The 72,089-nt window shown below is 39.2% G+C and overlaps 1 protein-coding gene across 2 annotated transcripts; it reads left to right on the top strand.

Annotated features, from left to right (window-relative positions):
* Positions 1-40,386: 40,386 nt before the first annotated feature.
* On the top strand, positions 40,387-70,345 carry TMEM9 (transmembrane protein 9). Of its 2 annotated transcripts, none has more exons than XM_074222344.1 (6): positions 40,387-40,432; positions 41,006-41,108; positions 43,582-43,673; positions 49,714-49,822; positions 54,190-54,321; positions 68,628-70,345. In XM_074222344.1, the coding sequence occupies exons 2-6, from the start codon at positions 41,016-41,018 to the stop codon at positions 68,778-68,780; spliced, it is 579 nt and encodes a 192-aa protein (XP_074078445.1). In that variant the 5' UTR covers positions 40,387-40,432; positions 41,006-41,015; the 3' UTR covers positions 68,781-70,345. The 2 variants fall into 2 exon arrangements, with proteins under 2 accessions (XP_074078445.1, XP_074078446.1); XM_074222345.1 differs by lacking the exon at positions 40,387-40,432 and adding an exon at positions 40,775-40,867.
* The last annotated feature ends 1,744 nt before the right edge of the window (positions 70,346-72,089 follow it).

The following is a 72,089-nucleotide window of genomic DNA, read 5'->3' as shown; positions in this document are numbered from 1 at the left end:
GCCTTATGATTTTGAAGGAAATAGATATTTCCAAAATTTTATTCTGAGAAAGGTAAATTCTTTTTTATCTTAGTCTGTATTTTGAGCTATGTAATATCTTGAAAGTTTGTTTCAATTCCCTAGGAGGGTGGTACATGTGGAAGGTATAATTGGGAAAGGGAAAAGTAGGGTACCATAGTCAGCCTTCTTGGCTTCTTTCTATTCCCATATATTTGGCAGTTGAGTAGTTTGGGTGGAAAAGGAAAGTATAAGACACGAAATTAATGTCTTATAGAGAGGTGAGGGAAGTAAAAAAGAGGTAGACCATGGGACCAAGATAAAATTCATTCAACCTTCCAAAAGAGTGAACTCCAAAGAACAGTGACTATAGCAATATAACCGTGATTCCAATAGCAGGAACAAGTGTTTCATGTCCCTTTGTTACACTTCCATTCTCTCCTCATCCAACTCCAAATAATGAAGTCAATTGCTTCATTATGGGCCTCTCTGCTCCCTCTATTATTCTGTTCTATTATCCTGATTGGGCCCATCACCTGGAAACACTTGTTGGGTTCAGGTCACCTCATCCTCTCTTCTATTCACTGTATGAGACCAGAAAAGGCCTATAGAGTTACTGTAGCAGAATGAGTTCAGATCTCTCCTTTGTCTTTTGATTAATGACATACCTCCCTTTTGCATAATGCCGAAGAACTGGAAATTAAGAGTGTGCCCAACAATTATGTCAATCAATTCAATGACATCACAACATTTAGGAAAGGAATGATTTAGAAAAATCTTTGAAGTCCTGTATGAACTCTTGCAGAGTGAAGTGAGCAAAACTAAGAGAGCCATTTATTTAATAACAAAATTATGAGATAACAATTTTGAAAGACTTAAGAATTTTAATCAATAAAAAGTAATTAGCTAGTCCTTTATGAGCTGCTAGATAGTAGACTATTAGACCTGCAGTCAGGAAGAGTCATTTTCCTGAGTTCAAATCTGGTCTCAGACACTAAGTTGTATGACTCTGGACAAGTCATTTAATCCTGTTTGCTTTGGTTTCTTCATCTGTAAAATGAGCTGAAGAAAGAAATGACAAATTATAAATAAATGACCAAACAGCAACAACAACAACATATAACCTTTTTTGGTTTACAAAATTTGTATACATATGTACACATATATAAATTTTGTTTATGTATATATATGTATATATAGACATACACATACACACACAAACCACACAAATCTCTCTCTCCCTCTCTTTCCTCTCTCTCTCTCTCTCTCTCTCTCTCTCACACACACACACACACACACACACACACACAATGTTTCACTGGATCCACACAAAAACTCTATGAAGTAGTTGTTATTATTATCCCTATTTTATAGATGAAAAAAGTAAGGCTGGGAACAGTTAGCTTGTGTAGTGGGTAGAGCACCGGCCCTGGAATTAGAAGGACCTGAGTTCAAATATGGCCTCAGATACTTAATAATTTCTTATCTGTGTGACCTTGGCAAATCACTCTTAACCCCACTATCTTAAATACATTAAAAAATATTTTTTTAATTTTTAAAATAATTTTTTTAATATTTTTCCCATTTATTTGTTGATTTTTATTTTGTACAAATAATGATTTTATACATTACTAAAATATTCTTGTTTAAGAGTAAACATAATACCCCCCCCAAAAAATATAGATCCATATGAGAGATAAATTAAAGGGGAGAGAAAAAATTAAAAGTTAAAAAAATAATAATAATAATAATAATTGTATGTATGGCCAGGTGGCGCAATGGACAAAGCACCATCCCTGGAACCAGGAGCACCTGAGCCCAAATCCAGCCCCATACACCCAACAATCACCCAGCTGTGTGGCCCCAGGCAGGCCACCCAGCCCTATTTGCCCTGAAACCCCCCCCAAAAAAAATAATAATAATAAAAAATGTGCTTCAGTCTGTGTTCCAACACCACAAGCTCTACTGCAGGTAGATCACATTCTTTAAGATAAGTCCATCACAAAAGTTACTCCCATATTTTTCCACCATTGCCATTGCTGATCGCAACTCCCTCCTTTTGTATTTCTCCACTACCGTGTACTATATTTTCTCTCTCCTTTCACTCTGACTCTGCTGTAGGGTAGCTGAGTGGTGCAGCAGACAGATCCCTGGCCCTGGGGCCAAGAGGGCCCTGAGCCCCCATACCACCCCTTAAGCCCAGCATCCACCTGGCTCTATGGTCTTCCAATCCCAGCCCCTTGCAAGAAGTAAAAAAGAAAATGTGTTATATCTGACCACTCTCCCCCCATGTCCCATGCTCTCCTCCATCACTCACATCCCCCCCACCTTCCCCCATACCCCTTCTCTCCTTCTTACTCCAGATGTCTATACCCCATTGAGTAAATATGTTGTTTCCTCTCCTAGCCACCTCTGATGAGAGTGAAGAGTCCCTCATTCCCCCTTGCCTTCCCCCCTTCCATATCATTTCAATAGCTCATTGTAATACAGAAAAATCTTATTATATGAAATATCTTGGCCTATTCCTCCTCTCCTTTTTCTTTTTCCCATTACATTTCCCTTTTATCTATTGACTCCATTTTTGCACCACATTATATCTTCAAATTCAGCTTTCTCCTGTGCTTCATCTATAAAAGTTCCTTCTACCTGCTCTATTAAATGAGAAGGCTCATATGAGTATTATCAGTATCATTTTTCTATACAGGAACACATGTAGTTCATCATCATTAAGTTCCTCATATTTTCCCCTTCTCCTCCAATCTCTGTGCTTCATCTGAGTCCTGTATTTGAAGATCAAACCTTCTGTTCAGCTCTGGCCTTCCAACAGGAACATTTGAAATTCCCCTGGTTCATTGAAAGTCCATCTTTTTCCCTGGAAGAGGACGTTCAGTTTTGCTGGATAGTTGATTCTTGGTTGCATTCTAAGCTCTTTTGCCTTCCAGAATATTATATTCCAAGCCCTACGAGCCTTTAATGTAGTTGCTGCTAAGTCCTCTGTGATCCTGACTGCAGCTCCGTGATATTTGAATTGTGTCCTTCTGGCTGCTTGTAATATTTTCTCTTTGACTTGGGAGTTCTGGAACTTGGCCATAATATTCCTGGGGGTTGTTTTTTTGGGGGTCTCTTTCTCGGGGAGATCAGTGGATTCTCTCAATTTCTATTTTGCCCTCTGCTTCTAGGATATCAGGGAAATTTGCTTGTAGTAATTCTTTGAAAATGATGTCAAGGCTCTTTTCCTGATCATGACTTTCAGGTATTCCAATAATTTTTAAATTATCTTTCCTAAATCTGTTTTCCAGATCAGTTGTTTTTTCAATGAGATGTTTCACATTATCTTTTAATTTTTCATTCTTTTGGTTTTGAAGTATTGTGTCCTGATTTCTCGTAAAATCAGCAAACTCCCTCAGTTCTATTCTTTGTCTGAAGGATTTGTTCTCCTCAGAGAGCTTTCTTATCTCTTTTTCCATATGGCCAATTTTGCTTTTGAAAGGATTCTTCTCCTCAATAATTTTTTGAACTGTTTTATCCATTTGATCTATGCTGTTTTTAACATGGTATTTTCTTCAGCATTCTTTTGTATCTCCTTGACTAAGCTGCTGACTTCATTTTCATGTTTTTCCTGCATCTCTCTCATTTCTTTTCACAATTTTTCTTCTATCTCCCTCACTTGATTTTCAAAGTCTTTTTTGAGCTCTGTCATAGCCTGAGCCCAGCTTCTTTTTTTCTTGGAGCCTTTAGATGCAGGAGTTTGTACTTCTTCATCTTCAGATTGAGTGTTTTGATCCTTCTTGGGATCATAAGCAAAGTATTTCTCAATGGTGTTCTTCTTTTTTTCTCTGTTTACTCATTTCCCCAGCCTGAGCCTGGTTTTGGGGTGCTTCCTGAGCTTTTGAGTATTAGTGGGACACCCCCACAAGGATCCCCATGTGTGGGCTCTGTCTTCCCTCCTGGTCTGTGAATGACCATAAGCACATCCCTCTGCCATGGGGCTGAGGTGAGAGGGTGCCCTGCTGTTCTATGGGGGTCCTATACTGCAATCAGGGTCTGAATGTGGTCAGAACCCCAGAGTCCTGTTCCAGGGACAGAGGACAGAGCTCTGCAGTCTCTCTCCACTCACCTCCCTAGGCTCAGCATTCATACCCTAGGGGCTCCTGCTTCCGGTTCCTGGATCTGGGCTGCCGCTATCTGTGTGCCCTGAGGGCTGGTCTTCACATGCTCGCTTTGGCAGAGGTCCCCCCCACTCATCCCCCAAGTTGTGCCTGGTGTTCCCCAGGGTGTAGGTCAGGAAACTGCCCTCGCTGCTGTGAGTCATGGTTCCCAGCACTCTGGGGGCTGCCTCTGGGAGGCTGAAGTTCCTTTGTTCTGGCAAGCTGCCCCCTCCAACCCCAGGGAGCAGAGCCTTTCCACTCTTTTCCAGGTTACCTTGAGTTGGAGAACTGCCTCACTGCATCCCTCTGTGGGTTCTGTCTCTCAAAACTATAGTTAAGAGTCCTTAATTTATAAGTTTTAAAAGAGAGCACCTAAGAGACAATCCTCTCTTGTCACCATCTTGGCTCCACCAAAATTTTTTTTTAAAAGCAGACAAAGCCTAAGTGACTTCTACTGTGTCCATAGCAGGATTTGAATTCAAGTTTTCCTGACTCTAGATCTATTACTCTAACCACTTCACCATCCAGCTGCTTCAATCAATAAGTGAATGCAATGACCAAGTGAGGAAAGGTGCTTCTCACCTCCTCACAGAGAGACAATGGACTCAAGTTACTGAGTGGTTCATATATTTTGGAACAAATTCAATGGGGTAATTTGTTTTGCTTGACTGTATTTATTACACAAGAATTTTATTATTTTTTTATCAATTTTTGGAAAGAAAGTGAGAGGAAAAGAGTGTCCTTTTCTTTCCTCTACCAAAAAAGAATGAGAGAAAACAAAAGAAAATACAAAACAAGTGCAAGCAGAACAGATTTAAAAGTTACCTGTTGAATTTATTATATTTTTTATGTTTATATTTATTTTATTTTTGTACAAATATTTTTATACATTATTAAAATATTATTGTTTAATAGTAAACAATACCCCCTCCCCCAAAAAATATAGACCCTCATGAGCAATGAACTAAAGGAAAGAGGAAAAAATTAAAATTAAAAATTAAAAATAATAATAATAGGGGCAGCTAAGTGGCACATAGGACGGAGCACTGACCGCACCAACCCTGGAGCCAGGAGCACCCGAGCCCCAATCTGGCCCCAGACACCCAACAATCACCCAGCTGTGCAACCCTGGGCAAGTCACCCCAACCCCACTGCCCTGCAAAAACAAAAAAAACAAAATAAAATAAAATGATAATAATAATAATAATAATAATAATAATAATAATAATAATAATAATAATAATAATAATGGAGACCAGGTGGCGCAGTGGACAGAGCACCGGCCCTGGAGTCAGGAGCACCCAGGTCCAAATCCGAGCTCAGACACCCAACAATCACTCAGATGTGTGACCCCAGGCAATCCAACCAACCCCATCCACCCCACAAACCCCCCCAAAAATAATAATAATAATAATAAATGTGCTTCAGTCTGTGTTCCAACACCTCCAGCTCTGTTGTGGGTGTATCACAGTCTTTAAAAAAGAAAAACCAAGCTCTATCTAAAGTAAATTCAGTTTCATATACACTCTTCTCTCATTTTACTTTGTGTAGAAAATGCTCGTTTTTAATTTGATGATTTTATATTCAGAATAAAAATAAAATCAAATGACAATTCTTAAAAGGTTAGTCATTTCCTTATCTATTATGTACAGAGATCCAAATCCTTCTGCATCTTTAGTAAACCCTCTTTGTCTATTGCTATGATTTAAAAAAAGAATTTTTCTATGGTCAGATTTAGGTAGGTTGTTCCTAGGTTCAGACATACACTCTGTGAGGGACCCTCTGCTGAACCTTTTGCAGCTTTAGTGGGGCTTTTCAAGGCTTGCACTCTTCTGCGTTAGCCTTAGGGAACTCTGGGTCACCTCCATGCTACAACAAAGCATTGGAGTAGAACTTTAATATGTAATACGTAGTTTCATTTGTATTTTAGAAGTGAAAGATCACTTGTATCTTAATTTTCTCAAAATATCCTTACTTATATCATGTAGAGTTCCTTAACACATAATTTCAAAAATATTACTTTATATTAACATCTTGTAGAAGAGGAGAAAGGAAATGGAATTATGATGCTTTTCCAAGGGAAGATTACATCAATACTAGCACAAGCAACAATATGTGAATAAGTAATTCCCACAGTCAAGTGAATACAATTAAGTACAGTTATCCCTTCTACTTTGCATCATTCCTCATTGTGATTTTTTATATATTGTGAGTAAGCATAAATGGAAATTTGAGGAAAGTTTTGATTAAGTCATATACAACACAGAAAAAGTATTTTTACTTATAATTGATCTCTACATAATCTCATATTCTATGATCAAATACTTAACCCAAATTTATGATTAAAAAGTATTGTTAAATACTCCATAAAAGAAAAAAACTTAGATTTCTATTACAAAGGAAGGGCCAAAAATTTTTGGACAGATGTTCCAGATTGCAGGGATGCTGTGCCCCTAGCCCCTATGTGGAAGGGGTAACTAAAGATACCTCAAAGACTACCTCTAACCCTAAGTTCCCCAATAAAATGAATTAGTTACATAAGCTCATAGCTTGATACAAAAGGGAATATGATATAATTATACTTCATAAGAGTGGGAAGAATGCCAGCATCAGCTTTTTAAAAAAAAAGACCTAAGTTAGAGAGAAATAGGTTGAGCCAAATAGTCAGTTCCTTGAAATTCCCTTTATTTCGCCTCCTTAATAAATATTGACCTCCCACCCACCCACCCCAAATTTCAACCTATTCAGATTGATTTTTTGGTTTAGGCTTACTTACCTCTCAGTTTTGACCCTGCTAGGTTCTACTATGTGTTTACCTAATTTCCTACATTTCTTCCCTGCCTTAGGCAGGATATAACTGTGGTATGCCTTAGAGGCTACTGTGAAGCAACTAATGCTGTATATGCCTGTTTATCTAGGATTCTGCTAGTCAAAGAAATCTCTGTCAAATGGAGGAACTGTTACACATTTACTATGCAATGAAAAGTGATTCTCTGCAAAATCCCAAATGGCCTTCTTAAGCAACACATTCAGAAAATTCTTTATGTCAAATATATTATAATCAAATTCTCTGAAAATTGATCATCTATATGTAATAATACTTAATGAACTAAAATATTGTTAAATTGAAGACTTCTTTTGTTTCCTTGCCCATTCTGTACTCTTAATGGCCACCAGTTAGGAAAATCCTATTGTAAAAACCATTATTAATGAAAATTCTCAAGGAGTTGTGGGAATGTACTGTTAGCAAAGTCATGAACTAGTCCAACCAATCTGGAAAGCAGTTGGAACTATACCCAAGAAGCTATTAAACTGTACATACCCTTTGACCCAGCAATACAGCTACAAGTTTTATATCCCAAAGAGACATAAGAAGAAAATGTATATAAATATGTATAGCAGTTCTTTTTGTGGTGACAAAGAATTGAAAATTAAAAGGATATGCAGGAGCGGCTAGGTGGTGTAGTGGATAAAGCACTAGCCCTGGAGTCAGGAGCTGGGTTCAAATCTGATCTCAGACACATAGTAATTGCCTAGCTGTGTGGCCTTGGGCAAGCCACTTAGCCCCATTTGCCTTGCAAAAACCTAAAAAAAAAGGATATGCATCATTTGAGGAATAACAAAACAAATTATGGTATAATAACATGATGGAATACTATTATAAGAAATGATGGGGTGGTTTCAGAAAAATCTGGGAAGACTCATATGAACTGACACAGAGTGAAATGAGCAGAACCAAAGGAATAATTTATAAAATAACAATAATATTGTAAAGACAAACAACTCTAATAGACTTTGGAACCCTGTTCAACACAAAGACAAATGACAATTATAAAGGATTTATTTTGAAACATCTATACTTCTTCAAATAGGAAGTTGATAGACTCAAAGTGAAGATAGATGTATATGTTCTTTTCCCTCCTTTCTTTTCTTTTCTTTTTCTTTCTTTCTCAGATGTGACTAATATGAGAATTTTTGCATAACTATAAATATTTATAACGAGTTTTTTAGTCTTTTTTGTCATCTCAATGAATAGAGAAGGAAAGGAGGGAAAGAAAATTTAAAACTGAAAAATAAATTATATGTTTAAATAATTTTAAAATAAAACCATTATCATGTATTCAAAATTATTTATATTTGTGGTTGTAGAGCGATGAGTGGGTTTTAACACTTTCAAATTAGTTTCACATCATAATTTCTCTGTTATTTTTACAACTACTCTACAAAATAGGTGAGGTATTGACAACTTAAGGGGAATAAAGAGATTCAATTATGCAAGTTCCTTGAAGGCAGGGCCTATTTTATTTTTGTCTTTGCACCCTACACTATCTGGCAAATAATAGATTCTTAATAAATTCTTTAATTTATTCATTAATTTAGATTTCTTCTCTAATTTCTCAAAGCAACTTGGTAACTGAACCAAGACTAGATTTCAGCTTTTGACTCCCAAACTTGTATTTCTTCTCTAAGACTATCCTCTTTAAAATTCAGATAGTTATAGCCAAGTGCTGAAGAAGACAAAATCAGGAATTCTCATTCACTGTAGAACAATGAATTAACTGCCCTAGGGTCACAGGGAGAACAATCCATAGTCTAATAAGCCTGTGCCATTCTGAACAAGTTACTGCATATAAATGTTATGGAGCATTGTTGTTCTATAAGAAATCATGAATGGTTGGACTTTAGAGAAACATGGAAAGAATTATATGAACTGATACTGAGCAAAACTAAGAGAATATTGTACATATTAACAACATTGTGAGCTGATCAACTATGATGGATGCAGAGCCTCTCAGCTGTCCAGAGATCAAGGACAACCCAGAGACAATTGTCATCCACATCTAGAGGGAAAAAAACACAGAATCTGAATGCATATAGTATGTTCATTTTTTTAAAGTTTCTCTTATGTTTTTCCTTCCTATTTCTTGGCTTACTTTTTTTCCTCTTAGTTCTAATTCTTCATACACAAAATGATTAATATGTAAATATGTTAAACACAAGTCCACATGTACAACTTTTACCAGATTGTTTGCAAACATAGGGAGGAGGGAGGGAAGGAAAGATGGTAGAAAAATGTGTAATTCATAAATTTGCAAATGAATGGAACTTGAATAACTACTAAAGCATGTAACTGAAAAAATAAAATAAAATTTCAATAAAAAACAATTTAAAATAAAAATAAAAATAAATGTGTGCCATTGATCACAAATAGGGCCAAACCAAAAAATATGGATAGGTCCATTCCTTAATTCAGCAACTAATTATTAATACTATTTAAGCATCTCCTGTGTTTAAGGTACAATTCTAGGAACTATAGGTATTGCAAAAAGTAAGAAAAACAGTATCACTCCCTCTAAGAATTTACAATCTAGAATTGAATCATTAGAATTAATTAGATAAGAGAATATTTGCAATAATGTCTAGCAGATAATAGGTATTTAATAAAATTTGTTTCCCTTCTTTTCTTTTTTTTTGTTTTTGAAAGGCAATGAGGTTAAGTGACTTGCCCAAGGTCACACAGCTAAGTAATTATCAAGTATCTGAGACTGGAATTGAATTCCGGTCCTCCTAATTCTAGGACCAGTGTTCTATCTACTGAACCACCTAGCTGCCCCTTCCCCTTCTTTGCATTTAGAAAAAAGATATGATAAATATATAATGTAAGATGACATGGTAATAGGACAGTAAAGGAAGAATCTATGTTCTGCTTATACTAAGTTGATTGGTCAGTTGTATCTTTGTAGTATAAGAGACTGAGATACAGGACAATAAGGTTCTTTTTGAGACTAAAAGGAGATTCAAAAAAATCACATTCCCTAGGCTGAACCTCTACTTTTCAGTAGGGCCAGGAATAGGATCCAGATCTTTTGGTTCTTAGTCTTGAGGGAACTCACAAATTGATGAGAAGTATCTTGCAGCTGATGATGAAATTTCCCATGGGAACCAATCAGTCACCCTACAACAAAGATGATGATTAGAAAATCCCTTTTCCTCTTTAGACATTAATGAAATCCAGACAGCTCTTGTCAATCTCCAAAGAAAAAGGATGTGGTGTCCAAGGGCTGGCAAATGGATCCCTGGGGATACAGTTCACAGTCTCTGTCTCCCCAAGTACTGTGCTGGGTGGCTAGATTTCTCTAAGTGTATCTTCCAGGATTACCTGAAGAAATTCACAGGAGAAAAAGAGGGAAGGACCTTGGACAAGCTCTCTTTAGATTCCCCCAAATTACTCCTATGGTATATTCCTTAATATATGTCAGAAACATTGAACTAAAGGTATTGACTGAACCAATGAGCTGTATTTCATTTCTACATAGAATGAGTTTATGTCAGGTTATTCAGGCTTTTCTGCCACTGTGATTCTTTGGGAACCCCAATTCATAGTGATCTCAACAAATCAGGATTCCCCCACTGGCCAATGATACAACAGACAGAGGGTTCCAAGGGATCTCTAGAGTTTACTTTGTTCTGTAACCATTCACTAATTCCTCTCTACTTCTCCCTCTTCTCACCCATATCTCGTCTTTATGTACCCACTGGTCAAGTACTTGAGTTCAAATTCTGCCTCTGCTCCTTACTTCCTACATATCCCTGTGGGAGTCATAAACTCTCAAACTTCAGCTTCCTGATCTGTAAAATGAAGGCATTTAACAAGATAACCGCTAAAATTCCTTCCTGCAATTCTATGATTGCTGGAATTTAGGAGAAAGATAATAAAAGTTGAGGTGGGAAAAAAGAGGTTGAGCATTAGTTCATCTCAGAACTAATGAGATTGGAGAGAGGAGAAGAGTCATGAAGAAGGGAATAGAATAACAATAACCTGGCAGAAGAAAGAGAAGGTTCAGGAAGAACAGTGAGGAAAGAAAAGTCAAAGGATAAGGAAGAAGAATGTTGGGGGAGAATTAGAAAAGGAAATGGGGGAAACAGAGGAAAAGGAAAGAGAACAGAAGTTGTTAGAATATAGCTAAATTTAATAATAACTTCTATTTAACAGAGCATTATCATACATGACCCTATCTAAGCACTTCACAACCTTGTGAGACAGGCAGGAAAAATGGTGCCCCCATCTTACAATTGATAATAATAATAAATAATAAAGCATTAATATAATACTTCGAGATTTGGAAAGTACTTTACAAATGTCATCTTATTTCATCATAACAACTCTAAGAATCAGGTACTATTGTTATTATTCTCTCTTTAAAGATAAGGAAACTGAGCCTGAGAAAGGGTAAGTAATTCAAAGAGAGTCACATAGCTACTAAAGATTTACATCCTATTTGAATTCAGATCTTTCTGACTCTATTCTAGTACTCTAGGCAAGGTCCAGGAGGTTAATTGATTTGTCCAAAACTAGTATATAACTGGAGTTTTCTGCCTGCATACCTCCTCCTTTCCATTACAACCCACTCCTGTCCTGAGCAGAAATCATTGGGCTTGCTTGGCGGAAAATGATTCTCCCCAGATCTGCATTTCATACAACTTTGCTTACAGTGAGGATCAGCTCTTTCTTTCTCAGAGAAGTCTGGGGACCAAAGGTCATTGGCCTCAGAATGGGAAGCCAGAATCTAATAAGCTAGGCTTATGTTGCAACCAGAGAGCCAAAAGTCATAGGTCAGAATCTCATTTCCTGGCACTTTTATTTAGCCAAGTTGCTCTAAGACCAGGACTAAAAAGATTGCTAAGAGGAAGTAGGTATATAAAAGATAATAACACCTAAGAGTTACAATTTTATTTATATACTTCTTTGTTGTTTTTGTCCAGTTGTTTCAATTGTGTCTAACTTTTTTCAACCTATTTGGAGTTTTCTTGGCAAAGATGCTGTAGTAGTTTGCCATTTCCTTCTCTAACTCATTTGATAGATGAGGAAACTGAGGCAAACAAGGTTAAATGACTTATCCAAGGTCACAAAACTACACAACTAGTGTCTGAGGTCATGTTGAACTTGGGTTTTCTTCGTTCCATGGCCCTGTGCTCCATCCACTGTACCATACTATTAAACCACATTATCTTAACTCCATGTATTCCATTGAAGAGGCCATCACACTGTGGAAAAGAGACATGACCTTCCAGTTTATAGTGGACATGGCTGCCCAAGAAGAAAGCACTTGAAGTTAAGTTGACAGAGGCACTGGGCAGATGGATCTTAGAGAATATCTCCAAGGTAGCATAGATCTTATAACCTAGGTAGATACAGAGCACTGTGGTCTTCTAGGTAAATACTGTGGTCTTGAGTACAAACAGCCTCCTGTGTCCTTCTAAGCATAAATTCTTCTTATCCGATACTTCTTTATTTAGTGCCTTACATCACTCCCCCTGTGGCTGCCTTAAGAAAAACTAGAATGTCCAGATAGTATGGGAGGTGTCTAGCCTGCTGAAGTGCCAGCAGAAGCATAAATCTCTTGAGGGATCACTTACAGGGAGCAAGAACTACATGAAACCTTCATACCAGAAAAAGGACCAGATTAGTGAGATAGTGTCAAAACAAAAGATAGCAACAAATAAAAAAGAAAAGGAAAATGCTTTCTTAAAAAAAGGAAAAGAACTAGAACATCTCAATGGCTGACCACTCAACATACACTAGCCCTCCAAAAGCAAATAAAGGCAAGCAAATGAAATGGATAAAACCTTGTGGATCAATTCACCTGGTACAAAGGAAAGTCATTCATTGTTTCTCAGTGGGATGATAGTATAAAAATATTTGAAAAAAATAGCACGGGGGCAGCTAGGTGGCATAGTGGATAAAGCACCGGCCTTGGAGTCAGGAGTACCTGGGTTCAAATCCAGTCTCAGACACTTAATAATTACCTAGCTGTGTGGCCTTGGGCAAGCCACTTAACCCCATTTGCCTTGCAAACCCCCCCAAAAAATAGCACAGAATCCTAGAGACCTTTAGTAATCAATGAGAAGTGAAAGGGAAGCATAAAAATTAATGTTAGCATTATGTGCTTCACTAAATGTTTGGTTAAAGTTGGTAGAAGAAAAATAAAAACACTTTGATAACTTTAAAGCATTATCTTAATGTTAGTTGTTTTTCTAGGATGAACAGATTAATATTAATAAGAAATATTTATCAAATGCCTTGGAAAATGTTTTCGCTGCACTTTAAAGACCATGGACCTTTCTCAGCTGACTTGAAACTGAAACCTTCTCTATGAATTGTCTCTCCAATTAGAATTTGAGTTTCTTGAAAACAAGGAAAGCCTTATTTTTATATTTTTATTCTTGGTTTTTTCACATAGAAAATATTAAAAATTCAATCATTCATTATAGGACAAAACCATTTTTTATCCCCCTCTTGTTACTTCACTGAGTCCTTTCCCTTCTACCAGGAAATCAGAACTCCCAATTTGTTTTCCTTTGTTAAGGATGGTTGTGTGGTATAGTAGCAAAAACATAAGACTTGGAGGAGAAAAGGGTTTGAATCCCAGCTAATGCTTAGGACCCAGGTGATATAGGGCAAGATACTCTTATCAATTAGTTAATGAACAAGCATGTATTAAAACAATGACTTTGGAATCAGCAGACCTCAGTTCAAACCCTGATTTTGTCACTTAATTTCTGTGGATTCTTCATCTGAAATATGAGTGGTTTGTATTATACAGCTCTAATGTTCCTTCCAGCTCTAAATCAATGATCAATAACTATGCTAAGTATATCAGGGATACTCCCCCCCCAAAAAAAGGTACCCTCAACCTCAAAGAGGTTACAAGGGAAATGAGATGATACATATTTGATACATATAAGATGATACATAAATTGATACATATAAGAATACCTGAAAAGTAGACTCTTAGCTGGGGAGTGGTTGACAAGTTGGAATGATTGCTGGAGAGGAATACTTGAAGTTAAGAACCAAAATCTCCATCATTTTTGTACCCAAGATCACAGAGGTGGGGAACTGTATTTGAAAGGACAGTTTTTCTCTTGTTTTAAGAGAGGAGTAAGTGGTGATAAGTGAGCAAACACGTGAAAGGGAGGGCATCAGATCTTCGAAGTACTGCCATTATTAAAAAGGAAGTCTGTAGTTGTAGTGGTGTGAGAAGGAAAAGGGTTTATGCCAATCCTGCAGCAATCTCAGTGCCAGAGTTGGGTTGAGGTTGATATAGAGGACCACAATATGAAGGAGAAGATGGTGGTCTGGGAATTGAAATGAAGGAAACCTATGAACAAGACTCACAAAGCCAACAGAGAATGCCTAGCTGGTGTGTTAGTGAGACTGAACCTGATGAGATCTACTTTTTCATCCTCTTGTTCTCTCAAAGAAGAAATGAGTCATTCCCAAATCTTTGTTCTTTAAAAGTTTGGTTGGGGGGCAGCTAGGTGGCACAGTGGATAGAGCACTGGCCCTGGAGTCAGGAGTACCTGAGTTCAAATCCAGTCTCAGACACTTAATAATTACCTAGCTGTGTGGCCTTGGGCAAGCCACTTAACCATTGCCTTGCAAAAACCTAAAATAAGTAAACAAATAAACAAACAAACAAACAAATAAATAAATAAATAAATAAAAGTTTGGTTGATTTCTGTTTACTCATTCGTTTTGAAAGTAAATGATTTCTCTAAGACAGGGTTTTTAATCTTTTTTTGCAACAAGGACTCTCTGGCAATTTGGAGAAGCCTATGGACCTCTCCTTTGAATAATGTTTTTAAAGGTATAAAATAAAATATATAGAATTACAAAGTAAAGCAATTATATTGAAATTAAAATGTGATTTTGCCCATCCAAGTGCTAAGTTACCTCCCCTAAAAAAATCTATCTAAAGAACCCCTTCTATAAGGTAGCAAAAAAATCTATCTAAAGAACCCCTTCTATAAGATAGCATGATCATTTTTTTGAAGTACTGATTTACATACATCCCAAGAGAATGCAATACAAATGACAGGAAATGTATACTTAATAAAGTATTACAAGGAAAGCAATCAGTAGCTCCTGCTATATCTGAGAGGCATTCCCTATCACAAAACCAACAAAAGAGGTTTTTTCATTGATGTGTGTGTATGTGTATGTGTATGTGTGTAATAACTGCTCAAAAGCAAAGAACACATGAACCTGAACCAATGAATGAATGAATGTTGTTTGTCCTTTGCTTTCAAAGCAAACCAAAGATATTCAGGGTGTGTGAATTGGATCAAAGTATGGCAGTGTTGCACAAGGTCATCAGCTTCCATCTCTCTTCCTAAGTCTTCGACATCCAGTGGCAGTACAAAAGTCAAGACAACTGGTCATGTCCCAGGATGCAGTAATTGATCTTGGTTTCTTCAATTCCTGACCAAGCTCTAAATGCTCCACAGCACCTGCTCCAGCCACCTTCATAGCCATTGGAACAAATTTGTTCTCATCTACCCATTCCACTGGGATGAATGATTAAAGGAAGAGGCATTTTTAAAAGCTTACTATGTAACAGATGTTGGACTAAGTCTGGGGATGTAAAATACAAACAAACAAATCAGCCCCTACCCTCAAGAACATGCTAAAAAAAGACAGCACAGAAAGGGGAAAGGTGGCCAGGAAGGAATTTTTTCTTAGTGCTGATTTGATTGTGGGTTTACTATTTCTACAGCATGAAGGAAGTAACTTGGTGGGGCTGGAGCTGGGCTAAACATGATAAATGCTCACTGATCAGAAGCTGGGCAGGGCAGGAACTTGGGTAAGTGTAATATATATGAAGCTGCAATAGTAATATAGTAATATAGTAATATAAGTTACCATTACAATTTTTAAGACTCTGAGGTCAAAATTTTACAAAATTGAAGGAGTAAATAACCTCTTTTTCCAAATTATTGCACCCTATTTTAGTCACCCCTCTTCCTCCAGGTTTCAAATAGATACAAAAGTATATAGGTCTTCCCCCGTGTTGGAAAGAATTTTTCAGTGTAAAGTCCCAACCACAGTTGAAAAAGAGGGTACTCCACACTTAGCAGTGCCAATCAAGCTTCTACAGAACAATATCTATCCTAGCCCTGATTGTTTCTCAGTTATTCCTTGTCCAAACTAACTTAGGAATGGGTTAAACTCCCAGGAGAAAGAAAAAAATTAATTAGTGCTTAACAAGCTTAGCAGAGGCATAAGCCACTTGGGAGTTTGTTACACCATAATCTTTCCAGTCATCCTTGTTCACAACCTAAGTGTCATCTTCAATTACACACACATAAACACACACATACGCACACACACACACATACCTCACATTTCTATTCAGCTGCCAAATCTTGTCCATCCAGCCTCCACAACATCTCTCTTTTCCCTTCTTTCTGATCACTCACAATTATAACCCTAGTTCCTCACTGCTTCTTGCCTTAACTGTGAACTAGACTTGACCCAGTAAGGCATCCTACTTAATCTCTTAGCTCAAGACTTAGACTATGCCTTGTTTTCCTTAAAGCTTTCCTGTTAATTACTCCTAATCACCTGCAATTATTGGCTCTAGAATTGGTAGGAATTCAACACCACTTACCACTTAAGTCAGCTAAAACTGACCAACAATAACCCTTGTACTCTCCATCTTTAAATGCAATCATTGCATGGACTGGCAGGGAATAGACCAGACATAGTGGAATTTGTTATTAAAGTTTAGTAGTCAGATAGGTGACCTATATTGGTGACCTAATGAATGCAGGTGGTTCTAGTTTCTTCCCATTCACAGAACAATTCCTCTTGTCAATCTTTCATTTCACACCTTCTCCACAATGCCTTCTTATAATAAATCAGAATATGCTCTCAAAGGGAGAGGAAAAGAACCTATACCTATGAAAACATTTGTAACCACACTTTGTGTTGGCAAAGAAATGGAAGCTAAACTGTTGTGCAACAGTTGGAAAATGTCTGAACAAACTATGGTGTATGAACATATCAGAATATTGTTATATTTAAGAAATGATGTACAGGACAGTTTCAGAGGAATCTGGAAGGATTTGTATGAATTGATATAACAAATGAACAACTTTGAAAAGCAATAATGAGTAGTAATGGGGTAATAACAGTGATATAAAAGAGTAACAGGATCATAGTTTGAAGTTCCAACTCCATGAGATTCAAAACAATTTGCCCAAGGTCACATGGGAGAACCACAATTTGAACTCAGATTGCTCAACTGAAGTATAAATAGTCAAGAGAAATACTGGCTTAGAAATAAAGGGATTGGGACTATTGGACCCCACCAAGAAAAATGAGAATTTTGGGTCCTTCCTAAACAAAAGACTCAGTTCAGTAATTCATTCCTCTTGGCTTATAGAACAAAAGCAATTAACATCTCTGAGCCCTTGTATTTAATGAGCTGTCCAGGTTGTCAATTGACTCATCAATTCATATGCCAGTAATGATCAGTCATGGGAGAACAATTTATCAGACACAGAATAAGAGAAGCCTCAGGGAAAGGAACAGATCCCAGAGTCTAGTGGTTTCAGAGTGTAGGAGTGAGGAGACTCTGAAAACAAATGTAATCAATCCCCAGGTGAACTCATATTCCCATCCCAAGGGATATCTCAAGATGAGAGAGATTAGGGAGCAGTGGGTAGGGAATAGAAGGAGGGATAAGGTTTTGGAGGGAATTTATTTTTAACATCCCATACACATACCATGACCTCATCGAATCCCAGCTGGCGGCAAGCTTTTTATCCCTGTAGACCCCAAGAGGATTCCAAAGGTTATCCCATCATAGACACAAAACCCTGAAATCAAGATAGGCAGCTAGTTACCAGCCAGGAGGCTGTTTTCTCCTCAGTCAGTGACCATGACCATCTAAAGCCCAGCACAAAGAAAAAATTTCAAAATAGCAAAAATATCAAAAACAAATTGATCAGTTGTCCCATAGAGATAGAGGGGGGAGAAGAAGGATGGAAGAAACCCTCAGGGCTGGTTAGAAACTTCCATCCATTTCATTATTCTTACTCCCCAAAATGATCTTCATAAAGTATCTGCTCCTCCAAAATCTTCAGCTTTCAGAGAAACCTAGGATGATCTGAATGAACTGACAAAATGCAGTGATTCAAACATGGAGAACAATTTATACAACAGCATTGTATAATTTTTGAAAGTCTTGAGAACTCTGATTAATGCAATGAATAATTGTGATTCAAGAGGATTGATGATCAAATATGATATTCAATTACTGACAGAGAAATGATGTATTCAAAACACCAAGACATACATTTCTAGACATAGAAAATATGGAATTTGTTGTGTGTGATTATGCATATTTGTTATGCTTTATTTTTCTTTTCCTCCCCCCATGGCGGGGGGGGCGGGGCAATTGGATTAGAGTTAAGATAGCAAAGGAAGGAAGGAAGGAGGAATTCTGGGGAAGAAGGGAAGGAAAGGGAAGAATGAAGGAAAAGAAGAGAAGGAAACGAAAAAGGAGGGGAGGGAGGGGGAGGGGAGGAGAAGAGGGAAAAGGATGAACAAGAAAAAGGGATGAAGGGAAGGGAAGAGAAGGTTTGAGGGGAAGGCAATCTTTGAAGTTTCTTTTTTCCCCTAAAGGCAAGTAATAGAAGGAAAGTCAAGAATAACCACAGACCAAGAACTTTGAAAACTGCAGAATGAACGTATTATATACTTAAAAGAGAAGCAAGTTAATATAGAATATAGAATTTTAGAGTTTTATATAGATTTGTTTTACTATGTATATAGAAATCTACACTTCTATTTTGGTATTTGTTAAGTTCAGAATAAAAGCATATTTAAAGAAAAAATTGCAACCTACGTATCCATTATCAGCCACACCCAGCAGCAATGTTGCCCCTCTGATGAACACAGGTGTCAGTAGAAACAGAAACGGTACTAGTAGACTCAGGTTTCTATTTGTATTTAAATTCTTATTTTAATCTCTTTATTTTTATTTCTATAGATCTCAGTCTCTTTACCAACATAGAGAGATTCATTTCTGTTCATTAAGATAGTGAGTTTCTTGAGAGCAGGGATGAGCTCCCTCCTCTCCCTGCTCCCTCCCCTCCCCACAATCATCCCCACCCCTACATCTCACACACATAGCCTTCCTTTGAATCTCCCACCTTACCCCAATGCTGGATACATGGTAGGCACTTAATAAATACTTGTTGACTTAACAATTACCCCTTCAACTCCATTCCGGGAAAGTTGAGATCAATGAAATGACATAGGAAAAAGTACAAGGAACTCTTATGGAGAACCTTGCTAAGCCCAAATCTCATTCACAAGATGGTCATAATATAAAACCCATTTTTCCTTAGAGAGGTAGGAAGGTGTTAACTTGCAAGATTCTGCCCATGGATTCCTAATTAGGCTCAGAATTTTCTCAATTCCAAGATTTTTTTCCAAGAAACAGCACAATAAACATCAGAATGTTTACCCCATTTACTGTTTTCACTACTAGGGGAAAAGTAGGTGACATAGAATTACCCTGTATATCTACATCTCAAAAAAGGAAAAACTGAACCATAGAGAAACAGATCTCTCCAATAAGGCTGGGCAAGAAATATTCCTCCCAACATTCCCCACAAAGTCCCCCAGTAACCTAAAATCTGTCCCTTTAACCAAACACTGGAAACGTCTTTTTCAGAATTGTTCAAACTTCAGTCAGTCTTTGAAAACAAGATTTGAAAAGTAGAGGATCAATTCATCTAATGGGAAAATCCATACTGGTCCCATAGTGTTTCCAGGAAGTTTTTAAGAAAAGGACAAATGAGTATCTTCTTGGAATGGTTTTGGGGCAAAGTCAGGTCTAAGGGTAAACACCCATTGAAAGTATAATGAGGGGGCAGTTAGGTGGCACAGTGGATAGAGCACTGGCCCTGGAGTCAGGAGCACCTGGGCTCAAATCTGACCTCAGACACTTAATAATTACCTAGGTGTGTGGCCTTGGGCATACCATCTTACCCCATTGCCTTGCAGAGAGAAAGAGAGAGGGAGAGAGAGAGAGAGAGAGAGAGAGAGAGAGAGAGAGAGAGAGAGAGAGAGAGAGCTATGATAGGTGAACTTCTTAGGCCATGAGCAGAGGTAAAGGTAGGTTTTAGGTAATAAGGGATGATAATAGAGGTAAGATCTGCTTCATTAACTCACGAAGATAATGTCTTTTCTCCCCTCCCCAAATTATTCTTTCAATGTATACTTAGATCAGGAAAAAAGCACAGGTCCTTGTGTCCAAATATTCTCTGAGTATTCATGTAAACAATGATTCCCAAATTTAAATTGCAGGAAACCAAATGAATGTTCTGAGTAGAGTCCTAGTTTCTGAAATCTCTTCTTTTGGCAAGACCCTAAATTGGTAGTTTTGGGGATACAATTTCACTACTGTAAGGTTTTCTCACATAGTTCTTTAATTCCAAACTTCTGAAATATATTCAGTGGCACAATATTTTCAATATTTAGATAAGTATTTCAAGGAACCTGACTATCTCCATTTGAACATTTTTAGGAATAAGACAGACAGCTCTCCTTCTGGGATGGAGGAGTCTCAATTTTGCCCAGAATCAAGTGGTGGAATCATTGACCCTCCTAGGGCTTTTCTAGCCCATATCAGAATGTGCTAAGGTCAAATAGAAGAAGGGAGAGTGTCACAAGTTTAAGTCATAAAGAAATATCAACTGAATACTTGTCAGAGAGGAACGTGGTGTTTGGTTACAAGTTGGTCTGGGTGACATTGAAAACCATAAGGAAAGTTTGCCAAGGCAGCCGGGAAGAGCCAATGTGAGGGTCTCATTTTCCTCCCCTTAGATTATTAGCATTATTTCAGATTGTGAATGGCTCCACCAGGCGTTGTTTTCAAACCCTCATCACATCATCTCCCTTAATCCTTCAGGGGTTTGTCTTTTCCCCTCCCAGTCCCACTCCAACAGCTGAAACCAATCAGGAGGCTGATGTCTACCAAAAAAACAGAAGTTACATTGAGAGGGAAAAACTGCATCAAAGAGTCCAAGAATTGTCCATCCAAAAGGACCTTTAGAGGTCATCTAAAACATCTTTGTCCCTCCCCTCTAAGGAAGATTTTTAGATCATAAAGCAATATTACCATCTACTGTTTTTCCATACTTTCAAAGGGAAAGACTGCCACCTCTCTTGGACAGTGCTACTAGTCCAAGAACTCTTCATCAGAGTGGGGTTCTTCCTTATGTCTATTTCAGATCCCCACTACTGCTCCATTTAAATTCATTTTCACCTCTTCCATTCAATTGGCACAAACAACCCTGTTGTGATAACCGAGTTATAACATTAATAGGTATCATAGATTGACATTCCTTAGCTCCCCAACTCTCACCCAAATAGGTCTTACTAAGTTTTTTTTTATATAAAAAGGAAAGTAAATCAGAATCTTGGCTATAACCTCACATCTAAAGGTCAGAAAGGCAGCTGGAGAAGCTACCATATTCCCTATTCCCTCTAGTTTGGAACAGCATGGTTATCCACAAAAATTTATGGGGTAATTGCTTGGATGTCCCTTTCACTAGGCTCTCAAAGACACAAAAGTTGGCCTTCCATTCATCAGAGCCTCCTGCTCCTTCCCCCTTGGGTTATCAGAGATGCATATACCATCTAATTTGTTTTTTAACAAATGGCCATGAAATTCTAAGGCTAAATATTAGCCTTTGTTGACAAAAGGAATCACATTCTAGCTAGAAGTAGATCCCACTGTTATTACTACACATACTCCTCTGCTTTCCCACTTAACATCATGGAAATCCATAATCCTGGCCTCCTGTTTGGGGATCAGAATCCTGAAACCTCTCATGTTGGAACACTAGAGAGATCTCCACCCTCCCCCACTCAGCTGTAAATGGTCACAAATCAAAATTATAATCATATTTCAGACATATGCTCCTATGACTCTCTTTAGGCAGATCACTTCCAGACTTGGAACTCAAAGAGATCATTCACTGGTGTCCTCTTCCCTCCCTTAAGGTACCAGAGACAACCACAGACAAGTGTCTGCTCCAAGGCTGAACCAGCTGCCCCTGGCTGTGATTGATGGTCTCTATTCACAGCAGGACCCAAATTGGACCAAAAAAATGCTGTTCCCATGAAAAGCTGACTCTCCTCCCTATCCCAGACACATAGGATATTCTGAGTGACCCACCTCATGACATAGCAATCAGGGTGAAGCTTCTTAGTGCTAAAGGAGGAAGGTTTCAGGGACTCCTGGAGCCCCTTGGCATTTCCCTACAACCTTTAGTTAGAGAAACATAGTCACTAAGGGAGGCTTTCCCCCAAGGAGTTCAAGGTAATCATCTATTCAAAGTAGAACAGTTTATTAAGCATCAACTCCTTAGCAGGAACTTCATCTAAAAAGATGAATCAAAGGAGATTCTATTTAGATGTTATATTCATTTGCCATGACAAATGAACATGAGACAATGTATCCAGATATATTGATATACCTATTTAATACAAGGTGAGTTCAGGCAGAGAGGCACTGAGAGCAAGAGGATCAGGAGAAAACCTTATGTAATAATAGGCAGGAAGTTAGAGATCCTAAAAAGAAGAGATGAAGCAGGAATGAATCCTAGACATGTACTGGCAAAAAGGTACAAAGATTCAATATAGAACTTCATGTATATGGAGCAGCAGAAAGGACAGTTAAGCTAGAATATAGCACGTGAAGAGGAGTGCAATGGAGCTCCAGTCTTGAGATATATATTGAGAGAGAGAGAGAGAGAGAGAGAGAGAGAGAGAGTAGAGTAGAGTCTTTCTCTGTCCTCAATTCAACAGAACAAGGGCAGTCACAGGCAGTAAGCCTTCAAAGTCAAAGCTGGAACCAGATGGTGAGCAGCTTTAAATACCGAAGAAGTTTACAGAGAGCTCTTGTGAGCAAGGGAGCATAGGAATATCATTTTGACAGCTTGGTGGTGAATAGACTGGAGAAGGGAGAAATCAGAGACTGAGAAGATCAAGATAGGGGTGATTGCAATAGACCAGGCTAGAGATGACTAGAACCTGGACTGAGGTAATAGATGAGTGGAAAGAAGACAGACTCTTCTTCTTAATAAAAAAAAAAAAAAGACTTGATAAGACTTGACAATTGAAGATGAATATGTGGTGTGAGGGACAGTCAAATGTTGGCTGGTATGTGACTAGAAGGACAGCAGCACCCTTGAATAATATGCAATAACTCTGGCAGAGTGGATAGAGCACTGGGCCTGAAGTCAATAAGACTTGATTTCAAATCTGGACTCAAATAACAGCCAGCTTTGTGATCCTGGGCAAGTCACTTAACCCTGTTTGCCTCAGTTTCCTCATATATAAAATGAGTTGGAGAAAGAAATGGCAAACAATTCCAGTGTCATTGTCAAGAAAACCTCAAATGGAGTCACCAAGAGTTGTACATGACTGAAATGACTGAACAAAAAAGCTTAGAGAAAATCCAAGCTCCCTTTTCATAGAGGAGGAATAAATAACACTGACTATTCACAATTGGGTAACGCTTTCCTGCTTTTCTCACAACAATCCTCTAAGGTAAGTGGTGAAAGCATTCCCTTACAGATGACCTAACAAAGGTACCTAGAGGGTAAGTGATTAGCTCATCGTCATATAACATATATCTGAGGCAGGATTTGAATCAAGGTCTCCCGATTCCAAGATTAGCATTCATCTACTAAGGAACATGAGATCCAGATGAAGACAGTGACCTGCCCGATTTCAGTCACCATCAGAGAGGATCCAAGATTTACTGTGGTTCTCGTTTCCATTGACAAGCCAGTTGTGTGATCTTAGACAAGTCACTGAATTTTTGGTTGTGGGTTGGGTAATCCCATTGCTGACCTTAATTTCACTTGGATTATACCTTCACCATTTTAGAGAGATTCCCAAAAGGAGGGCTATTGAATGCAATCTCTACTCCCACCCTAGAACAGATTTACTGACAATAAAACAAATGTAATTAGGTCTTTGATAGATAACTATTTACACCAGAAAAGTACGTGGATAGCTGCCCCCCTCAGTTAAAAATGATGAAGCATGTTGGTTTTGGAATCCAAAACATGTTTGAGTCTTGATTCTGTCGCTTCATAGCTATTTATTATATAAACAAGTTACAATTCTCTTGGTTTGCACATCTATAAAATGGGAAAAATAATACATCATTAGCTGCCTACCTCACAGGTTTGAGATTATATTTATGATAGGGTTTTACATGAAATATAAAATGTCATAGAATATAGTTAAGAAGTCCAGTGGTGTTGAACTCAAATAGAAACAGGGGCCGCTGGTCAGTGCATAAGAATCCTTGCAGATCATATATTGACTTAGCTTTAAAATGCAATATTATCTATGTTTTATTGACTTGTTATTTACTTAAATGTTTCCCAATTTTATTTTAATCTGGTTTGGATAGTTAGGAAGCCAAAGCAAATAGAACATTTGAACAGGAATCAGGGAGATCTGAGTTTCTTGAGTTCAAATCTAACATGAGAAACTTACTATGGGACAGTAGACAAGTTACGTCCCTATTTGCCTCAGTTTTCTCATCTATAAAATGATCTGGAGAAAGAAATAGCAAACCACTCCAGTGTCTTGGTCAAGAAAACCCAAATGGGATCATAAAGAGTTGTACACAACTGAAGTGAATGAACAGCAGCTGATTTGGGATATACTTGGGAGTGTTGAGGGCCACATGTGGCCAAGGGTCACTGATCTGATCTAAATATTTTGTTAATGAAGAAACTGAGGTCCTAAAAGTATTCAAGGTCACATGCTAATAAGGAAAAAAAATCAAGACTTGAGATCAGGCTCCCTTAATGATAATAATCTCATAATAATCTGTTGTATTTATAAGAACTTTTAACTTTTGCAGTCTTTTTTTACATTCTCTATTATCCATTTAGTAACATAATCAAGTAGGCAAGGATTTTAAACCCATTCAGCAGATGAGAAAACTGAGTCTGAGAGCTATCTCTCTGCCAATTAGGAGGCTAGAGATCTTTTCACTAAGTTGCCCAACAAAGAAGCCTATAAACCAAAGGATCCCATCAGATATGAAAGCAATTTTAGCTCCTTAATCTATCTTGTGTGAAGCATTAGAAGTAAAAACAGAGGATTAGTAAGTGCGTGCAGTTATGTAGTTCCTGCTTGTCTGTAGCCTCCGGTCCCTTTGCCTTGACTCAATGAGACTGTTCAGCTTTAGTACCTACTCACTTGCACTGCTAGAGGAGTCAAGGGAGGAATGTGATACCAGGGGACATGGTTATCTGAAGAGTGCTGAAAATAAATTGCAACTCACAAGCATCTGAAGACAAGCTGCCCATGAATAACTCAAGGTTCACACTAAAGTTGGCTGAGAACCGGCAGCCTAGACCTCAACTCCTAAAATCTACCTAGAGGGCCAGGTTTGTCCTTATATTCATGAGAAATTGTTGACTAGTCCTCCAAATGCACCCCCCAAATAGATCATTCCAAGTCTTTGACAGGAAAGGGACTAGAGCACATTTAAGCAGATTCTATGACTCCTGGATCATATTTCTTCAATGAAATCATCTATAAAAGTTGGCTCAAGAACTCTCTCTAAGTTTGGGAAAGAGAAGTGAATGCAATTGCCTGAGGGTAGATTTTTCACATTTTTCTGGGGTTAATTATCTCGGGGATCATATAAAGCCCCAGGAAGGAAATCTGAGCTGGGATATACTGTGCCTGGCAAGGGTACAACAAGCCATGCCATCCTGATGTAGGGTATCTCAAGCTTTCTCAGGTGACAGAGTGTGACCAGTAGAAGTGTTCTTATGCGTGAAGCTAGGACACTGGTTGGAGCTTTCAAGGGGTGGGACTTCTAGGGACTAGTGACATTCCAGGGTGCCACCAAACAGGGTGGGGCAAAGGTTGGTCAGCTAGCTATTTATTTACTTTATTCCACCCTGTGAACTAGATTCAGTTGGTCAATACACAGTTTTTACACAGTTATTAATGGGCCTATAATGTGTGAAGCCTGGCAAGACAAAAAGAGGCAAAAACTGTCCCTGGATTACTCGAGAAGCTCACAATCCAATGGGAGAGACAACAAGCTCTTACTTGGGAAATTGGTCCTGTTTATTACAATTTAAATTCATTTTGTCTCTGATTGGACTACCACTTGATCAGTCCAAACATCTAACAAATATTATGTGCCTGTACTGTTCTGAAGAAAAAAAGGGGGCATTCTTGCCCTTTAGGGGGTCACATTTCAATAGAAGAAATAACATAAAAGTGACTGTATGTATACAAAATATGTAAAGAGTATGACAAAAAATTTGGACAGTGGGGAAATCCTGAAGAAGGTAGAAATGGAACTGAGTCTTGAAGGAGGTCAGTGGGAAAGAGAAGATTTTAAGAGAGAACATTCCAAGTTTAGGGGACAGGAAGTAAAAAAAAGCATAGATTTGGGAAATAGGGAATAGTGTAAAGAAAAAGCAAATAGGCAGATATAGCCAGATCATAAAATGCATGGAAAGGAATGAAGTATAAGACTGGAAAGATAGGAAGGGGCCAACTTTTGAAAGGCTTCAAATGGCAAAGAACATTTTATATTTGATCCTAGAGGTAATAGGGAGCCACTGGAGCTCATTGAGCAATGGAGTGACATAGTTAGACCTGTGCTTTAGGAAAATGCCTCGATAACCAACTGGAGGATGAATTGGAGTAGGAATAGATGAGCTAGGGAGATCATATAGAAAGTTTATTTGGTAGCCCAGGTCATGAGACATGAAGTGATGAAAGCCTGAACCAGGGTAGTATGTGATATAGAAAAAAGACTTCACCAGTGATTTTATATATACGTGTGTGTGTGTGTGTGTGTGTGTGGAGTGAATTTAAGTGAGTACCATGCATGTGGTGGAAAAATTAACCTTTTATTTGTATTATTACTCAATTAATTTCTCTCCCCATGTTTCCATTCTATTCTGGAAACACTTAATGAGTTCCTAAACTCTTAGACAAGAACAAAGAAAATAATAAAATTAATTTGCTTTGATTCCTGATCTCAAGGAGTACATACTATAGTAGCGGAAATAAGACAGATACACAAAACTATTATAGAATGGAACATGATGAAATACAATGTGCTAAGGGGAAGGAAAAACAGCGGCAATAACATTTGAGTCAGAAATTGTAGAATGTCTGTTTTAGATTAGAAGCTCCCAAAGGTCAGGGATCTTGATCTCATTACAACCATCAAAAAAAAATAACAAATTTTCAAAATTATTTTATATACAATATGCAAGATACTGTACCTAGATGCCCTGAGAAATATGAATGCAACCTGAGCCAAAAAGTCCATTGGTATAAAGTAATTATTTGTTGCTCAAGACTTGGTAAAGTGGAGTTGGCAAGAGTGGAAGAAAAAAGAAATCTCTTCTCTAGAAGGTTGACCCTTGTGTAGGTGTGGGCACTGTGTAATTAATCTCTGCCACTGAAGAGAAAATCCCATATCAATGAAATTGGGGTATTAAGCTATATAAACAAGAAAACATTGTTCTTGTTTTGAAGTAGTTTCTGCTCTTACACTGTGACTCGATACTAAATAGAGAAGGACATTTCCTAAGAACTTTTGATGATGATGATGATGATGATGATAATGATGATGATGATAATGATGATGATGATGACATATGTATTCAGTTATTTCCTTTCCATTTCCTTCACTCAGACATTCCCTTCTCCAGATATTTTCCTGAATCAAACTGTTTTGCTTACTACCCATAATGGGTCGATTCTGACCAGACTGAAGAACTTTTAGAGAGAGTATAAAAAAGGTTCCAGGAGATAATTTAGCTCAATAAAATTATCAGCTACTTTAATTTAATTGAAATTTATTCAGCACCTTCCATATTCAGGACACCATATTAGGAACCTGAAATACAAAATTGAAAAATGATACAACTTCTGCCCTCTGGGACTTTATCAGTCAACTGGGGAAGACATTTCTAGGTAACTAGAATTCCCACATGGGGTATGAGTCACACAAAATATTCTAAGAAAATTGAGTAGAGAGACAGAGACAGACAGACAAAGAATGCTTTCAAGGAAGATTTCAAAGAAGAGATCAATTAAGAATTTATTTATTTATTACTTGCAATATACCAGGCACTAGGAATACAAAGAAAATGAAATGACCCCTGAGTTGAGGCTTGAGGTTTCTGAAAGTGAGATGAGTGAGGGGAGGACAAGGGGAAAATCTGTCTGACCCCACAGAGTCAGCTCAACTTTGAAGAGAATAGCTAGTGGTCCAGTTTGGAATGTAGTGTGTGAAGAGAAGTGATGTGAAATGAAACTGTGAAAGTAGGTCAGAGTCAGTTTGTAAAGAACCTTAAATCTCAGATTGAGTTTCAAGAAGATTTTTGAGTAGGGGATTATTTTGAAAATGGATTGGAGAGGCCGCTAAGTGGCGTAGTGGATAAAGCACCAGCCTTGGAGTCAGGAGTACCTGGGTTCAAATCCGGTCTCAGACACTTAATAATTACCTAGTTGTGTGGCCTTGGCCAAGCCACTTAACCCCATTTGCCTTGCAAAAATCTAAAAAAAAAAAAGAAATGGATTGGAGAGGAAAGAGTGGAAACCAGGATATCATTGCATAGGCTTTAATTCACCTAAGTGGTAATAAAGACTTGAACTAGGAGAATGATAGTAATGAAGGGGAGTAGAGGGGTATGACAAGTGTCATGGAGGCCTTGGTAATTGATTGTATATTGGGGCAGAGGGAAGAGTAAAAGATGACCCTAAGGGTTCAAGCATGAATGATGAGAAATATGGTGGTGTGAACAATATAAAATGATTCTCTTATGACAGTCAAACCATAGTTCCACTCTTGACATTCTTTAGGCCTCAATTCTCTCATCTATAGAATGAGGGCATAACCTCAACTGAATTTCTATTTAACTGGTTTCCTTTTTAATCCTGAGTATTTCATTTTATATACTCAAAACATGATTCTGAGTTCATAGACTTTACCCTACTGCCAAAGGGGTCTGTGGCACACAAAAAAAAATGGTTTAAGAACCTCTGGACTAGGTCCCTTTGAATTTTAAAAATCTGTGAATCTCGGTACTGAACCATATGTTGGTAACTATCTAGGATATAACAGACCAAACTGATAAACCAGACAAAAGTAAATCAACCCACTGGATAGTATCTTTGGAAACAAAATTATAAAATTGTGAAACAAAAAAAGTTTATCATAATACCAAAAATGACTGCTATTCTAGAAGACTTAGAAGCAAAATGATCTTTTTTGGGGAAGGTTTTTCCAAGGCAATGGGGTTAAGTGGCTTGCCCAAGGTCACACAGCTAGGTAATTATTAAGTGTCTGAAGTCAGATTTGAACTCAGGTTCTCCTGGGGCCAATGCTGTATCCACTGTGCCACCTAGCCACCCCTAAAATGATTATTTTAAAGAGCTAGGATAGATTTATTGAGGACAAGTCACACCAGGCTAAGTTTATTTCCTTTTCAGACAAGGTTACTAGCCCTATATAAATCAGGGGAATCTGAAAGAACATAGCATACTTGACTTTCAGCAAAACATTTGATAAATTCTCTTGTGAAGTCTTTACAGATAAGATAGAAAAGATATAGTCTGGATTAGTGAGGAATTAAATAGAATCAAACCTGTTTAATCAACTGGACCCAAAGAATAATATTTAATGGATTTGTGCTCAACCTGTATGGATGTCTAGTGTGGAGTAGCCATAAGGCTCTGCCCTTGGTTCCCTTTTGTTCAACATTTAGTTTCAATGGCTTAGATAAAAGTATAGATGGTGCAACTATCAACGTATATGTTTTGAAGAAATAAAAATCAACAGATTGATGGAATCATGATCCAAAAATTCTTTCACAGACTAGAACAATGGGCTGAATCTACAAGAGTAAATTTAAGTTGTAGAGTCCTGTATTTGAATTGAAAATAAAATTAACGCTGATTAAAGAAGAGAGGAATGAATAGATGAAAGTTCATATAAAAAAACTGGGACATTTTAGTTAGTGTTCAATGTTAATTAATAATAGTGGAACAAAAAAAGAAAAACTAACAAAATGTCAGACTACATTAATAGAAATATAGTGTTCCAAATGAAGCAATAGATAATCCCACTCTGTTCTTGCCAAGTCAAACAATATCTGCACTTTGGACAGCAGAATTTAGAAAAGGCACTAATATTGGAATTTGTCCCAAAGGGGGAACCAGAATGGTGAGAGGGAGCAGAGTTCATGCCACAGAGGAATCAGTTGAAAGAACAAAGGATGTTTAGGCTAGAGAAATCTTAGAGGGGTAATGAGAGCTGTCTTCAAGTATTTGAAGGACTGACATGTAGAAAAGAGATTTAGAACCTGTTTTGTTTGGCCTCAGAGAACAGAGCTGGGATCAATGAGTGGAAGTTAGAGATAGGTTTCACCTCCCTTCCAGGGAAAGGATTCCATGATGCTATACAGATGACTGGGGTGACTCCCATCCTATGAAATTTCCATCCTATTCTAATGTAATCTGTTCCATTCTCTGCTAATCTTGTCATTTCTATTTTATTCACAGGATTTCAGATTTGGGAGGTATCTCAGAGGCCACTTGATCCAAGCATATCAGAACAAGTATGCCTCTGAAAAAATATGAAAAGAAGTCATAGCTTGAAACATTTAGTGGAAAAAATAAAAGATTTCTAGGGAAGGAGAACCCTTTATCTCTAAGAGTAGGCCATTCCATTTTTAGTCGGCTATATTGTTCCATCAATTTCAGTCAGGTCTGATTCTTCCCATTTGGTCTTTTCTTGGCCAAGTTAGTGAAGTGGTTTGCCATTTACTTCTCAAACTCATTTTACAGACAAGAAACCTGAGACAAACAGTTAAGTAATTTGCTCAGGGTCACCCAGCTAGTAAGTGCCTGAAGCTAGATTTGAACTCAGAAAAATGAGTCTTTCAGATTTAAGGCTCTATTCACTGTGCAACCTCCTCCTTCTCCTTCTTCTTCTTCTTCTTCTTCTTCTTCTTCATCATCATCATCATCATCATCTCCTTCTCTTCCTCCTCCTGCTCCTCCTCCCCCCTTCATCATCTTCTTTCTTTCTTTCTTTCTTTCTTCCTTCTTTCTTTCTTTCCTTTCTTTCTTTTTTCTTTCCTTCTTCCTTCTCCTTTTCCTTCTCCTTCCTTCTCCTTCTTGTCTTTTTCTTTTCTTCTTCTTCTTCTTCTTCTCCATTAGAATCTTTGAGGTCTAATCATATTATAAAGTGCCCCACAGCACCTGCTGCAGCTACCTTCAGGGATGTTGGAACAAATGTTTCTCATCTATCCATTCTGCTGGGAGAAGTCTTCACAAGCATGGGGCTGACACTCACCCAACTCACTGACAGGTTTGAGGCCCATTAGTTACTCTTAACCTGATTTTATTCCATGCTGAGATGGCTTTACCAGGATGTGACTACTATGCTTGCTACAATTTCTTAGAACCACAGATGAGAGTTGAGTCTAGATAGACACCAAAGATGGATGAGAGAGCCTGAAAAGGGCTCAAACAGTCTGCAAATCTGAGGTGCTAGTCTCCCTGGAACATCCCATGAATATATTTGTGAGAGGAAAACTAAGAAAAGCCTTATTATTTAAAAAACTGTAACATTGCCTAGAAAGAAACAGTAGCAAATGAGAACTTTGTAGACAATGATGGTGCAGTTTTAACAGAGCCTCCAAGTCTTGACCAGAGCAAGGGAGCAAAGCTGCACTCAGGCCAGAGTGTGGGAGACAGTGGGCAGATCTAGCAACAATCCAAGAATGATAGAATTTCAAAAGGAGAAAAGATTACTGTGCCATGAAGAACTCTGAACACAAAGACTGGAAGTGGTTCCAAAGAGAAGGACTTGAACCAAATAGCACTGCAGAACCATAGCAAGGGGGAACAAACCTGATCCTTCCCATTCATTGATTCTCAATCATATTTAAGTGAAAATGTGGAGAGAAGAAGATAATTTTCTATTAACCGTTTTTGAGAGCATCTCAACTCTTAGAGTGGTACTATAAGTTTGGATGAAGGGGAAAGTTTTTTGAACTGTGTATGAGTTCAGATAGAAAAGTTGTTTCTTTATCCTTTGTGGTTTGTAATAAACTTGGTTTTTGTTCTATGCTTTTTTAACTTGCTGTTTATAAGAGAACTGAGGATACAAGAACTAGAAACAAGCCAAATTCTGTGGTGCCCAAATAAAACACTGAGTGGGGGGTGGAAAACATAAACCATGATGAGCTGCTTTCAAGAAAGAAGCTATTCTGTATAGGTCCAGACCTTTAGTAATAGATCATGAATTATTCTTCTATAAATATAAAAGAAAGTCCTTTTTTTAAAGTCCTATTAAGCCTGATCCCATTGTGGAGTTGACCCTGGAATCTTAAAAGTAATGCCAGCAGAATATAAACTCTAAGAGGTACTAAAGTATTAACTGTGGATTGGCAATAAACTGGGCTTATTCTCTAAGGACCAGTCTAGCTAAGTTTAGAGAGATTCATCAGCAGATGACTGGCCATCATATGATCTTTATCTTTTGGCTACATCAGCTCATGAAGACAGTCTCCTAAGGTATAAAGAGGATAGTAATTGGTATTTGTAAAAGGGAAAAACACACCAATAAAACCATAGATCTTTGAAGTAATTACATAAATGATCCTTTAATTCAATATGGTTATATTCATTTGGAATTGAAAGAAAATAACATATTGGGGAATGGGTCCAGGGCAGGGGTTCTTAACCTTTTTGTGGCATGGATGCCTTTGCCTATCTGTTGAAGTCCATGAACCTCTTCTCTTAAAAAATATTTTTAAATGTATAAAATAAAATAGATGGGATTACAAAGCTTTGAAAGGGATTAGTAAAATACAGTTACTAAAGTACTTTTATTAATAAGTTTATGCACACATTAAGAATTCTTGTTATTATAGTATATATATACTTGTCATATATGCATCATAGAGTATACCTATCACATGATAAAGATAAAATCTTTAATATTTCCCTTGATAACTTTGAATATGCAAGGAATAACTAACTTGTTATCAAGTATTTTAATACTTTGTTTTAGATATGTAGAAACATCTAGGTCTAGAGAGCCAGATCTAGAGTCTGGCCTCAGATACTTAGCAGCTGGGAGACCCTCAGCAAGTCTCTGAACTCTGTTTGCCTTAGTTTCCTCATCTGTAAAATGAGCAGGAAGGAAATGGTAAACCACTCTAGTACCTTTGCCAAGAAAACCCAAATCAGGTCACAAAGAATTGGACAAAACTGAAACAATTAAATAACAATGCTTTTATTATTTTACTTCCCTCATTAAGATTTCTATTAAAGTAATGTCTTACTTAAATGCTCAGCATATTAGATAGTGACTCAGTACATGAATTTTCTAATTAGTGACCTCAAATAATCAAAGTGAGGAGGAGATGCCAGAGTTGTATGGCATTTATACCATAGCTACATTAACACACTAGAGTGGCTTAGATCAAAGTGCTATGCCAGATAGGGTTTCATTCAAGGCTCCATAGGTAGGTTTTGTTGGAGCAGGAATTTGAGGGAGGGGAGGCACAAGAATTTATGGGGAAGAAGGTGGAAATTATACTCTACAAAAATAGTATTGCAAAGTCATGAAGGAATAAATGAGCATGTTAAGGGTTAATACAAGCAAAGATCAATGGTGGAGTGAGACAGCATAATGAAGAGACTTCTGTGACCTTGTATATCTTAGCTGATTCTTCTCTAGGCCTTACATTTTTATCTATAAAATGAGGAAATGGGACTAGAATCTAGGTCTCAAAATACCACATTAAGAAGCAATGATACCACGCAAAAGAGAATGGAGAAGTTGAATGTTCTTCAGTTGTGGGGAATCAAAATAAGTCTAGAAGTAGGAAGAAGAGTTTGGAAGGAGTCTTCTGCAAGAACCCAAATGTTGATTGATAAGTAGAGGTAAAAATAGTTCTGCAGAACCTGTAAGGATGGAGTTTGCCTGAAAACTTGGAACTGACCTATAAGTTAGGAGGAGAGAGTTGGGAGGGGGGAGTTGGGTGTGGTGATCAATGAAGAAAAAAAAAGAAAGCTCTAAGAATTTTAACCTGAAGAACCTTTTAAGGGAAAATTGGGGGTGGGTGGGAAATAGTGCTTCTTTGATAGGGAAAGATACAGTTTGAGGATCAGGATTAATGTTTTTTAATTGATATTTTCAAATATTTACATTTTGTTTTCATCAGTTTTTTTTTCAGTTGTTTGACTCTTCGTGGTCCCATTTAGGGTTTTCTTGATAGAAATACTGGAATGATTTGACATTTCCTTCTTCAATTTATGTTACAGAGAAGGAACCTGAGACAAGCAGGGTTAAGTGATTTGCTCAGTATTACCTAGCTGGCAAGTGTCTGAAGCCAGATTTGAACTCAGCAAGATGAATATTCCTAGTTCCAGACCTTGGTACTGTATCATTAAGTTGCCCATATATTTTCAAATATAGTTTTTTATTTATTTTTGCTTTTTATATCAACTATATTTCCCCCTATATCTTGTCCCAATGTTCTCTTAGAAAGCCATGTTTTACAACTATGATTTTTTAAAGAATGGAGAAACAAAACTCAACGAAACTGATCATATTGAAAAAAAAACTCACATACCCTATATTCCACAACCATAGACTCCCACTTATGGAATAGGAGAATTATCTTCTCATATTTCTTCTTTGGAGTCAAGCTTATTTTTATAATTCTGTAGCATTTGTTTTCAATTGTTTTGAGGTGGTTGTTCTTTCCATTTACTTTGTTATAGTTACTGTGTATGTTGATGCTTGACTCTTCTTACTTTTGTATCAGTTCCTGTAAGTCCTTCATTGTTTTTCTCTACATTAATTATATTCATCATTCTTACAGCATAGTAATATTCCATTACATTGATGTACCACAATTTATTTAACCATTCCCTAATCAGGATATCTATTTTGTTTCTAATACTTTTCTCCCACAAAAAGTGCTCCTATAAACATTAAGGTGTAATATCTATATTGTTTAGTTTTTATTTGTTGTTTTGTCAATGAATTCCTTGGGGAATAAGGCCTAAGAGTGGAATCTCTAGACAAAGGGGGTAGTTACTTTAGTTTCTTTATTTACATAAACAAACCCAAATTACTTATCAGAAAATTTATAATAATTTACAGCTCCACCAACAATGTACTAGTGTGCCTATCTTTCTGCAGTCCCTCCATAAAGTCCTTCAGTTAGCCTCTTACTTATGAATAGCATTAATACATTACTATTCCTTTCTTTTTCATCTTTGCCAACTTGCTGAGTATTTAGTAAAACCTCAGGGTTGTTCTGATTTGCATTTCTCTTCTTAGGGATTTGAGTCAGTTATTAGTAATCAAAGTGCTAGTGGAGAAAATCAACTGTAAGTGTCTTCCAGATAGCACATAGTTTCAACTCTTTCTGAAAGCTAGGAGTAGACTTAGTTCTCTAATATCTATGCCCTGAAAATTTGCAAAGGATGTGAGTGGAAAGGCTTGAGTTCAAAGCTCCAACTACCATTTGATTCTCAGCACCAGAAGTAGTAATACTGACTACAAGGTCACTTCCTAATACCACCTATAGAACCTAGCCTTGGTATTGAGGTTGGGAATTCAAATTAATTCAACAGACATTCATCAGATACCTATGGTACACAAGCTAATCAGATGAGGCAGACAGAGAGAAATGACCTTGGAGTCAGATTCACATCTGGCCATTGTTGAATGATAGCTGTGTGACAATGGGCACAACCCCTAACCTCTCAGAGATACAGGAAATTCTCTGACTGATGGAGTGAGTTACCTCAGAGAAATTCTTTACAATATGAAATTACAGGTCTGGACTGAAAACAAACACAACAAAAACTTCAGTAGTTACTGAAAATAAAAAAAAAACAGTTCTTACCTTCAAGTAGCTTACATTTTACTGAATTGTAAACAGAGAGTAACAACTAAGTGGTACACACCCTGAGGCCCTAATAGTTTCTTATTAAATTTTTTGATTGAATGAATGCATACCACCTTTCAGAAGTTCATCCGTTAGTCCCTTACCTCTGAATAACATTCATTCACTTCTAAATTGGACTGATGCATACCCTGTACCAAAATAAGGTCAAAAAGGAACCACACATCATTTACTAGATCAAGAAATATTCTGTCAATTCATGGAAAGGGGAGAAATTTATGACCAAACAAGAATTAAAGTACATTATAAACTGAAAATGGATGATTTTTGACTATATTAAAAAGGTTTTGCATTAATAAAACCAATGCTGCCAAGATTAGAAGAAAACCAGAAAGCTGGGAAACAATTTTCACAGCCGGGGTTCTGATAAAAGTCTCATTTCTAAAATATATAGAGAATTAAATCAAATTTATAAGGTTACAAGTCATTCCCCAATTGAAAAGTGGTCAAAGAATATGAACAGGCAGTTTTCAAATGAAGAAATTAAAGCTATATATAATTACATGGAAAAAATGCTCCAAATCATTACTAATTAGAAATGTAAATTAAAACAACTATGTGGTACCACCTCACACCTATCACGTCAACTAAAATAAGAAAAAGAGAAAATAATCAAGGTTAAAAAGGTTGTGGGAGGGTTGATACATTAACGCACTGTTGGTAGAGTTGTGAACTGATCCAATCATTCTGGAGAGCAATATGAAACTATGCCTACAGAGCAATAAATCAGATTGTACCCTTTGATCCAGCAATACCAATACTAGGCCTATATCCAGAGAAAATCATGAAAAATGGGAAAAGTCCTACCTGTTCCCAAATATTCATAGCTTCTTTTTTTGTAGTAGCAAAGAATTAGAAATTGAGGAAATGCCCATCAATTGGGGAATGGTTGAACAAGTTAAAGTAAATAAATGTTATAGAGTACTATTGTTCTATAAGAAACCATGAATAGTTGAACTCTAGAGACGCATGAAACAAATTACAGGAACTGAGTAAAGGGAGCAGAACCAAGAGAATATTGTACACTTTACCATCAACCTTATGAGTTAATCAGCCTTGATGGATGAAACCCCCCTCTCAGAAGTTCAGAGACCTAAGAGAACCCTGAGAGACCTGTTATGGACAATGCTATCCACATTTGGAGGAAGAAAATCAAAACAAAATAAAATAAAGAAAAACCTGCAGAATCTGAATGAACACTACATTCACTTTTTTAAAATTCTAAGTTTTTTCTTTCCTATTTCATGGTTTTCTTTTTCCCTTAGTCCTAATTCCTCAAACAGAAAATGACTAAGTTGTAAATATATTAAACACAAATGTATGTGGACAATGTTCACCAGACTAGTTGCTGCTAAGGGGAGGGGAATGGGAAAGGAGGATGGAAGTAAATTATGTAATTTATAAACATGCATATGCATGTGGATGATTGTTGAAAAACTCATCACATGTAATTGGAAAAATAAAATGTCGATTATGAAAATAAATAAATAATAGGTTGGGGTGAGATGGGAGTCAGGTGGGAGATGGGGCAGAGAGATGTCAGGCACACTGTTTTCCAAGAGAGTTAGATTCAAATCTCCTCAAACCCTAGAGGCAATATGTGGAAAGCCTTCTAGATCTTCAGTCAGCAGGAGCTTGTTTTGAATCCTAGCTCTGAAAATTAATATTGTCTAAAAATCCTAGATAATGTCCTTTATCTCTGTCCTTAATCTGCAAAATGAGGAGGTTAGTAAAACAATCAAATATAGTAGCCTATTTAAAAAAAATGCAAGGACATGACCTACTGGGGGTAATTTCTCTTTGACAAAAAACAGCTGGAAATTTGGGAAACATTTTGATAGAAATTAAGTTTAGATACATTACATACAATAACAAACACCAAATAGATACTTAAGCATAAATAAAAAAGATCACATCATTTTTATTTAAAAATAAAGAATGCAATCCAGCCTCAGACACATAATTCTTATCTATGTGCCCTTGGGCAAGTCACTTAACCCCATTGTCTTGCAAACCCCCAAAAAAATAAATAAATAAAGAATGTAAAGAGGTACCATATGCAATGGTAGGGAGAGAGAGCATTCTTAAATACAGTAAATGGATCAAAGCTCTAAAGCTTTGCCATTTCCAAAAAGGACCAAAGATCCAGAGCTAAAAGGGACCTCAGAAACCAACTAGTCAATTTTCCTTATTTTACAGACAAAAATACTTAGCCCAGCTAAGGGACTTGCCTATGATTCATCCAGTCTTCCCCAGAAAATGAGTGATCTCTATCATCTTCACTCTCTCAGCAATCTTCATTCTCTCCCTGTCTACTGTATGCTTCCCTACTGCCTACAAACAGTCTCCCCCATTTTCAAAAAAACCTCACAAGATCTGTCCATCCCTTCCTCCAATTATTGTGTAATATCTCTCCTCCTCAGTAATTAGCAGAGATACATGCAAACAATGAATGGTTAATAAATGTGTTAAGCTGAATTCTAATTTGAAAACTAATTTGTTGTGCCATTATTTCAGTCATATCTAACTCAGTGATCACACATTTGGGGTTTTCTTGCTAAGATACTAAAGTGGTTTGTCAGCTTCCTTCCTCAGCTCATTTTATAGATGAGTGACTTGCCCAGGGTCACATGGCCAGTAAGTATCTGAGTTCAGATTTGAACTCAGGAAGATAAGTCTTCCTGATTCCAGGCCTAGAGTTCTATCCATTAAAGTTCCTGAATTCTTGAATAAGAGAGACCAATAGCCAAGGAGAAGATGAATTTATGATTTGGGAGCTAGGAAAGTTTCCTAGAAAAGGTGCCAATTGACCTAGACCTTGAAGGATAGGTTGGATATTAACTGGAATAACTGGAGAGAAGAAAGATTCAGATCCCAGAATCATGGGATTATAGATTCAAAACTGAGAGGAAACTGGAAGGCCAATTTGTCCATTATGCAGATGAGGAAACTGAAGCCTGGGGTGGCAAAGTCATTTTCCCAATTTCACACCAGTAATGATCAGCAAAGCCAAAATCCAGGCCCATGACCTCTAAATCCAAGTCTTGGGGCTCTATCTATTGTATCATATTCTTTTGTGCAGGAGAAGAGGGAAAAAAGACTACAGAAAGATTTGTGATTGCTAGGTTGTCACTTGGAAGAGGAACAGCTAGGTGTTAAAATGGATAAAATACTGGGTCTGGAATCAGAAAAACTCATCTTTCTGAGTTCAAATGCAGCCTTATATATTTCTGGTTAAGTGACCCTGAGCAACTGACTTCACCCTGTTTGTCTCAGTTTCCTCATGTGCAAAGTAAGCTGGAGAAGGAAGTGACAAACCACTCCATTGTCTTTGCCAGGAAAACCCAAAATGAAGTCAGAGTTGCACAAGAATAAACACAACCACCACTCGGAAGAGAGATTAGCTTCCATTTTATTCTGCTTTGCTTTTGTTGGTGTTGTCCTTTCTACCTGAAGAAGACCAATGACTTACAGATGAGGACTTGTTTTACAAGTCTTGACTTCCAAATGATTAGGATTTGAGGGAAGCTGAACTATGCAAAGTCATCAGTCTCACTTTCTCCTCCTGTCCTCTCACTCTTCTCCAGCGTCATCCTGCCCAATGGTAAGACATAAGTCAGGACTACTAAAGATGACACCAGTTATGCCCAGAGAACAAAATTAACACCAGTGGATGGAAATTACAGGGGCAGGTTTCTGATATCTATTAATGAAGAACTTTGTAATCACCAAAACAATGCAGAAATAAAGAGTGAAGTCCTGGAAGTGTGAAGTTTGGATCATAAAGTCTGAGCTTTTTTTTGTTTTTGTTTTTGGCTTACCTAATGTCACATAGTTACTAGTTGTTTAGTGTCTGAGGCTGGATTTGAATGATTTGAACCTGGGTCCTCCTGATAGGGCTGATCATCACTGTGCCACTTAGCTCTGAGATCTCTTGATTTTATACAAGTATCTCACCTAAACCTCTCATTTTCCAGAGGAGGAGACCCAAACCTACACAGCTGAGATCTGCCTAAGGCCCCACAGATAGTATGGAAGACCAGAAATCCAGCATTCTGTCCACTCCAGCAGGATGCCCACTTGGCCTGAGAGGGGATAGAGCAGACTGATGACGCAAGGCACCTTCCAGTTCTAAATCTAGGTATGTTTTAGAGACCTTTCCAATTCCGGGCTTCTATTTTTCTGCCCTTTGTTCAGCGACACTCCCTTTTCTTGCCCAGTTGAGGTTAAGAAATGCCCTCCGATCCCTGCCAGTCCCCTCCAAACCCCCCAGAAGAAGGCGGATCCTTGTTGCCGTGGAGACAGTGTGAGTAGGGGAGAGGGGCATCTCTGCAAGCCAATAGGAGCCCGAGTGGGGCGGGGCCGCGCGGGGCCCGGTGCTGATGTTGAGAGGTTCGGAGGTTCGTCGCAGGATTGCTGGGGGAGGGGCGCGGGGGCTTGGGGCCCCGGGGCTTGGAGGTGGGGTGCAGGAGGCTTCGGCCCATCTCTGCCAGGCGCGGTGGGCACTGGACTTCTGGCCTTGACCGGCTGGAGAGGGATACTAGAGCTCTGGGCCTGCGCAGGAGAGGGCGGCTGTGGCAGCTTGGGATGGGGAGCGGAGACCGCGATGCGGAGAGGGATGCCCAGGGATGCAGGCGCTGGGAGCGCACGGGGTGGGGGCGGGGAGGCGGGGGGGGCAGGAGCAGACGAGACAGCCCGCGAGGCACCGCGGGGTCCGGATACTCAGAGCAGCCTACAGTCACCCCACCTCAGGGGCCCCCGGAATTATTCTTTCTCGTTTTGACCAGCGGGGGAACCTGAGCCCCAGAAGGAGGTCACTTACCTAAGAAAAGCAGGTAGAAAAAGGACCCAGACGCCCGGCTTCCTAGTCAAGCGGGGCAGGGGGCAGTAAGTCGGGCTTTGCGGACTTGGGGGGGGGTATTTGAATTTTAGGTTCACCCCCCCCCTTCCCCAACTTCTTTTCTCTTTTCCAGGCGACTGGTCATGCTGACCCGGCGAGTCTTGATCAGCATGAAGCTCTTACCCCTGGTGGCCTTGGCCTGGTGTCTGGCCATCCCCCCAGCTCAGGCCGGCAAGGTGAGCATAATGGGTTGAAGAGAACGTGCTGCTTGGCTCTACTGGTATCCGTAGTGCTGGCCATTTACCCCTCCCCAAAACAGCTGTAGGAAGTCCCACTGTACTTTGGGGATTCATGAGTATGTCAGGTCTGGCGGGTCAGTACTCTTGAAGTCAGGACACCTGAGTTTTGGTCCTGGCTCTCACTGGCTTCTGTTTCTCATAGCCTCAGTTTCCTAAATGGGGGGAATTGGTCTGCCTCCCTCACAGAATCATTGGGAGGAGAGTGCTTTATAAGCCTTAAAATGGCATATTAATTCTCCTATCCAGTGTTTGGGTTGAGAGAAAGAATGAGCCACAATTCGGAAATAAATGAACACGTCTGTGGTGCTCACCAGTTCAACAGATGCTTATCAAGGGCTCACTGTTTACAGACTAATTGGGGGGGGGGGGGGGGAGAAGAACAGAGTTGAAGAAACTATAAAAATGCAACACTACAAAAATTCCCTTCTTCTCAAATGACTTTGTTTGGGGGGGGGGGGTTTGACAAGGCAATGGGGGGTAAATGACTTGCCCAAGGTCACACAGCTGAGTTAATTATTAAGTGTTGAGGTCAGATTTGATCTCAGATCCTCCTGACTCTGGGGTCAGTGCTCTATCCACTGGGCCACCTAGCTGTCCCCCAACTACCTTGTTTTTAACCATGTAGTTATTTGTTTGTTCCTTTAAATTCCGTATATACTTATAAATGGCCTGGTTACCATTCCCCTTCCAGTTCGAATTTCATTTGGGGCCTGACCTGGAGGCAGGAAGTTTCATCTTCCTGTGTATCCCTGGGCAAGTCACTTAATCCTGTTTGCCTCAGTTTTCTCATCTCTAACATGAGCTGGAAAAGGAAAGCCACTCTAGTATTTTTGCCAATAGGGTCATCAATAGTGTGAAAAGACTGAAGACATTGTTTAATTTATTGTCTTGGTATCAACAATTCTTGTTGAGTGATTAAAGTAGAGTCAGAAAGTCAGAAAGACATGGGTTTAATGCTGTCTCTGACTGCTATCTGTTACTTAACCTCTCACTTTCATTTTCTTCATCAGTAAAATTAGGAAGATGAAAACCTTTAGTACTTATTCCCCCAGGGTCCTCTGATACTCAGAGGAGAGAATGCGAAGTACTTGCAGACCTTAAAAGTTCTGTGTAAAAAAAGTCAGTCGTTTGATGTTGTTGTTGTGGTGGTGGTGGTGGTGGTGGTGGTGGTGGTGATCATGAAACTCAAGATAGAGATATGTCAAAGGACAAGTATCCTTTCAGAGAAGCTTTGCCCCACTGTGAGGTTATCATATCTCCACTCCAGAATTTACAGACCTAGGCAATCTTCCTCAGACTCATTTAGAACCATTTTTTGTTGTTCAATAGTTTCAGTCAATCTGACTTTTCATGACCATCTTTGTAATTTTCTTGGCAAAGCTCTTGGATTGATTTGACATTTCCTTCTCCGATTCATTTTTACAGAGAAACTGAGGCACCCAGGGTTAAGTGCCTTACCCAGGATCACACAGCTAGTAAATAACCTGAAACTGAATTTGAACTCAGAGCTTCCTGTCTCCAGGTCCTTGTCTTCCTGTCTCCAGGTCCTTGCTTTATTTGTTGTATAGACTCATAGAACCACAAAATCATAGAACTGGAAAGGACTTTAGAGATCATCAAGTCAAGTCTCTTCATTTTGCAGAAATGGAAACTGAGACCTAGAGAGGTTGAGTGATTTGCTCAGTGACACAGCTAAGTAGTGGCAGAACCATGATTAGGCTCTAAGTATTTTGATCTATTCCAGTGCACAAGGCCAGCAGCTTTCCAGAACAGGAAGATGATATGATTCAGACTTCCAGTTGCTAGATGAGCCTAGGTCCGGGAAAGATGAAGATGCAAAATCAAATTTGATGAGTATCATGGAGAGTACAATCTTGATTCTGTGTCCTATGGAGGATGATCTTTGATAAGAGCTCTTTGTTTTTTGCTTTTTTTATCTCCAGTGCTTGGCTCACTTAAAAAAAATCCTTGTTAGGCAGCTTGAGGGTATGGATACAGCCAAGGAAGAAAGATCTAAGTTTAAATCTAGCCTCAGACCCTTACTAGCTGTGTGACCCTGAGCAAAGATATTGGCTATTGTCCACTTCGTTTTTTCACAACTATAATGAGATTATTATAAAGAGATTGGGGGCAGCCAGGTGGTGCAGTAGATAGAGCACTGACCCTGGAGTCAGGAGGACCTGAGTTCAAATTTGGCCTCAGACCCTTAATAATTACCTAGCTATGCGACCTTGGGTAAGTCATTTAACCCCACTGCCTTGCAAAAGAAGAAAAAGAGATTAGCATAGGAAGCACTTAAAGTTTGCTGACTGGTCAATATGTTGATTGATGGGGGAGTCACAAGGCAATGGTTTTGCTAGGAATCAGTGCCCTGCCTTCCAACCTGACTGTGTTTTCTGTTCTCTTCCAGAGTTCTGAAGACATCCGGTGCAAATGTATCTGCCCTCCATATCGTAACATCAGTGGACATATTTACAACCAGAATGTGTCACAGAAAGATTGGTAAGGCCCTGCCAGTTCAACCATCATTCCTCATAGGGGCTTCCTCATGAGGTCATTAGTATGCCAAAATGGCAGGACTGCAAATGGAGGCTACATAATCATTAAACCAGGGGTGCTTAGGGGACATTGCTATTTTATTGATGTTTGTCCTTCACTCTTGAAGAAGATAATGACATCAGGAAGATGATGCCATGACTAGCACATATATTGGATTAGAGTGAGAGGGGTACTGGGCTAAATTACCAGCCTCATGTTCTCCTCCAGAGCCATCTGAGTCCAGGGACCAGACGTGGATCAGGACAACTAGAATTGGTCCTGGATGCAAGGCAGTCAGGTTAAATGACTTGCCCAAGATCAAATAGCCAATAAGTATCTGAGTCTGACTTCAGGGTCAGTACTCCACCCACTGTACCATCTAACTGCTGTTTAGGTATAGGTTGGACTAGATGGCCTCAAGGTGTGTTAAAATTCTTAGTCCCCACCACTGCAGGAGCCAAGAATTGCATTGCGGTCTCCTCTGGGGATCTGAGCAAGGGTCTGTTTTGCTACTCTTCCCCTCAGTGTCAGAATTGGGAAATTGCCTGATAAGAGATCTAGGGGAAAAATGCTTTTTTGAAGTGTGATGGTTAGAAGTGTGGTAGGGAATGTCATTCATTTGGCACTGGGAAAATCTGAGTTCCAGTCTGAATAGCAAGTCACACTAATTTGGTACTTTTCCAGCAAGTCAAAGAAAAAGACAGTTTAAAGGTAGGAATTGGTGGGTTAGCCTTAGTTTCCTCATCTGTAAAATGGGAATAACAATATGACCACCTCCCTTGAAAGTTTTCCTAAGAGTAAAGTATTTAGCAGAATGGAAAGAGTGGAAAGAGTGCTTGGGTCTCAGATTGTCAAAATACCTACCTTCAAATACCTTGAGTAAGTGACTTAAGCTCCCCAGATCTTAGCTCCCTCATGACCTGTAAGGCCCCCTCACAGCATCCTGAGATCCTAAGTGCTCCAGAAACAGGAGCTCTTGTTTATTCCTGATTGCAGCCTTTGATTGTTGCATGGGTCCTACTTACAACTTGGATCTTGGCTTATCCTCTTACAAGATTTGAGGTCACAGCCTTCCTAGATCTTCAGGGGCTTTGAATGAGGCCCAGGAGAGGGAAACCCTGAGCATATGGTTTCAGGGCTTCCATGTGAAGGAGCAGAGGTACTGGGATTGCCTCTTTTAGTTTCATCTCTTTATCCCTCCCTGCCTCTCCTATGCCAGCCAGGGCACCCATCCTTGCCTCCTGGGGTATGCTAGTCAGCATTTTCAGGAGAACAATAGAGCAGCTCAGAAAGATGCTCTTCTTGAATTCTAATTACAAACCTAATTATGTTAGGGAACAAATGAGATGTCTCAGATAAAAAAAAAAAAAACCTTGAAATAGAGTTGTTCTGCCCTCGTGTGTTCATTGATAGTAACTGCAGATATCAAAACAGTAGGCTCAGGAGACCAGGAGGGATGGTAAAGGTCAAAGAATCCAACCTTCTCATTTTACAGAAAAGGAAACATTTTGAGGGCGGTTAATAATTTGCCCATGGTCACACATCTAGTTAGTGTCAGAAGTAGGATTTGAACTCAGATCTTTCTGCATCCTTTTCTGTAAAATGAGAAAATTGGATTCCTTGACCTCTGAGATTCCTTCACCTCCAAGTCCAGTGCCCTTTATATTACCTGCACTGACCCTATTCCCACTCCAAAAACTAAACAAACAACAAAAAACAGAGATATTCTTCTCTCTAGTCTTCACAGGTGGTAAGTACAACTTTCAAGGGATTCAGAGGATCACAGACCTAGACTGGAAAGAATGCTAGACTAAATAACTCATATTTATAAAAGTCATTCAGATTTAAAAATCACTTTCCTTATAACATTCCTTTAAAATGTATGGTATATGTGTCAAATTATAAATTTTACAAATTCTAACACCACCAATTTCCTACCTTTAAGCTGTCCCATAAGATTTCTTCCCCTTCTTTCACATGCCATCCAGCAGGACCCTAACTTCTTGGAAATCTCTTAGAAGAGGCACAAGCATTGCCAGGTCCTCCCAAGGTTACACCAAAACTTTGGGTAGAATCATAGCCCCAATGCACCATGACCCTTCTATATTTGAAGAGACTGATCACATGGAGGGCATGGATACATATTTTTATTGGCCATAGAAACTCCTGAAGAGTTAAGCAGGAAAGGTTTGTGGTCTGTACTGGTGAAATTCATAAGCTTTTGAAGTGCTGAAGTCTCAATTTTACTGTTTCCCCGACTTACCCATACAGATTCCATATTTATTCCCTGGGACGATCCCTCTCATGTTGTCACTGGGTCAGATGAAACTGATGTGTTGGGAGCACTCTTCCCGCTATTTTTGTAATATAAGAGCACAGGATCTGGAGTTGAAAGATCTTGAGTTCAAATTTCAGCTCTGCCTCTTCATTACCTGTGTGCCCTTGGACAATTTGCTTAATCTCTCTAAGCCCCAGATTCCTCTGGGGAAGGGAATGTTGGGCTGAATAATCTCTGCAGTCCTTTCCTGTTCTAAAATCCAATTATCATAACTGGTCAACAATGACCTGGATCTGGAAAGGTCCTTAGAGGCATTTCAGTCCTGTCTCCTCCTTCTACTGATGTTCAGTGATTTGCCCAGAATTGTATAGCTGGAAAGTATTTGACGTACAGTTTGAACACATTTCTTCCCAACTCTAGGTCTGTCCAATTCATTTATTTTGCATGTGAGGAAACTGAGACTCAAGGAAGACTTGTTCAATGTCACAAAGTTAGTAAGCAACAGAAATTTGAGTAGAATCCAGGTTTTCTTGTCTACAAGTTTCTCACATTCTATTCACTATATTCATATCTGGAGATATTGTTCATTTTCTGTGCTTCCCTAACCTGAAATTTCTCTTCTGGTAAATTTATCCCTTCTGGAAATCCCCAAGGAGCTAGAATATACTTAAGGACCAAAGTCAAAATGGGGCTTCTAATTTCCACTTTACCCCCACAGATTCTCCCAAGTAACAAAGTCTCTCTTTGATGAATCCTTGGCTTAGGGTTTCCATCTTTCCACTGACCCATTCTCCCAACTCTTGTTGGAAGTCCACTGATCCCATCACAGGGAAGGGGATGCTTCTAGTGTCTTCTCAGACCTTGCTGAGACTAAGAACAAGGAAGAGGAGAAGACTCAGCCCCAGGGAAACTTTCTGGGACTTTGTTTTTGTTGTTTCAGTTATGTTTTACTCTTTGTGACCCCATTTGGGTCTTACTGACAGAGATACTAGAGTGGTTTGCCATTTCCTTTTTTAACTCATTTTATAGATGAGGAAACAGACAAACAGAGTGAAGTGATTTGCCCAGGGTCACATAGCTAGTAAGTGTATGAAACTGAATTTGAACTCAGGTCTTCCTGACTCCAGGCCTAAGCTCTCCAGCACCATGGCATGACCTAAGTGGTCTATGCCTAAGACCCTGCAGTTGTCATTTCTTTCAGCTTATTTTACAGATGAGGAAACTGAGGCGAAAATATTTAAGTGACTTGCCCAGAGTCACACAGCAAGGATCTGAGGCCAACTTTGAATCCAAAGATGAATTTTCCTGATTACAGACCTAGTATTCTATCTACTGCACCTAGCTGTCCAAATTAGGAAATAAAATAAAAATATAGTAGAACATACATACTGTTAATATGTGGTTTTCTGAGCCAACAAGGCTCCCACAGGGATTTTTAGGTATGATTTAGTGCCCCCAGTTTCTATTTGGGTTTGTCATCACCAATATAGTCCAACTCTCTAATTTTACATATTAGAAAACTAGCCAAGGGAGGTTATAAAACTAAACCAAGATCATGCAGTTTAATAAGTAACAAAATCAGAATTTCACCACAAGTCTTCTGCCATCAAGTCCAGCTTACTTTCTATTACACTATACTGCTTCAATTATATAATTGTGGAATTGCTTAAGTCTTGATGGACCCTGGATACAGATCAAAGCATACATTTTCACTTTTGTGTTTGTTTTTCTTTTTGTCTGTTTCTTCTTTCATAACATGACTAATATAGAAATATGTTTTACATAATTGCACACATATGATCTATATCAAAGTGCTTACTATCTTAGGGAGGGGCAATGGGAAGGGAGAGAGAAAACTTTAAAAACTCATAAATGAATTTTAGAACTGCTTTTGTTCTAATGTGGTATGTGGTTGGTGAGAGTCTTCTGGATACCTAAAGCTCTCTCTTCCCAACCCCAGCTGTTACTCCACTCTCTTCAACATCATCTCTTTTCCACCCTCTTTTCCTCCAGGCTTGGAGAAAAATGTGGTTCTTCTTGCAAACACCACTCTCTCTACTAGTGTCCTTATCTCCTCTGATAGTTAACCTCTTCTGTCATCTCCCTCATTTTCTGTATGTTTTTATATAAAAAAATTATCTTATCTCTGACCTCTTAGTCCATTGAGAAAGAAAAACAGAATCCAGTGACAAGCATGGAGACTTTTCTTTCATTACACATGTATAGTTGAGTAAAAAAAAATTCCCACATTGGCTACCTCCAAAAACAAAATAACAACAAAAACCTCACACTCTGCACCCTTGAGCCCAATGGCTCTCTATGAAAAGGTGAGTACATGTTTCATTATAAGTTCTCTTCAGTGACATGGTTGATCATTGCCCTCATCAGAGTTCTTAAGTCTTTCAAAATATTGTATTGTATTATTTCTTTTCCTGGTTCTGCTCACTTCACTCAGCATCAGTTAATACAAGTCTTCCCAATTTTCTCTGAAATCATCTCCCTTCACCATTTATAGCCTCACAGTATTCTATCCCATTCATATACCATCTGCCTTAATTTTGTTTATGTTCTAATCCACTGGCTTCTGCCCTACTAACAAAAGACAGATTCAGTCTCCACTGGAAGTTTCATCTGGAAGCCCAGTTTCCAAGATCTGAATCCTGTGGTGTCCAATCTGACAGTGTTGGTTATCTCTTTTCAACTTTTGTAAGCAGACTTAGGACACCTCATTATTCAACTGCTGCTGTTCTAAAGTTATCAGGGGCACATAGTAGGGGCTTAATAAATGCTTATTGAGTTGAAATGAATTAAATTAGGCTAGTTTGTTTTAATTCATTTCAGCAAGCATGAATTACATGCCTACCAAATAAAAAGGTGATTTGTCAAGTGATAAGGATACAAAACAGATAGTTTGGGGAGATTTATAACATTTACACAGAAGAGCAAATTAAGGACCATTTGAGAAAGGAGAGAGCACTAGACTTAGGGGGAAGAGTGGAGAAGGGCTTCCCATAGGAGGTGGTACATGTCCTCAGCTTTGAAGCTAAGGAATCTAAGAGGCAGAAAAGTAAAGGCATATATATCAAACTATTCTAATTGTATTATTAATTCTGTCATCATTTTAATGTGATTAATTTGACAATATTAATACTTTTCTGACAGTTTTCTACAATGTGGTCACTAAAGTCTCAGGAAAGCAGCTCTGATGTTCCCATGAATTCTGGCAAGGTTTAATATAGTGATTTTATAGTTTATAGGTTAGGTTCTATAGTGGCAATGGATTTGGAGAATCTCTTAAATCTTTAGCCCTTCTGGTAGAGTCTGTGAGAGAACCACTGACCTGGGGACCCAAAGAAGTCTCATGCAAGTCTTATTTCTTTAATTCCATATTAACTATTTAATGTCTGTGTGACCTGAGCAAGTCACATAACCTGTCATAGCCTCACTCTTTTCATCTGTGAAATGAGGTAATTATTGTGAAGTTCAAGTGGTATAATGTATGTTAAGAATTTTATATATCTTAAATAATTTGAATTATTGCTATAATTATTATTCTTCAACATAAATGCATAAAGGAAGGATGGATTTCCTTGGCAAAAACAATAGAGTTGTTAGCCATTTTCTTCTCCAATTCATTTTCCAGTTGAGAAAACTGAGGCAAATAGGGTTAGGTGACTTGCCCAGGTCAAACAATCAGAATTTTTGTTTTTCATTCTTCTTTTGCAGTAATTGTTTACACGTGGTCGAACCAATGCCTGTGCCAGGTCATGATGTAGAGGCTTACTGTCTGCTGTGTGAGTGTAAATATGAGGAAAGAAGCACCACTACCATCAAGGTAATTGCTCCCAATACCTTCCTCCCCTCCAGATTCAATTCTTTTCCCATCCCTTCTTCCAACTCTCCACCAATCCAGGTACTGCTAACCATCATCCCCTTCTCACCCAAGAGTCTCCCAACCTTCTCTGGACTTCCTAGCTGACCTCATCACTCTGGTTTCTTTCCAACAGAGTCCAGGATCTAGGAGGAATGATTAGGGCTCTGTCCCTTGTTTGATCCAGTTTCAATCCAATGATTTGCAAGCAAGTTTTTTTAATTTTAAATTTCCAATCCTCTCCCTCTCTCTAGCCCTTCCTACACCCTTTAAGAATGCAAGCAATATAATTGATACTCATTATATATATGAAGTCATGCAAAACATATTTCTATATTCACCATGTGATCAGCAAGCATTCATTAAGTTCTTACTATGTTTCAGGCACAATTCTAACCACTGTAAAGGCCAAGGTCAAAGTGAAATCATCCCAGCTCTCAAGAAGCTTATAAAAACATAATGGGGGTAAACAATTTCTAGTCTCATATTTCCTTTCTAAAAAGAGTAAGAAACCTCTAGGGACCTCATTGATCAGGGATGGATCCTGTCTGACTCTTCAAGACCCCATTTGGCATTTTCTTGGCAAAGATACTAGAGTGGTTTGGCATTTCCTTCTTCAGCTCATTTTACAGATGAGAAAACTGGGGGAACAGGGTTAAGTAACTTTCCAGGGTCACACGGCTCAGAGATATCTGAGGCCAGATTTGAACTAAGGCAGTTCAGGTCTTCCTAACTCCAAGCCCAGACCTTTTCCCATTATGACACTTAACTGTCCATAAATTAAGAAGACAGGTAATCTAAATCATTTAAAAAGAATTGCTCTCTAAGAAGCATCTCTGATAATCCTATTCTCTCTCTCTCTCTCTCTCTCTCTCTCTCTCTCTCTCTCTCTCTCTCTCTCTCTCTCTCTCTCGTTGTATCTAATCTGACCCATAAAGGATGATATTTTAAAAATTGAATCAAATTTATGATCTCATTGGCATACCAATCAATGTTAAACCCATGTCAGAAGTGAGTCTTGAACCCAGGTCTTCCTAACTTTGAGGTAAATTCTCTCTCCCTCCAAGCTACCTCTCCTCTTTTAATTCAAAAGAGCTTTGGGTGAAGAGATAATCTGCCTCCTCCAATCCAATGGTCTGGGTAACCACCCTCAGTCAGCAAGTTTTTATTTCTATCTAACAAAGTCCCTTTCTGTTGTCATTTCCCTTGAAGGGACAGGACCACTGGGCAGAATTTGGAAAGGGTTAGATTTCAGCCCAATTTAAAGAAAAACTTAGCCAACAATTAGAGTAATTTAAAAGTAGAATGGGCTGCCAAGGTCTTAATAGAGGACAATATTATGGGTACATTGTTGAAGGGATGTTTATTCAGAGTGAATTAGATTAGAACCTTTCTGAAGGCCTTTTAAACTGGAATTTTATGATTTCATACAGTGAAGAGCAGCAACCCCTGTGGATTTGTAAATAATTAAATGTCTATTGGCTCTTTTCAGGCTAAATAATGAAACCTTCCCTCCAATTGTCTTTACTCTGACCTAAAGAGCACCTCCCTACCTGTGTTAACTTCTTATGTTCACACCTTTCAAATAAAAAAGGATGTCTGTTCTTTACCCAACACACACACACACACATACACACACACACACACACACACACACACACACACACACACACACACACACACACTCTTCTTCATTACCCTGCCAACTTGTGCAGACTTCATTCCTTTCATCTTCCCTCCTGAGTCGGCCCCTCCCTTAATCAGGTTCCCTCTTCCTCTCTGAACTCCCTCCAATGGGGCCCCGCCCTCTGGGGACCAGATGCCTGAGCCTATACCCTCTGTACCAGATGTCACCTCACCCTGTTTGAGGGAGAAGGGACTTCCCAGCCCCAAGACCTCATCAGACACATTCTCCTAATCCCATGGATTTCCCTCCAGTGATTTTTGCTAAGTGACCTTTCTTCCCCAAGTCTGTTGTAGACCTGACCCCCTTCTTCCTTGCCCCCTACTTAGGATGGAGTTGCAGGGCAAGGATATTAGGATCATAGATTTAAAGCTAGAAAAAACCATAATGCTAATCTTGTCCAGACCATTCATTTTATGGGTGAGAAACTGAGGTTCAGACAGAAAAGGATTTTCCCAGTGTTCTACTAAATTGTAATCTGAGAAATAAGGAATATTTTCCCTTATATAAGGGACAGCAATATATCCAAGAATGGAAGAATGCAACCCTAAATGCCTTTGGCCAAGGATGGAGAGGCAGTTTACCAGGACTAGGGCCAGCAGTAGAAATTATTGACTTTTATGTCTCTCCCATACGATCTGCCTTTGGATGGAGACGATACTCCATTCTTAGTCTTGACCCTCTTTAGAGTCAATCCCCATTCTCCCCAGAAGGATACTGTGAATAATTCTCCTGGATCTTATGACAACAACGATCTCTGAAAACAGAATTCCAGAGTCATAATTTTTCCTTCATCTAGTCTGTCCTACATACAGTAGAATAAAACAATATCCAAACATAGAATATAATAAAAATAATATTTCCCAATCATCACTTGTTTATACTTTTAAAATGGATGTTTATATCCACGATAAGAGGCAGTTAGGTGATAGAATGGAATTAAGAGGGGCCTTGGAGTCAAAAAGCCCTGAGTTCAAACCTGTTCAGATACTTTCTAGCCAACCCTAAAGAAGTCATTTAATTTCTCTTTGCCACAATTTCCTTATAATAATAGTACTCACTTCCCAGGGTTTTTGGAACAAACAAATGATTTAACATATATAAAAGCAAGTTTTAAAACACTAATTTTTTTATTTTTTTAAAGATATTATTTGAGTTTTACAATTTTCCCCCAATCTTACTTCCCTCCCCCTTAACCCCCACAGAAGGCAATTTGCCAGTCTTTACATTGTTTCCATGGTATACATTGATCCAAATTGAACTGATGAGAGAGAAATAGTATCCTTAAGGAAGAAACAAAGTATAAGAGATAGCAAGATTAGACAATAAGATATCAGGGGTTTTTTTTCCTAAATTAAAGGTAATAGTCTTTGGTCTTTGTTCTAACTCCAACAATTCTTTCTCTGGATACAGATGGTATTGTCCATCGCAGACAGCCCCAAATTGTCCCTGATTGTTGCACTGATGGAATGAGCATGTCCATCAAGGCTGATCATCACCCCCCATGTTGCTGTTAGGATGTACAGTGTTTTTCTGGTTCTGCTCATCTCACTCAGCATCAGTTCATGCAAATCCCTCCAGGCTTCCCTGAATTCCCATCCCTCCTGGTTTTTAATAGAACAATAGTGTTCCATGACATACATATACCACAGTTTGCTAAGCCATTCCCCAACTGAAGGACATTTACTTGATTTCTAATTCTTTGCCACCACAAACAGGGCTGCTATGAATATTTTTGTACAAGTGATGTTTTTACCCTTTTTCATCATTTCTTCAGGGTATAGACCCAGTAGTGGTATTGCTGGATCAAAGGGTATGCTCATTTTTGTTGCCTTTTGGACATAGTTCCAAATTTCTCTCCAGAAAGGTTGGATGAGTTCACAGTTCCACCAACAATTAAAACACTAAACTATTGTCAGTTATTATCATCATTATTATTATTAGATTAGATTAAACCTCAGTTTCTTCTTTCATGTGCCCCTCTTCCCTTCAATGGGGTAATTGCTTATAAACCTTGGACATCTCACTCTAGACAAACCTTACATACAGTTTAAACTTCCTCTATCTCAGTGATATGAAATTATTTCTGAAAAGCCCTCAGTCAAAACTTTGTGGTAATTCACTTCCAGGAGCTATTGGCTAGATAGCTCAATGGATAGAACACTGTGCCTGTAGTCAGGGTGACCTGAGTTCAAATCCAGTCTCAAGATATTTATTAGCTACATGGCCCTGAACAAGTCATTGACCCTTTATCCACCTCATTATCTCCTTTGTAAAAAAGAGCTAATAACAGCATCTACCTCACAGGTGGTTGTTAGGACTGAATGAGGTCATATTTGTAAAGCATCTGGCCCAGAGTAAGACCTTGTTCGATCCTTCTCCCTCTAGGAAGTCTTCAATGGCTATTGTTTTTTCCTCACTCCCTCAGAACATGGTTTACAGATGAATTTACATTTCTCTATGTTTTCATGTCTTTGTGATCTTTCAGTTTTGTGTAAGGGTTGGGGGGAGAGTGATCTTCATCTTTAGACTGAAAGATCCTCAAGGGGGAGGGCAGGAGTTGGCTCTTTTTTTGTCTCTGTCTCCCCTGCCTCAACCAGATGTTAACTCCCTCCCTCCCTCACAGAGCTTTGTCCCTTCTTCCCAGGTCATCATTGTCATTTACCTGTCCGTGGTGGGTGCCCTGCTCCTATATATGGCTTTCCTCATGCTGGTAGATCCTTTGATCAGAAAACCAGATGCCTACACTCAGCCACTGCACAATGAAGAAGAGAATGAGGTAACAATGGTGGGGCCATTGGGGGGGAGGGGAGAGAAAGAACACCCCCTTGTGCCATTGGGCTATCAGAAGAGACCACTGCAGATCCTTTTCTAATTCTTCAGGGCCTTTGGTCTCTAAAAAAATCAGAAGACTCAAGTTCAAATCTTGCCTTAGTTTCTCTTTAGCTGTGTGACCTTAAAGAAGTCTTTTCTCTCTCAGTCTCAGTTTCCTCATCTGTAAAATGAGGACAGTAATAGCACCTAACTTATTGGGTTGTCATAAAAATCAAAACAATAACATGTAAAGCATGTTCAAACCTTACATCTTTATATAAATGCTAGCTATAATGATAATATGGAGAAGGAAATGGCAAACATTCTAGTATCTTTGCTAAGAAACACCAAAGGGTTTGACAAGAAGTCAAATATGGACTCACAAACAAAGAGTCAATATGACTGAATGACAAATTACTACTAATAATAACACTAATAGTTATTATTTTCTAGTTAAACTGAGTACTATTACACTTCTAAGTGAGGATTATGTAGCAGTTTCCCATCTGATATTCCTTCTACACCCTTTACGTATAGGATCATAGATTTAGAACTTGAAGAGACCTAGAGGCAGATGATGTTGTAATGGATAGAAAATTGAACTTGGTATCAGGAAGATCTGAGTTCAAATCCTACCTCAAATACTTATTAGCTGTGTGCCTACTACTTTTCCATAAAGATAATAGCATCTGTAATATAAAGGTAATCCATAAATAACGGTAATAACAGCCCCTACCTCTCAGAGTTGGTATGAGGATGAAATAAAAGAATGGGTAAAGTACTTAAGAGACTTTAAAGTCTGTATAATCCAAACTCCTTATTTTACAGATGAAAAACTAAGGCATAGAGAGATGAAATGATTTGCCCAGTGTCACACAGGTAGTAAGTGGTAAAGCCAGAATGTGATCTCAGACTCTCTGATGTCAAACCCATCATTCTCTCCATTGTATACTGTACTTCCTACTTACTTTGCTCCCTCTTTCATGCATATATCCCAAAAGTCTAATAATGCTCATGTACATTAGTGTTTGAACAAATTCTTAGGAATCAACCCCTCAGGTTTCTTCACTTTGATGTCCTGCTAACACCTTACACAGTTCTAATCTGCTTAGTTTAAGATTCCTTGTCTTTCTCATTTATCCCTTACCAGTCCAGAAAGATTAACCAAAATATCTAAAAATATTGATAAAAATGGAGTCCAGTTTACTAGAAACTCAGAAGAAAAAATCCTGCAAAATAAATAAGGGGGAAAAGGAATTAAGGGGGTTAATTCATTCATTCATTCATTCAATAAACATATATTAGGTACCTACTCTTTATTGGACACTGTGGTAGGTAGGTGCCATGAAGAATAAAGATAAACAAGACATGGATCTGGTCTCTGAGGAGCTGTATTCAAAGACCGCTTCTGTATGGATATCACTTAGCCTCTAGGACCTCAGTTTCTTCATTATGTAAATTGAGGTGATCATTCTTCTAAAGGACCAGTGTTGAAACATGCTACCCACATTCTGATAAGAAAGGTAATGGACTCTGGGTGCAGAATAAGACCTTATTTTGGACCTGGCCAATTTGGGAATTTGTTAAAGGGTTTTGCTTTTCTTCTTCAATTAGGGGAGGAAGTAGAAGGGAAAGAGGAAATAGATTTTTATCTACAAAAAAAAAGTTTAATAAAATAAAATAAGATGGTTGGAGTAGATGTACCTTTCAGTCTTAGCTCTGTGGTCCCATGAGCTAAGAAATAGCTTCTACTGTTACCTTTATAGAGTTCTTTCCAGTTTATAAAGCACTTCCACCATCATAGCACACATTTCTAGATCATTTTAAGTTTTACAAAGTACTTTCCTCAAAAGGGAGATAATAAAAGTATTACTCCCCTTCTTAATGATGCAAAAATTGAAACTTGAAGAGATGAAGTGACCTCACCTGAGACAAGATTTGAACCCAGATCTCATAGTTTCTAATCTGGCACTCTGGTTACTTTGACAGCTGCTTCTCTTTATAATACTAAGGAGGGATGAGTCAAGAGCATATGGAGCCATAGTGCAAAGAAATACATAACAAGACTATGAATTATTCATACCCAAACCATCAGGAAGATAAAGGGAAGGAGGAATCATTTCTGACTAGAGTAATAAGGGAAGGCATTATAGAGAATCAGATGAGATTGTGGCTGTTCTGTTGTTTCAGTCATATCCAACTCTTCATGACGCATTTGGGATTTTCTTAGATACTGAAGTGGCTTGCCATTTCCTTCTCCAGCTCATTCTAGAGATGAGGAAACTGAGGCCAACAGGATAAAGGGACTTGCCCCAAGGTCCCACAGCTGTAAGTGTCTGAAGTTGGATTTGAACTCAAGAAGATTAGTCTTTCTGACTTCAGACCCAGTACCCTCTCCACTGCACCACCTAGAAGCTCTGATGTCACTCGATGTTATATGCAATGTTCCATACCTTAGACTCCCACCTTTACAAAGGAGATCTGCTTTGCTTTCAAAGTCTTTTACAACCTGATCCCAAATTATTTTTCCATTAGACCCTTCTCTGAACCCTCCAGGTCAACCAAACTGACTGACCTTCTAACCTTCCTAAACATTACTAATGAGAGAAGTAGAAGAGCTGATTTGAACCCAGGTCTTCTGAATTCTAGAGGGGTCCTGCCTATTTGAGGATTCCAGTGAGTTCATGTAACAGTACTTATAATATAACAACAATAAATATAATATTTTATAGTGCTTACTATGTGCCAGGAAAATGTTAACTACTTTACAATTATTATCTCATTTGATTGATCTTCATCTAAGAGAGGGGAATCAAATTAAACAGCCTGTAACCCTTTTGAGCTCAGCCGAAACCAGATCCAGATTAAAATGCAATTAGGGGGCAGATAGGTGGTGCAGAGGACTGAGCACCTAGTCCTGGAGTCAGGAGGACCTGAATTCAAATGTGACTTCAGACACTTAATAATTACTTTGCTGTGTGACCTTGAGAAAGTCACTTAACCCCATTGCCTTGCAAAAAAAAATGTAATTAGGAAGTATTTAGCAAAATAAATGAAAGCATAATAAAATTAAAACTAAGACAATAAGTGGTCTGCAGGAATCCTTATGTACTGATTATTGGTCCCTATTTCTATTTGAGTTGACATCATTGGTTCTTGATTTTTTGGTGCATTTCTGATGAAGTCTCTGGATCCCTCCTCAAAATAATGTTTTAAGTGCAAGTCACAGGATTTACAATGCAATATACAGGATTGCAAATGAAACCAACTAGATTTAATTGAAACAAACTTTTTAAAAACAAATTCTCTGATAATCCCCCCACCCCCCCAAGGGAAAACCTACCCAAATACACTGATAGGTGAAGAGCGAATAGACTCAGGGGAAGGGACAGAAATTAGACAGATCTTCAGAATAAAGGGTGTGGCCAAAGTATTCCTGGGCCATCCATCTCTTAGGTGGACCAGACTTCCTCAGTTCTACCCTCCCTTCCTGCTCCAGCTTCCTGTTGATCTGATTTTGACTGAGGGTGGAGCAGAAGAGAGGATGAACATTTCCCTATGGGGGGGGGGGGTCTATGTTTTGGGAAGGGGGTGGTACAGACAGTTGGGTGGTCTGATGTTCAAGGGAGGAAACTTCAGTTCCCTACCTGGTTATTAATGTGCAGTAATAGCAGCCCTGATAGGGGAGGGGCATAGCTAATAAACACATGGTGATTAGGGGTAATGTGGTAATTGCAGTCCTGGATGGGGGTGTAATTGAGAGATGCTGCATGGTGATTATATAGCCTGGTGCTGCTATTTCCCTGGAATGCATGGCTCTCAGGCATGGCCTTTGTTATGTCTCTAGCCACCAAGGATACAAAGCTAGAGGGAAGGGTATCAGCCCCTCCTCTTCACCCCTAGGAAGAGGTGCCTCTCTAACTTTTAGGGTGATGATCAAAAGATCAAAGATTTAGAGTCGAAAGAGACCCTAGAGAGAATCTAGTTCATCCTTCTTCAGTTGAGAGATGAAAAACTTGAAGCCCAGAGGTCACACAGATGACCCACCCAAGGTCACACAGGTTGTCAGAGCTAGAATTTAAACCCAGATCCTCTCCCCTCCAAATCCATCACTTTAGCGCTATCTTCAAATGGACAAAAGTCTATTATGTAGAAGTAACTGATTTGTCTCTTGCTCCAGAAGATAGAACTATAACACTATTGAATAGACTAACTTCAAGTTAATATAAGAAATAACTTCCCAACGATCAGAGCTTCCTCGAGGACAGGCTGCCTTATGAAGTGTAGTGAGTTTCCATGCCTAGACATGTTCAAGAACAATGCTAGATGGTCAAAACTGAAGATATTTTACAGTGGGGCAGAGATTCTTAAGCTTTTTTGTGTTAAGGTGGCCTTGTTGGCAGTCCAGAGTAGCAGTCTTATAGGTCTCTTCTCAGACTAATGTTTTTGAATAATGAAGTAAATGTTAGCTTTTAATTAGTTATGAGTGAAAAATGAAGATATAATTATTTTCCCCAAGTTCACGGACCCTCTAGACTAGATGGGCATAGTGGATTCAGTTTTGAATAGACCTTAGAACTCATGCAATTCAACTTTCTTATCTTAAAGAGGAGAAAATGGAAACCAAGAAATTGTAATTGTTCAAGGTCACATTAAAATGTAAGTATCAAGAGCTAGAATTTGAAATCAGATCCTTTGTCTCCAGTTAAGTCCATCTCCCCCTGAGCCATGACCTGTAATGGGGTATGATTCTTTTATATGTCTATTCAGATGTTAGGGAGTCTTTGGTTCAGACTCAGGGAATAACTCAGGCCTCCCTCCTTAGTGATTCCTCTTCTGCCAGAGATATTCATCTTTTCCCATTTCTTGTGAAATAAAACACCAACAGGTCAGAAGTGAGTGTGTTTGGAGTTACCCCCTAAGGGCCTTAAATCTGATGATATCCTCTGACCTGACTTGAGAATCTGATCCAGTAGCATCCCTTCTCTGATACCTCCTAGGATGAGGAGGTCCCTCTACCTCATAATTCTTAAATGGCTGTTTTTCTTTCATTTTCTTCTATTTTTATCTATATTAATTCTTACCCTCCTTTAAGCAAGAAACTCATGAAATCAAACTTGTGTTTGGCATTATACAGGAACAGTCCCTATGATCTTAGCCATCCAAGACACCACGGCAAACACATAGAGAAGATAGATGCAATAAATAGAAAAAAACACAAATGTTTATACTCTGCTTAAGTCAAAGATTTATGTACATTAGTGAACCTTGAGTGATAAGAGAGCTATGGGAATTTCATTATTAGAGAACACTGGGGTGCAAGAAGTTATCTCCTCTTTGGATTCGTAGAAGAAGTAGGAGGTCATGAGATGCTGTAAGTACAGAAAGCAGAATGGAAATCTTTTGGAGTTCAGAGAAATTTAGAGACAAAAGCAGTATCATGGACCAGATCAGCAGGCTCTTCATGCCTATGAAGTCCTCAGAATAATGTTTTTAAATGCAGAAAATTAAATCCATAAAAAGGCAAAGGAAACCAATTATATCAAAATTTTCCAATTATATTGAAATGGAGACCAAATATATTAAAACCAATTATATTGAAAAAATAATTTTTTTAGAAAACAAATTCACTTACCCCAAATTAATGAATCCACCCCCCTTATTTTACAAGTGAAGAAACTGAGGCTCAGAAAGATTAAATGATTTACCCAAACTCATTTAAGTAACGAAATATCAGAGATAGAAGTCAAACCAATTTCAAGCGCAGAACCTTACTCTTATAGCTGAATTTAGTAAGGGTAATGGTTGGATGGCATGTGGTCATGCCAATATATCAGTGCAGAATTGGTATACTCCTGGTTTCTTTGACTCCAAATTTATTATTGGTCCTATACCATGCCATGATGTGTAGGGCAGGTAGGGAAACTAAAGTGAGCTTGGGAACCTATCTCTTCATAGTATCCTTTAAGGAGATAACAAAGAGCCTTTTATTATAATAGTAGGAATTTTGGTTTCTCCCTAGAAAGAACAGGACAGCTGAGCACTAAACGACCTGTGAGAATTTCTTCCAAACCAAGGTGTCCAAGATTCCTTGAAAGTTAGGGTTCTACCACATCAATCAAACTGGTGCCTTGACCTCAAGCCCATTTCCCTCTGAGAATCCAGAGCTTCAGCCTAGAGGATCCACCCAGATGCAGCCAGGCTTAGGATCAGATGACTAGGTCACATCTTTAGGGTCAAGAGTTCTGGGTACCCATTGATTCTCCAGGCACAGTTCTTCTACCTAAGAAGTTCTCCCAGGGGCCATAGTGATTGCAAAGGCATCAGGTAGGAGCCCTTTCCAATGTCAGGCCCAGGGTCCCCAGGAGGAGATGAAAGCCTGTCCCTTTCCCTTTGAAAACTCTGGCAAGAACCACCCCAGCCTCCTGATTGCTGTGTGCTGTCTTTTCTGGGATTCCAACAGTATTAGTGCTAATCCCAGAGCTCAGACACCCTTTGAAAGGAGGAAGTGAGCGTGTTTGCTTGGACAGAAATGACAAACAGAGGGGGTTTGTTTTTTTTTTTCAGATGCACAGGTTTAACCTTCTTTGAAGGGAGGGAAGGATAAGCTATTCATAGAAACACCTAGCTGTTCCCTGTGCCTCATGGCTTGGTCCTTCATGAGTTAACCGAGAAACCTTGCATTATCTCAAATAAGTATAGAAAAGGGCTTGGTGAACCTTGAAGCAACATCTAAATATAGCTATTATCAAGATCTTCATCACCATCATTATTGGTTCAGACCCAGTTACTTGGTTCAGATCTGAGCAGCATACCAAGTTGGACATGATGATCTCTTAGGTTCCACCTAACTCTAAGAGTCTTTAGGATAGATAGGTGTGATTGGGACCCTAAGAGAGAGATGTAGCAGCAGGGTGGTACATTCATTCCATAGAGTACTGGACTTGGAGTCAAAATAGCCTGAGTCTGAAATTTGCCTTACTAGTTGTATGACCTCAAGTAATTCACTTAACCTCCATTTTCCTCAATGGTAAGTTGGGAGCTATCATAAACAACTTCCTCCTAGGGTTGTTGTGATGATAAAATGAGATAACATATTTAAAGCAGTTTGAACAGCTTAAATAATATATACTAGCTAGCTATTCTTTTTGTAGAAAAAGGCTCAAGTTTAGTTATAATGGTGATTAGAAAAAAATTAAAGGGTGGGGTTCATTCACTCTGGAGAAAGGAAAGACCAAATAAAGATTAAAAATGATTCTTTACATATAAAAATAACTATTCATTATCATGTATTATATAACCAGTTTGTGGATCCAAAGTTAGATAGAATATGATGTTAATATTAAGGATCTTTCTATCTAAAAGATATATAGACATATCCATATTCATATACATATACATATGAATAGACCCAAAAGGTAGCTATTTAAATTGACATCAGTTTGAACAGAAGTCACCAATTGTGTCCCCCATGATCCTTCCTTGGCCCTATGTAATTTAATATGGCCATGATGACTCAAGTCTAAGGGAACTAGAAAAGGGGTTGACTCCATGAGAGTTTCATGTTTATCTTTGGTGGGACCTGGGAAGTTTACTAGTATCACTTAGGGCTAGGATGACAAAATATATTGTCTCTGCTCCTTATAAATTAAAAAGAAAGAAAGAAAGAAAGAAAGAAAGAAAGAAAGAAAGAAAGAAAGAAAGAAAGAAAGAAAGAAAGAAAGAAAGAAAGTTAAAGTTGTATAAATGGGAAAGGTAACTGGATGAATCTAGATCTCGACCCCTTTTAGAGTGGTTTGTTGTATTGCTGGCTCTTCTCACTCTAGCCCTGTCAGGGACACTACTCTTTCTATTGCTATATTCAGCTCCCATACTTTTCCAGGGACAAATATTGGGGACAGGCCTGGGCTGGAGAGAAAGGGAGATAAGGTTATTGAGATTCTTCCTGCTGCCTCTCCTAAGAGGGAGCAAGGATTAGGCTTTGATTTGATGCATCTCTGGAGCAGATGTGGTGTCTTTAATACCTTTTAATCAGATTATTAGCAGTGGAAACACAGGACCACTCAGCAGCAGCTTTTCCCCCACTTAGGAGCTGTTTGTTAAGACTTTACATGAAGGGGAAACAAATGACACTGTGGTAATGTGGTGGATTTTAGCATGTTCCCTTAATGCTGCTACTCTTGGCTCCCTGGTGGATTCCAATCCTCCACTGGTGAGACATAGACATGCAAGGGGGAGAACTCAGCCCTCCCATCCCAGATACTGAGTGCTGAAGGGATAGCTAAGGCAGGGTCACTCAGCCCACACTGGAACTCTCCTTTCTCATCAAAAAAGGAGAGAGCAGGTGGAGAACTTTACCTGGCTTATAAGTGAAGACCATAGGCTCATAGAACATAGGATTAGAGCTGGAAGTGACCTGAGAAATCATCAGGTCTAACTCATCTCCTTTTTATGGATGAGGAAATTGAGATTGGGAGAAGTTATGTGGATTCCCCAAGGTCATACAGCCAGTAAACATCTGAGGCTAGATCTGAATTTGGATCTACCTGGCTACAAGCCTAGCATTCTATCTACAGCACTAGCTAGCTACCTTATTATACTCAGGAAGCAAGTGGATGTTGTTGGAATGAGTAAGAGGAAATTACTTAATCTTCACAGTCCAGATAATCATAATCTTAGAGCTAAAAGGATCATAAAAGTTATCTAGCCCCATCTCCTCATTTTACAGATGAGTAGACAAAATATAGCCCAAAGTCACATTAAAAGCCCCCGGATCCTCTGACTGTAAACAGATAGAGTGGTGCAATGGATAAAGCACTGACCTTGGAGTCAGAAGGATGGGAGTTCAAATCCAGCCTCAGGCACTTGCCACTTACTAGCTGTGAACCTCGGGCAAGTCACTTAATTCTGCCTCACATCCAGGGTCATCTCTAGTTGTCCTGATCCATACATATCTGGCCCCTGGACCCAGACAACACGGAAGTAGAAAGTGAGGCAGGTGACTTCTTAGCCCAGTACCCCTTTCTCTCAAATTCAATTCATGTGCTTGTCATTGCATTACCTCTCTAATGTCATGGTTTTCTTCGGGAACGAAGGACAAACATCAAGGGGTGCAATGAGCAAAGCACCAAACCTGGAATCAAGGAGACCTGAGTTCAAATCCAGTCTTCAATATTTACTAGTTGTATAATCCTGGGCACGTCACCTAACTACCTCAGTTTCCTTGGGTGTAAAATGAGCTGGAGAAGGAAATGGCAAACCACTCCAGTATCTCTGCCAAGAAAACCCAAATGGAGTCTCAAAGAGACTGATACAGCTGAAAAACGACTGAACAACAATTCCCATGACTCTGAATTCAGCATTTTTTCCATTGCTTTGTTAACCTCTCCATACATCTGGAGGTTTATCAGTCCTTCCACAGAATTATAGTGCTGGGAGGAAACTTAGAGGCTGTGTACTTTAATCCCTACCTGAGGAGAAATCTTCTCTAGTCATCAAGTGATCATCCAACTCTTCCTTGAAGACCTCCTATGATGGAAAATACCATCACAAAGGCAGCCTATTTCATTGCAGAAATCTTTTTCCCAATGATTTCCTCACAATTTTCACCTATTGCTTCTAGATCTGCCCTCCATGTCCAGGCTGATACCTCTTTCTACATAACAAACAGTCAGATAGTTGCTGTCCCATTCTTCCTGTACTTCCTCCCCCACCAGGCTAATCACAAACCAGTTGTTCATCCTTCCTTTTTGAAGAGGACCAGTGACATTCATGGGGTGAAATGGAATGGTTACCAGCATCTTTGATATCCTGCCTCCCTCCCTCCCATTGATCAATGTCCTTGCACTTGCCTAACCAGTCATGCAAACAATACCTATTAGATTTATTTTTAATGTCAATAATGCAGAAATCCCATAGTAATGGAGCCAGAGAAAAGAAATAACACACAGAGTTTGGAACATTATTCTGCTTAACTGTTTTCATTTCAATTTATTTTATCAACAATGAAGAATCTCTTCTTCAAAACTGTGCTGAGCACTAAAAGAGCTACAGAGTTGGGACCACAGGCCTAAGATCACAGATTTAGAGCAAGAAGGGTCCTACAGGGGACATAGATTAAGAGCGGGAAGAAATGGTCCAATCCCTAGACTTTACAAATGAGAAAACTGGTCCAGAGACAGAAAGTGACTTGTCTAAGATGGTCCAACAGTAAGGGCCAGAGAGTATGATTTGCCCAGCTATTGATGTTTTCTCTTAATATTTGGGCACATGTGTTTTTAGAGAGTGCAGGAGAAAGGAACTCTGAGGGTTCATGGACACATGAAGGTGAGAAAGAGAAATGTTTTTAACATCCCACAGAATCTCATAATTGGAAGTAGTCTCAAAGGCTGTCCAACCCAACTGGTACCTGGAAAGAGCTTCCCTTACAAAGAAGCTTTGGGATCCTTTTGTGTGACCTCTTGGCAGTATGGTGAAGCCTAGGGACCTCTTCTCAGATTTGTACTTTAAAATGCATAGCCTAACACAATAGGAGTACAAAGGAAACCAATTCTCTTGAAATAAATCTATCCAAATAATTTAAAGAAGATTCATGGTCTCTTAGATCTGGAATTCCTAGAGGGTTGAGACTCCCTAGTTCACTTTGTACTTTGGCAAATGGTATGTATGCATGTGTGTGAGTGGAGAGGAAGATACTTTTTAATTTTTTGAGGGGGGGTTGATAAACTTTCCAACCAGCACCCCCCCCCCCCAGCAGCTAGTTATCTCCCTGGGTGACTTCCTACCTGGCTGATCATTCTCTTCCCCATCCCCCTTCCCCATCCCACCCCACCCCACCCTGATGCTCCCTCCCTCCTCCCCCTGACTTGGCAGCCGGAGGATGACAGAAGCTGTGCCAGCTTAGGGCCTTTAGAAGCAAAGTTTCATGTGCAGGGCGGCTCTGGGCTCCCAGAGGTGTGCTAATCCCTTAAGAGGTGTGTGGCAGGAGATGAGAGACACGAAGAGGCTGGGAGGAAATCCCCATGGGGGCGCGGGCCTGGCCCTCGGCTCTAATCCTCCCAAAGATCAGGCTCGGGTCCTTCAGGAAATGCAAGGGCTCGGGAGCTTCAGAAGCGGGGAAGTGGTAATTAGAGAAGAAGGCTGCTTTCCACAGAGGCAGTTCCGAGATCGAAGGGGAAGAGGAGGCGGGAGTAGGGGGGGAGATTTTTGGGGGGGGGGGGGCAGGGGGTAAGGACATGAGAGTTGAGAATGAACCTCAAGAAAGGTCAGGGAGAAAAGGGGAGGGGGAATGGTAGTCTCCAGATAAGGGACACTAGCACCCCAGATTCTCATCTGAGCTCAGATTCCTCAGAATAATAGATTCTATCACCTCTTTTCCTGAAAAACAAAAGGGGTGAACTGTGACCAGGGAACCCGGGTGCTTCACCCTGGGGTCTTCTTACTTCATAAATCAGAATCCCATAATCTCAGAATTGAAAGGAGCTTTGGAAACCACCCAGTCCAACCTAGACCTGTAAGGAGCCCCTATTAAAATAGAATGTCCAACAAGTCTTTACTTGGAGACTTCTATTAAGGAGCCCATAAGGCAGCTCCTTCCACTATTTTTGGTCAGTTTCTCCCCCCTTACATCAGCCACCCATTGCTCCAATCTCAGTCATGTAGAGCAAAGGAGAAAAGTCTATTCCCTCCTCCTCCAGTCAGCTCCCCATCAGATATCTGGATACACCTGTCTTGACCCATTTCACGCCCCCCCCCAGCCTTCTTTTCCCCCATCAAGTCCTTTCAGCTGATCCTCAAGTAATATGATCTCAAAACTCTTTCCCCTTCTGATTGCTCTGATTTGGATCTACACCAACCCCAAGCAGATTCAACAGCTCCTGTCTAGGACAAGCTCTATAACTGCCTTGGAGTAGCCAGGTGTTGTGGTAATGTTAATATGCATTTACATGGCCCTTGAAGGTTTGAAAAGTGATTTCTTCATAACCATCCCAGGAGACAGGTAGTTTTTATCATTCCCATTTTGTGTACAGGTGGAGAAATTTAACTCTTAGTGATTGTGATGTGCCCCATTCTAAACTGCTAGTGTCTGAGGCAAGATTTGAACTCTCCTGGTCTCCTGACTCCAAGTCCCAAGCCCTAATAAGCCTTGCTGCCTTATACATCTTTTTTGTTTGTTTGTTTGTTTAGCTTTATAGAGTCCTGTGAGGTTTATTCAATGCAAAGTTTTAGAAATTTCAAGAATAAAAGAAAAAGAAATGGGGTTTATTACTAGTCCCTACTTCTTCAGAAACTGGAATAAGACCTATTCCCCCATACAAAGCCAGTCAAATAGGATTTAGAACTGGAGGGAACCACAGCAACCATCCAGGCCAATTTCCTCCTTTTAACAGGTGAGAAAAATGAAACCTCAAGAAGTAAAAATGACTTGTAAAAGATTAATTAGGTAATAAGAAATAAAGCCAGGATTTGAATCCAGGTTTGTCCTCCAAGAACCCTTCAGGGAATTTCTCCCAGCTAATGAGGAACACTCAGAGAATTATTCAATAATGTCATCCAGAAATCACCCACCATCCCATGCTTCCAAGGCATTTCCATGAAATGCCCTGAAGTCTTGCATCTTATGCTCAGACAACTATCTTTTTCTTTTTTAATTTAAATATCTTATTTATTTTTCCAACTACCTGCAAGAGTAGTTTTCAACTATCATTTTTTTTTTGCTGGGTTTTGAGTTTTAGTTTTCTCCCTCCTCCCATGAGCAAAAAGCAATCTAATACAGGCTGTACTTGTATAATCAGGCTAAACATAGATCCATATTAATCATGTTGTGAAAGAAGAATCAAACCTAAATGGAAGAAAAGAACATTAGAGAAGGGGGAAATGACATAATACATAAGACAACTTTTAAAAATTAAACTTTGGTCTGCATTTTTATTGTTCTTTTTTGCAAGGCAATGGGATTAAATGACTTGTCCAAGGTCACACAGCCAGGTCATTTTTAAGTGTCTGAGGGTGCATTTGAACTCAGGTCCCTCCTGACTCCAGGGCCAGTGCTCTCTCTATGGTGCCACCTAGCTAACCCCCTTGTTCTGCATTTAAACTTCATAGTTCCTTCTCTGGATATGAATGGTATCTTCATCACAATTCTTTTAGAATTGTCTTTGATTATTGTACTGCTGAGAAAACATTTATCTTTAACAGCAAGGGTAGGATGGGCAGTGGATGACATCTAGATAAAGACTGAAAGGGCAGCAACAAAACTGCTCACTCCCTGCCTGGAATCTATGCCCTCCCAGGTCCAATTATCATCTGGGGAAACAGAAACACAGAGCCTTAGAAACATAGCCAGCAGGTAGCCAACAAGGAAAGGGCAAACCTGGAAGTCCAGGCTTTCAGCACCTCTGAAAGTGACTTCCTTCTTCCCATTGTTAATGGAATTCTCTGCTTCTGAGGTAGCACTTCCCCCAAGACAGTGTTGTAGTCCCAATATTGGGAAGTCAAAAATCAAATGAAAACAAGGGGGGAAGGGCACTAAATAGTATTATAAGGGTATCTGTGAGCCATATATTGACTTAGAAAATCACATATTAACATTGCCTACATTCTATTGTCATTTATTTATTTTGTTAAGCATTTCTCAACTACATTGATGTCTAATTCTATCCCTTGAAAATGCTTCTTTGACACCTGTGTTGTGAAAGATCCCGTGAAAGGTGTTTATTGTGTTAATAATAAGGGTATTGTGGTTTCAGTGGCTGAGAGAACTCCCATGGAAGAATCAAGAAGAAAATTGGCCCTTTCTGTATGACTGGAGACTCTTAAACAGTCTGGATACTGAGGACACTGAAGGTTTAAGGGTTGTAAGCTCAGGGTCCCACCACCAGGATACCTACACCCAGATCTTCTTGGCTTTGAGGCCAGTTCTCTATCCACTAGGTCATGTTGCCTCTTACTGGTAATAATAGTTCCCACTTTAATAATGTTTTAAAAGTCAGTCAAATGCTCTCCCAATAATTCCCTGAGATGTAGGACCCAGAAGCAAGAGTTGGGAGGCTCTGGGTGATCACCTACAGAAAATCCTGGAGAAACAAACATCAAGATGCTTGATAAGGGGAGAGGAGCAGGAGGAGTTTCTGCAACATGATTCATAAACAGCCTTGCCTTTCCAGCTCAACTGGAGTAGGACATGCTGAAAACGAGGCCCTTGGAAGCTGCTCCTGTGGCTTCCTGAAATCTGAAAGCTCCTCCAACTCTCCCATTTCTTTTTCTTTGCAGGATGCCCGTTCTCTGGCAGCAGCTGCTGCCCCGCTGACGGGACCCCGAGCCAACACGGTACTGGAACGGGTAGAGGGCGCCCAGCAGCGATGGAAGCTGCAGGTGCAAGAACAGAGGAAGACAGTGTTTGATCGTCACAAGATGCTCAGCTAAATGGGCCGGGTCAATTAGGCCGAGAGGAAGAGGAGGCCATGAGGGCTGGTGGCTGGGGAACTTGTTTTCCCCCCTCTCTCCGTCTTTTTTCTCTCTGAATTCTTCCTGTTAGAAGCCCGTGGCATTGTCCTTCTTTCCTACCTACCCTCAACCTCTCTTCTCCCTCAGACATAATCTTTTAAGCCAGTGATCCAGGGAGAGTTAGCCCCCATATCTCAATGCATCTCAGGGCTTTGAATTTGCTGGGGGTGGGAGGACTCAAAGGGAAGAAAGACATTTCCAAAGACATCAGGATTGGGTAGGAAATGTCTTCCCTCCTCTATGCATTCCCTAACTTATCTCTAAATACAGAAAACTTCCGCATCCCTGGGAGAGTGAGGTAAGGGCATGTGGAATATCTTATCTTGGGGTGGAAAAAAGAATCCCTGCCCAGCATGTCCTTGCTTCTCTCTTCTCTGCTGTGCTGTAGACCCACTGAGACTATTCCCTACATTCATCAGACACAGTCACACAACTTCTGTTCCATCCTGGTCCAAATCCTGTTGTCACTTCCATTGAAGATCTTATTTAGCTGACATCCTGTAGTCAAGGTATAACCTCCCCAACATCTTCCTCTCTTTTGTTCATCTCTTCTCTAGATGTAGTTCAGTACCCCGATCTATTTTTTTTATTTTACTTCCAAATGTCCTAATGCTGGAGGGACAAACCTCTCCCATCCTAACCCAACTATAAACTGAGACCATCCCATCTACCCCTACTCCCAGCTACTAATTCAAAGGAAAATGGCTGGATCCTCTGACATCCTAGAGAAAGGAGCAGACTCACTCTCTGATCTCAAAGATCATTCCCTCAATGAATGGAGAGAAGTGTCTATCTTTATCATCATTTTGCCGTCCTGCCTGTAAGCCAAGGAAATAATGATTAAATCATGTTTTATCTCCCCTCCATCCTCAACCTATAGGATCTCAGGAGCCTTTAAGACCCAGGAGGAGATATGGGGAGGGGGGGCATATTATTCTCCATTAGTCTGAGTGGGGAAAATAGATTTGGAGCTCTTGGAGCTAGATAGGACAGCAGAACCCAGGTAACTTGTCTTCCAAACCAAACCCTGGTGCTGACAAACCTTTCAAGATTCCCTGGAAGGGGGTGGAGAGGGAGGAGTAACCCAATCATGGAAATCCCTGGATTCTAAAACTGTGAATATATGAATCATCACCATGAGGCCAGAGCTTCTATCCCTTGAGACTTCCCCACAGTTCTCATTTTTGCTTATCTTGTTTGGTGCTTTCCTCAGATCAATACCTACTGCTGTTCTAATAGTGAGCAGACTGAGCGAATATCAGTTGGAAATATCTTGGAAAACTCCCAGGGTCTAGGGATTAGGCAAGGGAGGACAGTCAGAGAAGTAGGAATTACCCTATTAGCAAGTGACCCCAGTTTCTGAGGTCTCCCAGAACAAGACTGGCTATTGGGCACAGTGGTGAGAGGAAAGTGATAGAAGTATGGAAAAAACTTAACTAGGAAGAACAAATTAGGCAAAAACAAGAAGTAATTCAAATTTCTGCCCTAGGAAATACATATTATATATATATATACATGTATATATATATATATATATATATAAATATATATACATACATAAATGTACTGAAAATCTTCATACATGCAACCCTACTGTATACTATAAAGAGACTTCTAAAAGAACAGAAATTTATGGGACCCAGGCCCAAAATTACAAACAGGTAGTTTGAAGAATTGCAAGTAAATATAGGACATAGTACAAGGACTGGAAAGGGAGAAAGAATGAATTGAGAGATGAGACCCAGCTAAGGATAGTCAGAGAAAGTTTCTGGGAGAGGGGAGGAGAGTTTACAGCAGGGTACCTAAGGACTAGAGAACATGGTTGGAAGGACCCTTGGACTAGAATGGAGGTATTTAAGTCAAATGAAATGGGTACAGGGCTGTAAAGGTTGATAAAAATGGGCTAAATGTGGGGTAAGAATAAGATAGCTGGGTAAGTGGTGGAGGTCAAAAGGATATGGGATTGACATAAACAGCTGCCGAGACATCATTGCAACTTCACTCCTAGGCAGACCACATCTGGTGGGAAATGAAAGGGCAGCAGAGAATCACCATGCAATTATTAAGCACTTACTGTATGAGTGAAATGGCAATTGGGTGGTTGAGTGGATAACACATTGGATTTGGAGCCTAGAGGAAGACTTTGAGTTTGAAACCTACATCCAACACTGCTTAGCTATTCAAGCCTGGATACATGATAAAACCTCTCTCAGCTTGTTCCTTTATCTATATAAAACAGGAGTAATAATAGTAATAATAATGGTACCTAATAAACAGGGTTGTTATAAATACCAAGTGAGATAACTGAAGAAAAGCACTAGACAAAGTGTCCCAAAAGTCTTAGTGCTTAAATCCACCCTTAGTATCCCCAAACTACAGTGGGGTTCTAAGCACTAGGACTTTTGGGACACACTATGTCCATGTTCTGACCATGAGTGGGAAAATAGTGGCTGTTGAGGGAATTAGGGAAGGCCTCCTTTGGAAGATGGCTCTCCTGCTGAGAGTTGAAAGAAGTCAGAGACTGTAAGAAGTTGGAAATAAGGATGGAGAATATTCCAAGTATAGGGAGAGCCAATAAAAAGACAGGGAGTACAGGGGACAAGAGACAGCTGCCAATAAGGGGTTTCTAGATTGTACTGGGGAAGGGAGGGAAGGAAATGTTAAGAAATCTGAAAAGGTTAGGAAGGGGCCAGCTTGGGAAGGGCTTTACGTGGTTAAGGCAATATTTTCTATGGGATCTTGGCAATCGTAGGGATTCACTGAAGTTAATTAGGTTGAAATGGTCAGATATGTACCCAGAGGAAAATCACTTTATCAGCTGGATGGAATTTGGATTCAAGAGGAAGAAATTTCTGCAATAGTTCAGGCATTTATTAATCACCTACTGTATACCAGTCACTGTTAAATAATTTGCAAATATTATCTCATGTGATCATTACCACAATCCCAGAAGGTAGGTTCTATTATAATTCTCATTTTACATTGGAGGAAACTGAAGCAGACAGAGGTTAAGCAAGTGACTTGCCCAGGATCACACAGCTAGTTAAAAGTATCTGAGGTCAAATCTGAACTCAGAGCTTCCTGACTTCAGACCTAGGGTTCTTATCTACTTATCACCCATCTGCCTTTGGGACCTGAGCTGGGATGGTGCTCTGCGGGTGGAGATAAAAAGGACAGGTTTTGGCCACTGATCAGTTGTGGGGCAAGTGAGAGAAGAGAAATTGAGGG

The sequence above is a fragment of the Macrotis lagotis genome, chromosome 2 (assembly GCF_037893015.1).
Source record: "Macrotis lagotis isolate mMagLag1 chromosome 2, bilby.v1.9.chrom.fasta, whole genome shotgun sequence".
Classification (NCBI taxonomy): domain Eukaryota; kingdom Metazoa; phylum Chordata; class Mammalia; order Peramelemorphia; family Peramelidae; genus Macrotis; species Macrotis lagotis.
Note: the sequence above shows the minus strand (reverse complement) of the source record. Positions and strands in the feature narration are given on the sequence as shown.

Bases quoted from the DNA above. Each gene is read 5' to 3' on its own strand.
- TMEM9 (XM_074222344.1), top strand. From the start codon at position 41,016: ATGCTGACCCGGCGAGTCTTGATCAGCATGAAGCTCTTACCCCTGGTG. The intron at 41,109-43,581 runs GTGAGCATAATG...GTTCTCTTCCAG, and splicing joins CCCCAGCTCAGGCCGGCAAG to AGTTCTGAAGACATCCGGTG. The intron at 43,674-49,713 runs GTAAGGCCCTGC...CTTCTTTTGCAG, and splicing joins AATGTGTCACAGAAAGATTG to TAATTGTTTACACGTGGTCG.